This window comes from Melanotaenia boesemani, chromosome 12 (genome assembly GCF_017639745.1).
Source record: "Melanotaenia boesemani isolate fMelBoe1 chromosome 12, fMelBoe1.pri, whole genome shotgun sequence".
NCBI classification, from domain to species: Eukaryota; Metazoa; Chordata; class Actinopteri; order Atheriniformes; family Melanotaeniidae; genus Melanotaenia; species Melanotaenia boesemani.
In genome coordinates, this window is record NC_055693.1 from 29,995,102 (window position 1) to 30,049,507 (window position 54,406).

At 40.6% G+C, this 54,406-nt stretch overlaps 1 protein-coding gene across 1 annotated transcript; it reads left to right on the forward strand.

Annotated features, from left to right (window-relative positions):
- Window positions 1–31,735: 31,735 nt before the first annotated feature.
- Window positions 31,736–46,990, forward strand: LOC121650702 (protein FAM171B-like). Its single transcript, XM_042002363.1, has 8 exons — window positions 31,736–32,016; window positions 38,596–38,829; window positions 39,500–39,592; window positions 39,695–39,853; window positions 41,662–41,832; window positions 43,320–43,436; window positions 43,784–43,907; window positions 45,654–46,990. Exons 1-8 carry the CDS (start codon window positions 31,842–31,844, stop codon window positions 46,555–46,557), a joined length of 1,977 nt encoding a protein of 658 aa, XP_041858297.1. The 5' UTR covers window positions 31,736–31,841; the 3' UTR covers window positions 46,558–46,990.
- The last annotated feature ends 7,416 nt before the right edge of the window (window positions 46,991–54,406 follow it).

Sequence of the window (54,406 nt, forward strand, 5' to 3'; positions counted from 1 at the left end):
AGAAGTCTCCAGGATCTTATTGTTGCCATGGGTAAGCCTCTTTCCACTGTACAGGTTTAGAAGCAAAGCTGTGACAGATCTATTCCCAAATAAGGTGAACATATTACTGTAATCACTGTGAACTGTGAATGCAATGTGCCTCATGTGAAAAAGCATAAAACCTATAAACAGTCTGGGGAAACTCGTGGCTGCTTTTGTGAGTGCCCTGGAAAAGTATACAAAGATGTTTGTCCTAGTTATCTAATGGTGAAACCCATGCTATAAACAGTCCGATCTGCACGTGGAATTATTTATAGTGATGGCGCTGCCTTCATGGCTTCCAGCCCCTCTCTGTTATCCGATGCCCCGATCAAACCAGAGAAATAACAGCAATGGCTTTGCTTTATGTAAATCTATTATTTTTCCTTCTGACTCTTACAAGTGAATAAACGCAAGATTAAAAAGTAAAGATATTATACGAATAAATATATTTTTAAATGTAGAGGTCACTTCCAGGCAGAATTTTGTACCAGTAGTGCAGATAAGGATGAGAAATGTCCTAAAGAAGCACAGCTGTTTAAATGGAATGGAAAAGAAATCCCTTACATAAAAGCAGGCCAGCAGCAAAGCAAAAATTTATATCGCCTTGATGTGCACTAGAGCTCATTTTGCATCCAAGTCCATTTCTTCTGAATCTGAAATAATATTTAAAGTTGTATTAAAGTAGTATTTAAAAGGAATGAAAGACCATTTATCTCAGCAAAAAGGAAAATGTCCAAATAAATACTCTGTATTTCTTAATAACAAAACTGAACTTGTTCCTCTCCTTGCAAGTCTTTTTTCAAAAAGGATGACAAGAATAAAGCCTCAGCACTGGAGGGCCTAATGGAATGATTCTGCAGGTGGGAGATTAGAAACTAAACTCTGAATCTCAAACTTATAGCATGCTCTATACTGGCTAGCTTTCATCACAATGTTCAAACAAAGAACTGAACAGCAAGGATGCAAACATACTTGCTTTTTAACCTTGCATCAGTGTAGGCAACCTTCTCCCTTATAAGGTCATGGCTACCTAACCCTACGCTTGTTACTACAGGATTCAACTTGAGGGCACATTAGAGAACTCGGACTGGATATATTTGTTTTTCGGCTTGTATTATATTTATTACTGTGAGGTGGCAGTGATAGGTTGTAAAGATGTGGGCAATTTCAGACTTGGTCAACAAGCTGTTGACAGTGTGATCTTAAATCCAGTCAAGTTGGTCCCTACTTACATTTTGCAGCTTGCAAACATATGGCCTTAATTTCTGAGGATGTGCACAAACAGCACTTCAAACAAATTCAAAATATGTAAGGCAGCCTTGAGAAATGTGGATACATGTAATTAAAAGCTAGTACGTTACCCATCAAAGGGTACTGTACTCAAATGGTTGGGTTTTGTTGGGTTGGGTGGATTGTGGTCATGACCACCCAACCCATGACCACCCCTGACCATCCCTTTGCTCCACCCAAACCCAGTCCATGTAGTTCTGACCCTGGTACAACTGCTCGTCCTCTGAGTGTTGGTTGACTTTTTGTACAGTGATGAAAGGAGAGAAGCCTCATTAAGTAGATATTAAAATGGTATAGTTTTTAAGAGAATGACCCACTCTAACTTTTTATTACTTAAATTAGGCGAAGTTTTTACCAAAGAGAAACACATTTTTATATTTATAATAGAACTTTCTGATTTATCCATCAGTGACAAATATAGAAACTGCTTAAATCCTATGTGCCCAAAGTGTAAATAGAAGAAAAAGCTTGTTTAGAGCTCCAACTCAAAATTAAACCCTTTAGAGTGTTAGAATAAAAACAAATAACAAAGTAACTTAGAGATAAAACAGGATACTTTGTCTTCTAAGGTAGGCACCAGACAAAGAATCACAGCTAAAGCATACTCATCTGTAGGCTTTGCAGATCTGATGAAATTTAGCCACAGTAAGTTGTTTGTAATCAACTTCAAAGTTATTTTGAAAATGTTCTCTGGGCACTTTAGGTGGTCTCCAAGCATGAGAGTTTATTCTGCATCCACTTTTAGAAAAGAAAAAAAAAACAAAAAAAAACTAACTATTGCTTGCAAATTCTGAACGAAAAAGTGAATAGATCTTTGATCCATATGCAAACTTGTTCATTCCAACAGTCACCTCTGGCAGGTCTCTGGAGCTGTACTCTGAGCTTCCACTGACCGATCGTAGAGCAAAGTATCATCACTCGGTTTCTACATAAGTGCCCTAGAAATAACTGCTGAATGAGAATTCAGCAGTTATTTGTACAGCATTGCACTGTTTTTAGAAAGGAGGCTAAGAGAAGCTAGATTTCTTTTGAAATATTGCATCCATCCATTCTCCAAAAAGCCTCTTATCCTGCTCAGGGTCACAAGAGGCACAAGCCTCCCCATCTTCTCACAGGGAAACACAGAGAGTCTGACAACATGTGCACTTTAAAACAGCCAAATTTCCTCAAGTGCCTATGTTTGGACTGAAGGTTTAAAGGGTTCAGCCTTCAGTTTCTAATGACTGGTTTGGATCATCTAGGTTTAAATACATTTATTTATCAACCCTTAAAAGTCCAAGCCATTTTGTTTTTGAACTTAGTTCAAGCTTTTTATTCAGTCAACATACAAACATTTATGCAGGACAGCCCCAGCTGTCAGATTATGAGGCTAAAGTGATGTAAAATAAATGTATCAATGGTTTTAGCAGCATAAAGGTCAACCAATAAACTAAGTCATACTTTATTATTAACAGTACTTGTGTTGTGATTCCGGCTCTGGTGTGTGGCAGAGGTGGGCGTGCCTGCTTCCTTGGCCACCGGATCTTCACCTGCAGCGCAGTCTGCAATCAAGCAGCTTGTATTTAAGCCAGATTGTTACCTAACCCGTGGTACAGTTCTCGGCCGTTTATATGTTCAGACCCCTACTTCTAGCTTGTTTACCTAAGCTTATCTTCTTTGCTCTGTTTAGAGACCCTGCAACCTGCCTGCCTGTCTGCCAGCCTACCTGCCTGCGAGCCTGAACTCCTCCATCCTTTGGTCTTCCTATAAATAAATCTTTCGTTCAGTGCACTTCAGTGTCTGCGCTTGGATTCCCATTCTCCACCCAAGATCCTTAACAGAACAATCTGGCCCCCATGAATCCAGCAGACACTAACCGGAAACGGACGACTACAGCAGGCTCTTTCTGGTCAAAGTGCTCATTTAGAGCGATATGAACAGTTGCTCATGGCCTTGGACCAAACCAACCAGTCTATCCTGACCCAGTTAGTGCAACTCACCTCTCATGTATCCAGTTTGACGGCTTCCACTGCTCAACCCTCTCCTTCTGTACCCTCTTTCACCTGAGACCAGTCAACCAGCTCCAACTCAGCCACTCCAGTAAGCGAGACCCACGTTCCAGATCCCAAACCCTATGCTGGGGATTTGGGGAGATGCACAGGTTTTTTGTTACAGTGCTCCCTTGTTTTTGATCAGAAGCCAGTCACCTACGCCAGTAATCGGTCCAAGATTTCATATGTGGTGGGTCTTCTCGAGGGTAGAGCCTTGTCCTGGGCAGAGTCAGCCTACGACAGACAGGGGTTCAGCAGGATGTCCTTTCCAGCATTCGTTGAAGAGATGAGGAGAGTTTTTGATCATCCAGTGAGAGGGGGTGACGCTGTACAGCAGCTCATTATTCTTCGCCAGGGAGATGTCTGTGTGGCAGACTATGCAGTGGAGTTCCGTACAATGGCGGCAGACTCAGGCTGGAACGACGCCTCTCTTCGTGGACTCTTTGCTAACGGACTGAGCTGTCATATTAAAGATGAGTTGGCCACCAGAGATGTGCCTAAGTCACTAGAGGAGCTGATATCTCTTACCATCAGAATAGACAACTGTCTGAGGGAACGTGACAGAGAGCGGGGGGTTCTGCCCGTTCCATATAACCAGAGCCCCGCCGCCAGTGCTGTTCAGGCTCCTGGACGCGTTTCTGACATGCCAGAGGAACCCATGCAGCTGAGAAGAGCTCGACTCACCACCGAGGAATGGAGAATTCAATCAGGTGACTGTTTGTACTGTGGAAAGCCTGGACACAAGATCTCTCTTCCTCCACATCGTCCCTATGATTGTGCCATTGAGCTACTACCTGGTGCTGTATTACCTACCAGCCGACTGTACAACTTATCCAAACCTGAGACTGAATCCCTGGAGAAATATATTTTCTGAGTCCCTAGCTGCTGGCCTGATAAGGCCTTCATCTTCTCCTGTGGGGGCAGGATTCTTTTTTGTACCCAAGAAGGAAGGTTTTCTCCGTCCCTGCATCGACTACCGGGGTTTGAACAAGATCACTGTAAAGAATAAATATCCCTTGCCGCTCATTATTTCAGCGTTCAACACCTTACACGGCTCTACAATCTTCACTAAGTTGGATCTCCGCAACGCTTATCATGTGATCAGGATAAGAGATGGCGACGAGTGGAAAACAGCATTTAAGACACCTCTAGGCCACTTTGGATACCGGGTCATGCCTTTCAGCCTTTGTAATGCACCAGCAGTATTCCAGGCCCTGATAAATGATGTGTTGAGAGACTTTGTTGAACGTTTTGTTTTTGTTTATTTGGATGATATCCTCATCTTCTCCAGCAACCTGGCTGAACATGTTCTTCATGTCAGACAGGTTCTCTAGAGGCTACTGGAGAACCATCTTTTTGTTAAAGCAGAGAATTGCGAAATTCATACACCCACTGTCTCCTTCTTCGGTTACATTTTTGAGGGCGGGCAGATCAGAGCAGACCCGGAGAAAGTCAGAGCAGTCGCCGAGTGGCCGACCCCCATGACAGTTAAACAACTACAATGCTTCCTGGGCTTTGCTAACTTTTACTATCGTTTTATTTGGGGCTATAGCCACATAGCGGCCCCTCTAACATGTTTTACATCCCCAGCTACTCCCTTTTTTCTGGTCGGAGGAGACAGCTCAGGCTTTTTCACTCTTGAAGACACTGCTCGCCAGTTTGTGGTGGAGGTAGACACTTCTGATGTGGGGGTCGGGGCGATATTATCTCAGCAGTTTTCCGACACACAGAAGTTCCATCCCTGTGCCTTTTTCTCCCAACGCCTTACTTCAGTCGAATGCAATTATCATGTCGGTGATCAGGAGCTTCTAGTCATAAGGTTGGCTCTGGAAGAACGGTGACATTGGCTCAAAGGGACTAGCTTGCCATTTCTCATCTGGACAGACCATAAAAACTTGGAGTATTTACAGTCCGCTAAACAGTTGAATCCCCGGCAAGCGCGATGGTCCCTTTTCTTCAACCAATTCAACTTTACTCTGTCATATAGCCCGGGATCCAAGAACCTGAAACCAGACTCACTGTGTTGACACACAGTTAGCTAGCATGACTGAGGTCCCATGAAAAAATGTGAAAACCTACAATTTCTATTCAGAGTGGGAGGAGGAATTTCTTTTTATCTTGTTGGTTCTGTCAACATGGAACATGGATCTTTCAGATGATGTGTGGCTTCTGGACCTGGGGTTTCTGACAGACTGGCAAAACTGACCTCACTCAACAGCTAGCTCCAGGGAAAAGACCGACGCCTTACCCACATGATAAGCGCAGTGAATGAGTTCAAGGCCAAGCTATGTGTCTGGACCGCACATCTCAAGAAAGGGAGGTTGACACACTTTCTCCCAACCTGGAGAAAATGTCAAAGTCTGTCAAAGACAACCATGATTTTTGCACTGAGCAGTGCTGTGTGTACCAGGATAAACTGGCAGCACACTTCAGTCTGCGTTTTGGTGCGATAAACAGCATGGAAGATGTTGCTGCATTTGTGTCAAACCCATTCATGCCTGTTAATACAGAAGAGGTAGCAGTCAAATTCCAGCAAGTATTTACTTTGCCATGTGGAATTGACATGGTAATGGTTGGTTTTCAGAATGATGTGGAGCTAAAAGCCAGATCAGGGGACAGTGACTTTTGGGGACTTGTCAGCTGAGAGAAGTTTCCTCTCCTCAGCGCTTGTGCATTAAAAATGAGTGCCTGCTTTGGATACACTTACCTCAGTGAAATGACATTTTCACAGATGAAAATGATCAAATCAAAGTACAGAAGCCAACTTTCAAACAGACACCTCACAGATTGCCTCAGACTGGCTGTTTGTAGTTATGAGCCAAACTACAAGGACCTCACAATGTTCAGTCACACCCATCACACTGACTTAAGTAACAAGACTGCCTCAGTTTAGCCTTGTGATGGAACAGCAGTGTTCAACCTGATAACTAATGATTAGTTTTGATTAATCTGGCAACTTCATGGAAAGCGCAACATATGAAAACATACTCTGTCAGTACGTTGTTCAAAGTATTCTGTTCAACCGGCAGCCTGTCGGCACTAGATGTGCTCGTGCAGTCAGATCTGCTCAGGGACCCTGCGCCTGTCAATGACATCACAATATGATTGGCTAGACGTTGGCACGAAGACGTAGAAGATCACAGAAGTAGTTTGTGTGGGATTGTTGCTCTTCGTAGGAAACATGGATGACTTTTAAATAGAAATCTATCATAACCTACTGAAAGGGACTTACCACGGCATGACTATCATCTCTAAAAGTCCTGAGAGCAAAAATCCACAATTCAGAAGACATCAAAAATTTACAAAATTAAAAGTAACAGTGTGATTTAACATTAATGTTAGCAACTCATATTCAATTCATATTTGCAGCATATGAATGCCATTGTGTTTCTGGAGCTGCATTTATTCACACTGTAATCAGTTATCATACTGTACACTAAATCAATGTTGTTTTTGCAGTATATAGTAAGTATTGTAAGTATACAGTATACTAAAATTATTTTAATACCCTGTTTCAAAGGTTGTTGAGTGTCCCTTCTGTCAGAAGCATGAAATAAAACTGTTGCACCTGTCCTTTACCCAAAGTTCAGGAAGTGTGGAGTGTCAGTGGCATAGATCTGATTGGTCCCCTTCCTACCATTGCAAAAGGTATAAGGTGGCATTTTGCATTGTGTGTGTTGGAAGTTCCTAAACACAAGGTTTTTGGATAAAAGAACAGAGAATATAAAAGTCATGGATACAACATATGTTTTAACTATCTGCATTTCATCTTGCAGGCTTATTTCTAGCAGCCACAGATTTTCAGACTTGTAGAGGGGATTTTTACTGACCAAAGGTGGGAATTTGTGAATGAGGTACAGTTATGTGTTTTAAAAAGAATGTATTAGTGACAGAATATTTGTAATGAATCAAACAAACACTAATGTGTCTACAGGTCAACCGTGGTGTTTTTGAGGCTTTGGGTGTCAAACACTGCATGACATCAGCCTGCCATCCCCAGGCCAATGGATAGGATGAAAGCACCAATCGGAATATAAAGAATGCGCTTGCCAAATATTCTGGGAAGGATCAAAATGACGGGGATATTAATTTATGGGTGGCTGGCATCAGCACATCTAAACAGGTAATATTGTGTAAGAATGTCTGATGTAACCATGTTCACCAAGATGGAAAAACTGAAATGCTACTGATTGTATGTTTTTTTTGTTTGTTTGTTTGTTTGTTTTTTAACAGAGATCAACCAAGTACATAGTATTGTGCTCTGTTTGGAAGACACCCTCGCACACCAGGTGTGATAAACATCACACAAGATATAAGAACTGAGAAAAAGATGTGCACTGTTTTTTCTTTTGTTTGTTTGTATGTTTGTTTTGTTTTTGTTTTGTTTTTTTTATCAATGATTAATTGATTTGTTAATGTTTTCAAGATTTTAAAAGGAAGATGATAAATTTGCATCCATAGCAAATGTAACAAGGTTCTTTAATGATATAATGTCAGGTTAATGTTAAATGTTTTGGCTTTAGGCTGAGAAGTCACCGTGTTTGATTACTTTCTGTATCAACGGGAAGATGTATTTTCTAGATGAAAGTATTTGGAACTCTTAGGTCCAATAAATAATCCCAGACTGTTTACCAGAGATAAAAAAAATCACTCACTGTAGTCTGAGCCAACAGCATTCAGCATAAGACTGAACCTTTATTCATTTAATTTTAACCTTCTACTATTATGTTTCCAAAACGATTTTAGGTGAAAAGTATGTTAGGAAGCACTAGCTCCCTCCTGCATTTTGTTATTCTGGTGTGCAAAGGTGAATCATGGGCACCTAACATTCACTGTTTTTTTTTTTTCTTGTTTGTATCAATCATTTCCTGTCAAAGTGTTGTTCTAAGTGAAGAATTTGTCATTGTTCAATTAGGAGGCCTGTCTACCATGGAATTTCCTTACAGATTGTACATGTGTGGGTGCGTTCTCAGTCTTAATTGAATAATTGAATGGAAATAATGAGAAGTTGAAGGGAAAGGATTGTACTAAATATGTTTGATTTTCTAAAATTCTGTTCTGAATTGTTAATGTGTATACTGCAGAATTAAGCTCATGAGCACATAAGAATATGTTTCAGGATCATGATGTTTTGTTAATCAGCTTGTTACCTTATTTTTCAGAAGTCTGCTGTAATAGGTGTGTTGGAATTGAGAGGGTGGGGCCTTGGGCAATAAATAGGAAGTGCTGCCAAGCAGACAGGTTTTTGGACTGCCCAGAAGGATGAAGTTTGTTTGGTGTGCAGAATGGCCAAATAAATTGTGTTTTTTTTCCCATACCAAATGAAAATGGATTTATTCTTCCCATGCTCACACATCGTCTTGCCACAAAGTAATGCTTAAAAGTCATTCACATTAGACCTGTCACCCCTCCTATAAGATTTTGGTCTGGATGTTGTAAGACGAAGCTCGGTTGCACTTCCGGTTATTATAACGTTGCTCAGCTGATGATTGCATTAAGTCATCAAAGTCATTTTGATCTGATCTGGGCAGCCTGTTCATGTATGCAGTAAGATGACGATTATTTTATTTTACACATTTTAATTAGTTTTATGTATTTGTTTATATATTTCCTCATTTATAACGTTATTGTTTTTCAGATTTATTCTTTTTTGCTGCACTTCTATCATTCCATACTCTTGGTATGGGGAAAAGAAGTTTAGGTTGCAAAATGAAATGTGAAATAAAAGCAAAAATATCTATTGATAGATAGACACTGAGCAAATAATAATAATAATAACAATAATAATAATAATAATAATAATAATAATAATACCACATTTTATTTCAAAACACCTTTCAAAAAACTCAAGGACACTGTACAACTAAAGAAAAAACAACACCGCCTACTTTTTGCGTAACTCCACCCACTGCCGAATTTGAAAAATGCCTAAAACAGCAAGGGTTGGGGTGGGAGGTGTGGGGTGATCAGGGGGCGGAGAGTGAGCAGGTCGGGAATACATAGGCAGAAATGATTGACAGACAGCAGCTCAGCTCACTGACAAGATGCAAAGCGAGATTCACAAAGCAGCTACGCCACAGAGCGGTCTTTGAGGTGGAAGACTTTTCCCCTCCTGAATCTCGTCAGCTACACTTGAATAAGGTGGCCCAGAACCGCATCAGTCTGAGCCGTTAGCACTGTTACGCTGGCCTGTCAGCAGCACCAGCAGCTCTGGAAAGCTGTGGAGACTCACAGCAGGTTGTGGCAGCTGCTGGAAGTTGCTGCTGCTACGATTTGAGCTGCTGTCTGTCGCCGGATGAGGATCAGCAGGTAAAGCATAAAGTTCGGTCTTACTTTTACAACCCCTCAAAAGCACAAATACATCCTATTGCAGGAATATTTAATCAGAAAGAAAGAATAGAAGTCTGAAACTAGCAAATCTACAGCATATAAGCTCACATCCCTTCAAGTGCGTTGGTGGGCGTAGTTTTCTATGCCTGCAAGGCGTGGCCCCGCCTACCTGCATCTGGAGGGAGGGGCTGTGGGGATTTTTAAAAATTTCTCGTGACATAGATAACCGCTCTATGTCATTAAAAACATAACCTGGTTTTAAAGGGAGTTATGAGCCATTTTTTACCCACAAAATCCCGTTTTTAAATTGATAAAAAAAATAATAATCTTATCAGAAGGGTGGGTGGTTTTCATCACAGTTAAGTCATTCTGTGTTGTTTATAGCTCAGAAAACATATTTTTGGGTGCACTACCCCTTTGAAGTGAGTATGTAAGCTTATTAGATGAGTCTTGAGCCTATCTGTAGATGAAGAGAGAGTCAATATTTCAGATATAGGGTGGTAAGAAGTTCCAGAATTTGGCGAGGTCAGGAAGATATGGAGTGGCGAGGTTGTGGATGGCCTTAAAGGTGAACAGAAGGAGTTTGTAGTTAATTCTTTGAGTAACTGGGAGCCAGTCGAGCTGTTGTAGGTTAGTGGAGATGTGATGGGATGATGGAGTTCTTGTAATGATCCGGGCAGCAGAGTTATGGACCAATTAGAGCTTGTGATGGAACTTATGGGGGAGACCACAGAGGAGGGAGTTACAGTAATCAGTGTGTGAGGTGACCAGACTATGGACAAGGATGAAGGCAGAGTGGATGGTGAGGGAGGGGTGGAAAAAGGCAGATAAGGTGAAGTTATTGATGTGGGAAAGGAATGACAGTGTTCTATCGAGGATGACACCCAAGTAAAAAAAAGTAAAATAAAGTCCTCATAGAATTAACCGCTAAACATGTATTCTACTCTACTCATTAAAATTGTATGACATGTGAACCACAACACTGATTTTGAGCAGTGACATTGAATGACCATGCAGACTGGAGACCATTAAAACCCTTTCCAGACCAGAGATGTGTTGCATTAATGGCTTCATCAATCTGTTGAGGCAACGGCATTCCATCATTCAGACGTGGGTCACTTTTACGTTTATGTTCCTCTCTGCTTCATCCCAATATTCTGATGACAGTGACAGAGAGCCACAGTACATATGCAATATTTGCCATTAGTGCAACACTGGACATTATATCAAGAGAGGACAAATGTATTAAAGGGTTCTCTTAGTACATGTCATGTTGTCATGACAGTCCACATTAACCTAACAAGTATCCTGCCGTTGTGGGACACATAATGGTTATGAAAGGGACCAGCTGTAGTGTTAACACATTAAATAACAAAATAAAAGTTCAGGGCACCAACCTTGAAAGAGCAAAAAGTAATAAATATCATTAAATTAAATTAAGTTCAGTCTCACACGCCACTGGTGGAATTCGTCTTTGAATTGACCTTAGAACCACATAAGGAAACCACAACAACCAGTTAATATAATAATATGATATATTTAACTACTTGACAAACTACTTGAGATAAAATATGAAAAATTTAAAGCATAAACAGAAAATATCCAAATATGATGTTTAACCAAAGTTTGTTTTGTAAAATGTGACAATGTAGGAAAAATTACGCATGAATTGATTTAACTATAGTGTGTATCAATTAATGTTTAAGAGAATAAATTAAGGATTTCTGAGTCAGGCTAAACTAAATTTGTCAGGCTTCTTTAAGAGGTAGATCTGGATTAATGACTAACAAAGGAAGACTAATTCACTATTAACAATCTTTGGGACACTAGTGATGCAGCTTATAAGAGGGGATCTGTCTTCATGAGAGAATCCTGTGTGTGACTCACGCCTGGTTTGGTCGGACCGCCTCCGGATCCAGAAGGAAGCAACGTCAAGTGGATTCAGGGTTCGAATTACCTGGGGGCTATGAGGAGCTCGGCTCCCCTGAAAAGCAGAGGAGCTCCCCTTAAGTGTCACAGCCGCAGCTGTCCTCGTCACATTCTGCCCAGCCAAACTCCCCAGCAATCACTCCCCTGATCATCTACACCTGTTCCTGATTGTCTCACCCTGCCACAGTCACTCCAGTCCTGCACCACAGCCAATCACTCTCCGGATCCACAATCGGTCGCACCTGTCTCCAATCTCTTCACCAGTTCTTATTTACCCCAGCACCACGTTCACTCCCTGTCAGACCTTAACCTATGTACCTACACGGACTCTTCCCCAGTCCGGCTCCATGTTTCCTGCTCATCTGTCAGCTCCACCATTTTCCTCCCAGACGTAAGACCATTCTTCCTATCTCTGGCATCAAATAAAGTCTGTTGAACTTATTTACTGTCCCCTTGAGGTTCATGCGTAACGTAAAGACATTCAGCTGATACTTTAAGTTGGAACCCTAACAATAATCCACTTTGAGGTTACATGTAATTTTCCAATAAGGTTCGTGATGCTTTTTTTATTTTAATTTTAAGGAATAGCAATAATTTGTCATATTGTGTGTTTATTCATTTGTTTAATGAATTAAATCTTCTAAATGACGCCGGTAATCTGTTGTGCTTCCTTCAGCACTGTTTGCTGTGTGCTGCAAGTGTCCATAAAACGATCACTTGATATGCTTCCTTTTGTGGTTGTTAGGGATGCACAAGCATATTGACATGTCATGGATATTGTCAAAATTTTTGATATTCAGTGTTCAAGTAAATTATCAGAAAAAAAAAAAAAACTATATTTGCATCCCTAATAAATATCAAACAAATTAGTGGATCGATGTAATGCCCATGCTTTGACTATGGGTCCACTTTGACAGATAACCGAGACAGGCAACTGTGTACAGTTGATTGATGCTGCTTGTGAGTGAAGGACGGATTACCTTGCAATAGACTGCATCTCCCTGACCTCTGCTGCAGACAGGAAGGCTGGTAAGTAAACCCTGCAGCGGACACAGTCCTCCTACAAGGAAATTTTTGTCCACCATGATGGTTGTTGTTGATTTAAGGAGGGCGACAATGCCAGACTGATTCATAATCTCATGATGATCTTTGTCACTGATGGAGCCTTCATACAGAGATGACACGAAGGTTATTGCACCATGAGGAGAGAATCCAATCAGCCCTTTGAAGGTGCAGAGATTTCTAAGTAGAGAAAACCTTACTCTACAGCAAAAGAGAGTTCTGCTCAGTGCAGTCCAGCACCACTTGAGTATCAGAGTAGTTCTGAAAAACGTTTGGTTGGTGTGCCTTCACTGTCTCCACAGCCAAATGCCCACAGCTCCAAGTACAGTAAACAGAAAGTTAGCCTAGGAATTGATGATGATTTTGAATCTGTGGGCCAAATCTTTCTGCAGCTAACCTAAAGACAAATATGTCATGAATGGTTGAAGGGCCTATAAATAAAGAAAATACAGAACAGAACATTAACTGCCATTAAAAATTAAAATGTAATTAATTTGAAGAAAGAGTACTTTTTACAATTCTATTAACATGTGATAGATAAAGATTTTCAAGATCTAACAAGCAGATGTCAAACCTCACAGATAGGAACCACTACTACATGTTGTTTTACAAACCAAAACAAGCCAAATATTGAGAATTATATTTATCACGCCATAAGGACAAGAGTAGAATAAATTTACCTTTACAGCGGCAGTGTCAGCGACCTCATTGTCCCTAAGTTCAGTCCATGCTCTTGTCACACGCGCCATCTTATGTGTTGCTGGCTCTATCTGCTTCCAAAAGGCCAACAGGTGGGAATGATTCACAGACCTATTAGTGTCCAGGGGCTGTACCAGATTGCAGATGTTATCAAGGTCAATATAATTCCTTCATGCCACACACTGTGATCTACAACATATATAGAGATTATTTATTAAATTCAGAATAGGATATAAAATATAATTTAAAAAGGAAAATTGTTTTTTACATTTATGTATACATCCAAGACATAATTCTAAAGGTCATTCTTTCAATTTGCACACGTTTGACTGTACACAGCAACAAAATGGTAATAATATCGAGAACATCTTCACATAAAAAGCTGGACATCTGGGACACACTGTCCATCAGTTGTGACAGTAGCTTCATTTACATGGACAAATATTTCATACATCCGACTGAGTTCAAAGCGATTCCAGCTGACGTGTTTACATGGACGCTGGATAAAGTGATCTGATCAGTTGTATTTACATGATAGACAGATTTAATATGTCCGTAAAACTTCTGACATGCGCAATGCCTGCTAGTTTGGAAAAAGTTTTTTTTATTTTATTTTATTTATTTATTTTTTATTTTAAACCTTTCGACCATCAAAAAGCTTAATAATCCTTAACTCTTTCAGTTTCTGACAAAAAAAGTGTACACCCAAGTCCCGTTCAGTTCTTCTGCCTTTCTTCATGTCTTTCCTGAAACTCATTAAGCCAAGTGACTCCAGGTGGTTCAAGCATGTGCAGAAACATCCACCACGAAATGATTGAGTGTACACATGGTTATTTTTTCCTGCTGATCTGGTCATGAAAAGGTTTAAACCACCCCTCTCGATCGGATTGAAAATTCTTTCCCATGGAAGCCAGTCGGATCAGCTTGACATGTTTACATGACATATTTTTATTCTGATTGGATGTTCGATTGGATCAGAAGTGCTCCATGTAAACGTAGCAGTTGTTTGTGCAGGAAGTCTTGTCAGTGTAGTCCCTCGATCTCAATATTACTGGAATTACTGGAAAATGTACTTTTATTTTTAAATAAATTTATTAAATTCTAATTAGTAACGCCAGTTATGCTCTGTCTGAAAGATAAGTAACAATAAATGTTACAGTAAATGGCGTATTGTTTTTCCTTCTGCTAACCGTCTGTATACTATTCTTGGAGCTGTGGGCATTTGGCTGTCTGAGGCAATAATAGCTGTGTGTGGTGTTGATGTGCTTTCCTCCCTTCTTTGAAAAGACAATTTAGCTCTATTTGCAGTCATGACATAAGGTAAACACCAATGGCAAAACAACAAAATTCACACACACACACAAAAAACATTAAGATTATTGTTCCGACCTGACTGGGGATGTGATGCATAACAAAAAGAACTGCAGACACGTGGTAAAATGGAAGCTATTACAATTTATTTTCACAAGCGGTGATGAGCAACAAATGTTGGTAAGCTACAAATGTTGGGGTTAGCGAAGCTGCTTAAAGGAAAGAAAGGAATTAAACAGCTATATATAAAATTTAAAACCAGCCAGTACGAAAAGGAAAACCAAGAATGGTGAATGGAGCCAGTCCCCAGCACGCAGGGAGCAAAGGTGTGGTGAGCAGAGCAGGTGGGTGATGGTGGACATATATTTGCATGCAAAATAAGAGGAGGCATTACACAAAAGGGTAGGCAGCCGTAACAATTATATAAGACTTTCCAAAGTTGCACAAGCATTTGTCCCAAATTTTATTTTAATACAACTTTATAAAAACAGTAACACAATCACTATCCCAGTTGCATCAGCATAATTTTTCTCCTATTTTCCCATTTTAAAACACTGAGTTTTGACACTTCAATACAGAGCACTGACATGAAAACAGTAACACTGGAGTGATATCATAGCCTTTATTAAACACCGAGGCAAAGATATGACAGAGAGCCTATATGACAGTAATGAGCAGATGAATCTTGTCAATGTTAACACTCAAATGCATGACACACAGACAGCCAGCAGACTGAGCTCTTTGTGTTTAGACACAGTGAGTCGATTTCATGGCAGTCATGTCAAAATGACTCCGTGTTTCATGAGGCTTCGGTTTCACCGCCTTTATGTGTTGATGCTGTGATAGCCTAGCCAGGGTGTACCCTGAAAAGCATGTGAGTAACAGAAATGGATGGATGGTTTCAAATTTTACTAAAAAAACCCCACAATGAATTAAACCAGTAACTCTGATCAAAGTTAAGGTAAGGAATGGTCAAAGATGGCCACAGACTGAGGATACAAAATACTGAGGTAGAACATTCAAATCACTGCAAATAAAAGAACAGATGGTGCGTTAGACGAGCAGCCACACTGAGCATCTCCACCACCACCGTCTAGGTCCACAAGGCAACATCAAGCAACCCAGCGAAGCAAGAGTCACATTTTACACAGAAATGAAGAAACACCAGATCAAAAACAAACTTATAGAAAATTTCACAAGAATATTTCAATCAAGATTACAAAAAAATCAAATTTACAACTAACACTAAAACAAAACAGCACTGTAAAACATGTCAGAGTAGTGCAGACATGTTAGAGCCACATGGCAGCACAGTCTCCTACACACCAGCTCTTAAGTGCTCAGTAGATGACGTGGGTTATTCAGCAGAGGCCGGTCAAACAGTCATAAAATGTTCCAGAGACCACAGTTGACAAGAGGCTACAGGCTAAAGGTGCTGTTTGATGGAGGCTTGGAACACAAAATACAACTTAGTGGAAGCAGAAAAAAAGACAGAAGACCACATAGACAGAGACAACTATACATTCAAGTTTGATACGTTCACATCAAATTACACAGTTGATTTGGATGCTTTAAACTACATTCATTTTACATTTATTATTTTTTTTAATCTCTGATTTTAATCCTTTTTCTTTTCTGCTGTGGTCCAAAGTAGCTGCTGCATGTTCAGGAGTGAGACTACATCAGAGCGAAACAATCAAAACTAGCTAGCAGCTATTTGTGACAGTCATATTTAACCTACAAGTAGGTATAAATACCGGGCTACAAATCCCCAATAAGTTTGGAGTCGGGATTAAATGTAGAATATTGAAAATCCACAAGCATTAGCTATGCAAATGTAGCATGTGGAAGCTGCTTTGGGAGTTTTGACTAATGTTAAAATCAACATTATCCTAATATTAGTGTTTAGCTGCGGTGGTGAAACTGAACCCTCTTAGGAAATATTATTAATATTACAGGGTCAGTTTTAAGGCAAATTGTAATGTTTTCCTAATCTTAGGCATCTTTTTTTAAATATCCAACCATAAGCATTTGATATTCAATACTGGGCTTGAAGTAACTTTAAATGTTTAACAGCCAGTAAAAATCACAAGGAAATTGCAGCTTAAATGAAAACTTCTAAGACTAAAGTTAAACAATTTTGACTTTAAATTTTTACAGTTTTAACACATAATAGTCATGACAAGACTAAATCTGGGCTCTGCCACTTCGCAGGTAAATAATGTAGCATCATCCTGTTACAATATAGCAAGCAACAGACCCAAGGACCAGCCTCAGACCACAGCTTGGCAAAACTGACAAAAAATGGATTATTTAAATAAATGTATTTAATGACAATGCTAAACAGAACCACGGTTAGGGAGTTTTCTGGAGCTAAACTGGTGCCCAGGGTCATAGCCAGACCAGCACATGCACCAGTAAAAGAGGTCTGTGCCCCAAAATAATCTCAGTAGTTAACAATTAGACAGTAAGGAATAAGATAATATAACATTAACCCTTTGGTGCATAGTGTCCACTACAGTGGACACATATTTAAAGGCTTTTTAAATGTATGCATGGGTCTGGATTGTAAATTAGAAACTTTATTGGACATTAATGAGTCACCAATACTCTGCCACGCATAAAGAATAACTACATTTGATATAGTATATATACACACATTGTAATTACCAAGTTTGCCACAGTGACAAGAAAATGATCCAGGTGTTTCTGTAGAAAATTTATATTATATTAATATGACAAGATATTATTTCATAAATATTTTCATAGATAAAGTAGAAAAATCAATACACTGAGTAAAAGTTAAAATAAGATTAAAAAACAGAAAAACATTAATGTGCATGTCTATAGAAGTAAAATATTTTATTAAAAAAATGTGGTACTGTTTTGTAATAATTCATGCACCAGAGGGTTAACAGAAGAGTTGTCTTTGACCAGGGTTAGGCAAGTTCGGTTCTAGAGAGCCACTGTCCTGTAGGCTGTTGATGCGTCCCTGTTTCAACACAGCTGATTCAAATAAATTAGTCACTGAGCAGAACGTGATAAGCGGCGGGATCTGTTTAACTTGAATCAGGAGTGTTGGAGCAGGGAAACTTCTGAAACATGCAGGACCGCGGTCAAACTTGCCTACCCCGTCTTAGACCAACATTCTTTAAATACCAGCTCCAGAGAGCTCTAAGCTGTCTTTTTATGTTCTGCACTGACTCGTGCATTGAAGTAAAGTCAGTGAAGTTCAGCACAGTGAGTCATTAATTTCAGTTAGATGTGTTGGAGCAGGGACACATTGCAAACCTGCAGGGCTGCGACCCTCGTCAGACCGAATAAAATAGCCCTGACCCAGACAGATAGGAGGATGCTATTTAAAAATGGTATCAAGCTAGTTAAATAAAAACTGCAACATGTGGAGAAACTCTCCCTGACTTTGTCTCAAAGGCTAAATGGAAACGAGGCAACTGTCCTTGACAATGCAGCTGAATGAGTTTCTGTTTGCTCTCAGAGGAAGTCAGCTGTGATAGCTTTTTTTTTTTCAATCGAACCAATCTGGAGCGATGCTGCAAAATTTAACACATCACCTCTATTAATCATTCAAAGAAAGGTCTGTTTTAAACCTTATTGTGACTGCAGGAGGTCGGTATGAGCGCTGATGCAAACGGGCTGAGCAGCAATAAATAAACTCAACCAATTAATGTTCTTTTCACTTGTCCTTGTCTTTCCTCTTAATCTCTAAATCCAGTTTATTTCACAGATCAAGCCGTGTGTAAAAGATTTAAGATCCAGCCCATCCTCTCAAGAGAAATATACCATTAAACAATCAATCGTTATTTTAATCAAGAAATCATTAAGGGAAGTGGGATTGGGTCATTTAGAATACATCTGCCTAAATCTTGACAAGATTTTGGCCTTTATAGAGAAAATAGTGAGAGATGCTACAGTTAGAGTTCTCTGTGTTCTGCAGGGGAAAAATGTCTAAATATTTTGTGAAGCGCTTCTTAAATTCTGCTTATTGGATGTGAATTAACTCTGTTAACCTGGACTTTGTTCCAAAGAACCTACAAAACAGAAAGAGACCATATTAATCCACAATGCTTCAACTGATTAGACTAAGTCGCAGGATGATGTGGGGGACTAAAGGATCCACCTCCTGTTCCTTGGAGCATTCCCTTGAGTCAGGCTGGGTTCAAAAGTCACGTCACGTTTTTGAGTTCTGGAGCAGGAAGTGATGATAGTTATTGCCTGTGGAACTAATTTTAGCAAAAACGATAACAGCACTTCCTTGGCAGTTTAATTGCAGTGTCAGAAGAACTCTGCTTGATGCACATCCACGGCCTGACGTGGACTTCAGGATGGTGAGTTAAAGACAGCTCGCACAGTCTGCGTGGTGATGTAGGCCATCACCACATGGTAATATGGCAGCAGTGGCTGTGACAGTTTTATGTCTAATTTATTCCAGATAAAGAAGAGAAATGAAGGATGGAAAAGATGCCTGAAGCAGATTTGTTGGAGGCAGCCAGCATCATAATCCTGAGTAACTGAAATTTTTATAGCACTTAATAGTAATCACTACTAACTAATAAAGGCCTTTTAAAACCTTATCTAAAAAACTATTTTAGAAAATACTCTGTTTCTCCCTCTGCCATATACTCATCAGTCACTTTAACAGGTACCTTCCCAGGACTAGCTTGGACCCACTTCTGCCTTCAGAGCTGCTTTCATTCTTGGTGGCATTGATCAGGGGTTCTCAACCTTTTTGACCTCAGGGAAAGTGGTTTAGGGCCCAATTTAATATAAACACATTAGTTCCAATGATGTTAGTCTTGGTTTAATTTATATTCAATACTTGAACCAAATCTACTTAAGTTAAAACCTTATCAAATACATGACATGATATAATGAGATCATCATGAAGACATTTATTTGTCGTGTAGATGTGGACCTACACCTTCAACAAGACACCAAATAGCCACAAATCATAGAATAAAATTAGCCTGCTGCAAGAGCATGTGTAAAAGCTCAAATCAGGTCTATTAACTAAAAACTTACTAATTATTGGATTTTACAACAGCAAAAAAAATGGAGGGATAATTAATAAAATGATGCAGTGATACATTCAAAATAATAAGATTCAGTTTAAATATTTATTTATTTAATTAAACTTCTCTGAGTTTTTAATTTTTAAGAGTTGTCCATGAACAGACTTTTTTCTACATCTGTTGCTTATTTTCTTTACATTTTTTCTTTCTTTCTTTTTGTGGTCTGACAAATTCCACCAGCTTTGTTCTCGAGCGTTGGATGTTTGGTTTCTAGACATCCTTTTAGACACTCCACACACTAAGCTCTCGACTCTACCTCCATTTACAAAACTGTACTTAACAAAGTAAAGATAAGTTTGGAAACACTTCCATCTTCATTTTTTTTTTTGTCTTAAGCTTTTCCATAACTTTCCCTATGTTACAGTCTGTCCTGCCACTCCTCCAGCACTCCCCTGATTCTCCAGCACTCCCCTGATTCTCCACACCTGTCCCTGATCCCAGCTCTCCAATCCACCCAACCTGGCACACCTGTTCCCCATTGTCTCACTAGCCCTTATATACTCCACCAGTTCAGTCACTCCTTGTCGGACCTTAATCCACGTACCCTGGACTCACTCCCCTGCTAGATTCCTCACATCTGCATTTGGTAACAGTATGTTTATCTTCAGTATATCTGTTCCTAAATAAACCTGTTAACCTTCCTTGGTATTCCTGGAGTCCTTACGTAACACCCTACAGGCCAGCAGCTACTTAATTGTCTTCTTTAGCTTATTAGAATTTGTTAAAAAAAGTGACGCAGTACAAGAAGTGCTGAGGAGCTGTATTGCAACATAACTTCTCGTGGAAAGCAGTAACATCGTTCGTGTCTTCAATTGATGATTACTGTGGTATATTATTTTTATTTATTTATATATATATATATATATATATATCACATTTTAGATACCACCTGAAGAGTTTGTATTGTACCTCATAGCTAAACAATTTTTGTTGTTGTTGTTGAATTTTTGAGTTGTGGGCCGTGTTCTAACAATTTGAACACAGCCTGAGAGAACATGGTTTCCACATAAAACAAATCCACCATACTCAAACTCACCAGGATTCTTATATTAAAATGTTTTGTCAACTTCTACAGCATGAACCAACACGGCAATGTAAAGCTCATATGTGTTTGAGTTTTATTATCTTATTTTTACTTTCTTTCTTATGCATGCAAAACATAGTAAAACACTCGCAAGTATTCAGTGCACCTCCCAAAATCCCTATGCTCAGTTCATATGAATTTCAATAGCCGGGTATCTTTCAAAAACTCTAGCTGGGGGCTTCTTCCCTTTTTTACCTACATTACATAAAAACCTAGTATCGATCCAGTAACGGATATAATATTTGAAGGCTGTAAAAAGTCAAATGAAGACTTGTGCACATGTCATGGAAAGCTTCTGAGTTGTGCTGATTAACAGAGTCCTGATGTAATGTCCTGCAATGCCTCCTCTGCATGGAGAAACACAATCAGAGGCTTTCTGTCTGACTTGACTGACCTGAATTTTCTGCCTGAACTTCTCTTGAAGTCTCTATTATCTTCTAGTCAAATTCCACAGCATGCCACCACTACCCAAAAGCAAAGCTGATGTTGTCATTATTAATGGCAAGTCATGCACCTGTCTCTCTGGGCAAGGACTTATTCTCTGTGTGACACTGTCTTTCACTTTGTCATGTTTCCTGTCTACCGCTCTCATGTCACCTCGTTGCCTTTGGTGTAGCTCGGATACTTTGAAAAGGAGCACAGCTGCAAAGTCTCTGATTTGATCCGTTCCACCCGCTGAAGTCATCACCCGGCAAGCTGTTGCCTCTTCCAAAATGGCCCACACTAATTAACAGGATATTAGTCATTGTAGCTTGAAGTATTTTAAGATACAGACTGGTGTTGCTGAAACATGACACATGATTACATAACATGAGTGATGCAAAAAGACATGACAACAGATTTTTTATTACTTGCAGGGGTTTTAGAACATCTGTAACTTTAATTTTATGCTGATCATTAAAAAGCAAAAAATTGTATTTTGAATAGCAGCTAGCATTAGCTAGCTCTTTAGCTAGTACTTGAATTTTTATAAGTAACTAGCAATACCTCGTACTTTTATGTTTAAAATTAGCTGGATTACGTAGCACTTTAATGTTGATTATTAACTAGCATTAGCAACCACTTGTAGTTTGATCAGTAGCAAACTAACACTCGCACTTTTATGCTGATCATTAATTAGCATTAGCTCGCAATAGTATTTTGATCAGTAAATCTTATTAGCTAACACATTTATTTTGCTTATTAGCTGATTTATCTTGGTGTGTTGAGGTCATATCTTATGTAAGACCTAGAGATTTTAGTGCTTCATTTTCATTTAAGTTTAAAAACATCATTTAACAAAATATCAATGCAGATATTCTCCTAAATCTAAATGATCACCATGCTAATATTTATCAGTATTCAGCCAGAGCCAGCTACAATTACACAGGCAGTTCATTTAAGTTTAATTAACACATATAATAAATGAATAAAAATGTCCTTAAACGCAGATTAGGCAGAAAAAGACATTACCTTCTAGTGGAACAGAACTATCTTTTTAACAGAATCTGATCAACTCTGCAGACCTTGTGTGGAAAACAAGAGAAAGTCTATCTGTGCTCTGATAAGATTAGTAGAAGAAAAAGCAGTCAGGGAAGGAGCACAGCGCCGGCCCAGATTTTCAGGGTGAAAGCGAGCAGATTTCCAAAATAGTCCCTGTAGATGCAGCTATTTATGTGGAGAAATGAACCATCACTGTATCTAATTTGTGGCAAATTGATCCTGGAGACTCTGTCTGTCATCCATCCTCCTGCTTGTGTGTTTAGACTCCGATTTATACTATGTCAGAAGGGAATAGAGCTGGGAGGACAAATGTGTCAGTTCGCTGCCTCTTCGAAGCTCCTGTCACAGAAGAGCCATGACGGTAAAGAAGCCAGCCGAGGAAGGATTCACTCGTGTTTCAGATTCAGAAAGCTCCGCAGGCGGACATCACCGAGAAAAGCCAACCAGCTTGGATACAATAAAGTGAAATATGCCATGACTAATTTATAAAGGAGTTACTGGTAGTCAAACAGAAGGGAGCGAGAGAGGGAAGAGGGGAATTAACAAGTCTAATTTTACTTTAGAATATTACTTCAGACATGTTTCTTTTCTAAAACTAAAGATTCATTTTATCAGTTGGTCACTAACCGCCTGATCAGCAGATATCATGATAAATTATTTTTGAATTACAAGGATGAAGGGTCATACCCCTGGTTATACAACTGTGAAGGTGTAAAATTGGGTTATTTTACACCTCTATGGTTGCAGAGTAAGCATTACATTGTATGTACCAGCACGTGATGAAGAAAGGGAGAATGCAGTAAGCATGGACACTTCCATTCAGGATACAAGCGTAATTAATGGGTCTGATGTGGGGGATGTGGTTGGAACATCAGTGACTCACAGCTCCACCATCAAAACACTGAAACTAGGGTTATTCTTGAAGGAACTGTGCTCACCCTTCCAACAGAGTAAGTTTAAAGGTGACTTTAAGATGGCAAGGTTTATTTTTGATATTTTAGAAATGTTAAGAGTTACACTACCATGAAAGGGAAAAAACTGGGGCCAGAAAAAAAGAATTAGAGAGAATCCGCAAGAGTCCATTCAATGATATCATGTCTGTGCTGAAACAGCACTGGTTCATCCTTTGTGTTAAGTACCTTTCTTCTTTTCTTTAATATTTCACAAGCCAGTGTTAGGTGACTGAATAAACAAATAAGAAAACAAACAACCCTTAAAATGGTCATGCACAAGGACTGAACTGAAAACTGGTGAAAAAGCAAACAACGTCCAAAGAAAAACTCAAGAAACGGCGAAAACCATCGTTTAAATTTAATTAAAAAGGTTACAAGAAGTTTGGTCTTTTAGAAGCAAGATATAAAGAAATGAGGGTGTCTCAAGACTTTTGCACAGAACTGTAATGACTTGATTGTGCACAAACTATTTCCACTTTCGACTCAGTCGCAGCTCAGCCAGGTGCGCGGAGTGCAGCGAGGCTGGATTTTGAATTCTTGATTAAACTATAAGCATAAAGAATAAAGAGAATTTTTTAAAAGTCCCGAGGCAGAATGTTAATGTTTAATGGAGGCATTTATTAGACCTGCAAAGTTCAATTTATAAACAGCTCCTAAGGCGAGATTCCTCCAACTCAAATCTGTATTGTCTTTATTACAACTCAGTTATTCCTCCAACTGATATCATCACCACATTTTCAACATGTGAAGCTTCTTGTACAATCCCCAACCCCGAAGGTAAGAGTCTGAGGTTGAGCAGTAGTTGATATCAATCTGATATTAATTTAATTTATTAATGCCTGATGAGGTTCATGAGCTGCTGTTGCTTTACTCCCATCTAGTGGCAAAAAATAGAAACTACAAGTCTCCTTTAAGTTAAAGTGCACATCAGCCTTTGTACATTATATACAAATAATTTTATTTACTGAACAAGTGTACCGGTGAATTTTAAAGACTTTAAAGCCAATAAGAGAAAAATTTTTACAATTTTACCCTCTTAAGACGTTAAAGTGTTTTCCTTTGTTTTTGCTCAAATCTGCTCTCCAAGAGACAAAACTGAAATCTGATGGTATCAAAATGAGAATCAGAATCAGGTTTATTGCCAAGTAGGTTTACACGTACGAGGAATTTCTTTTGGCGTGTGGGTCCACAAGAAAAATTTTGTAATATTATTAAAAATTAAATAAGTCACAAAATAGGAAAAATTACAATAATAATAAAAAGAGGAGCTGTTAAAATATATAAATATAAATATAAAGTAAGTATGATGTCGTTTTCAGCTGTAAAGGGGTAGTAAAGTTGTTTTGACAATCAGCTGAGAAAATTCCTGGTTTTATCAGTCTGTTTAATCTTTTACTATTCTATTAGTTTTACTATTCAGCATTCCTTTTCCTTTTCCTGACACAAGAAAGAAACAAAATGTGAGACAAAACTTGTTTAACATAATTTTGAAAAACACTACACTCAATCAGCACCACTTCCTATCCTGTTGGGAACCAAATAAAGATCTCACATCTCTTTCAAAACATAAGTAAAAAACCTAAAATTATTACATAAAAATGCTTTTTGGCATCACATTTTACATGCTAATCTTAGTCATAACCAGTCATGGCCTTAGTGTTTCCTATATTTTAATGATATGCAGAGAAATTCAAAAGAATAAAATTACATAATACAACAACTCCTAATCTGCAGATTGATGGAATTATTATTTTACGATTTTAACTCTATATACTCATATTTGTTCCCTTTTATCCTTATCCTTCTTTTTTTAACTCAAGTTAACTCACAGTTTCATCTATTTATGGAGCTAAACCTGTTTTTCTTTGATGAAGCTCCTTCATGTCTTTTATTTGATGGTTGTGTTTAACAATAAGGAAGTAAAACTGCTATAATTTAGTCTAAATGTCCTATAAAAAGAGTTTAGGTTTAATGATTTGGAAAGTGTGAGGTTGACAATCTGGGCTGGAATTTAAAAATTAAAGAACTGAATTTTTCCCATTTTACTGTTTAAGCAATTATTATAAACAGTAATACGTAATCTATTTAATTTTAGCTTTATCTGGTTTTTTTCCTTTCATTTATTTATAAAGTTTGTTTTTAATGTAATTGTTAAATGTACTTGCTTCCTGCACCCCACTGTAATGCTTATAATGTTTTATGTAAAGCACCATGAAGTGTCTTGTACATGAAATGTCATATACAAATAAACTTGTCTTGCCTGATAGGGCTACAGCATCTTCCAGAGTAAAGAGGTGATTGGTTACATTTAGGTGGGACGGATGAATCCCAGATAACATTTCTGGCTTGCTGCTGAAATTGTGTATTTGATGCCCTGGACTGATTTTAAACCTTCCTCAGTCACGCTGCAACATGTAAACAATAGCAGAAAGGATTTCCAGAGAACGTCTGTAAAAGGACAACAACTGCCGCTGGGACAGGTTCACTCTCCTCACCGACCTTAAGAGGGAAAGTCACTACTGCGCCTTTTTCACAAGAGCAGTGACATTAACTGGGCATGCACAGACATTTGACTGATATTCATCTTGTTGACTGCAGCTGGCCTATTGCTACTATTCAGTCATGTGACTGTTGCAGGCTTACCTTATTCCAGAGAACAAAGTAGGGGACAAACAAGTCAATATGGCTAATGTTTCTTATGGAAGATGCAAGACTTTGGTGAAGTATTTTTACTTTTTAAATGCACATTCCCATATTGTGTAATGACATGGATCCTTATACTTTATCCAACTAACCATCAGCTATCTGGTACTTTAGATGGGCTTCTAAGATAAGATAAATCTTTATTGTCATTATACCAACATACAATGTGCAGTAGTACAAGAAGATTTCTCTACTTATCCACATAAGGTGCATTGAGAAATGCTGTATGAAAAACTATGTCCAGAATAAGATTAACGATGCATAAATATTGCAGCCATAAAACAGAGAAAAATAAAAATTGCACTTTGTATATTGTACATAAGCTAATAGAAAATGAATAAATGAATGAATGAATGAATGAATGAATGAATGAATGAATGAATGATATGTATATGTTGCACATGCACGTTGCACATGGCCCACTCAGTTATGCACCGTTTTATAAAAACTGTTCCTGAGTCTGTTGTTGCGTGACCTCAGCTCTATGAACCGAGGACAGCTGCTCACACACCTGGGGTCTCATGTACAAAGGACTGCGTAGCTTTCTTACTTAAAATGGCTTAAGACCAAAACTGGGAAACGGCCAAAAATATTCAGATGCATAAATCTGTACGTACGCTTGTTCCTGTGCATTTTCTGTGGTCAGATGGATGACGATGTGAAATTGTTTCTGGAAAGCATGGACGTCATGTCCTGCAGACTAAAGAGGAGAGGGAGCATCCAGCTTGTTATCAGTGGACAGGTGAAAAGCTGCATCTCTGATGGGATGGGGCTGCATTAGCGCCTATGGCGTGGACAGCTTCCACATCTGTGAAGCTCCATCAATGCTGAAAAGTACATGGAGGTTTTAGAGCAACATCTGCTCCCATCCAGACAACGTCTCTTTCAAGGAAGCCCTTGCAGATTTCAGCAAGACGATGCTAAACCACATCCTGCATCCATCACAGCAGCATGGCTTCACAGGAGAAGAGTCCGGCTGCTGAACTGGCCTGCCTGCAGTCCAGACCTTTCACCAATACACAACATCTGGAGCATCAGGAAAGCAGAAATCCAGCAAGGTCTGTAGAGCAGCTAGAATCTTGCATCAGACCAGATGACTGCAGAATCTGGCTACTTTGATATAGCTTTCTATCCCAAAAAGAGGCTTGCAAGCCACTTTTTTTTTCTTTTTGGTAAAATCCTTGAATTGCTCTCCCTTATTTATAATTTCAACAACTGGAATGAAAAGCAACGCAAACATAAAGCATTTACCAGCTATCAAGAACAAATAATAAACTTAGGTAAAATGAATTAATAAAGACGTCCGTGTTGCTTCCAGAACAGCTGGTTAACATGTTGTGTTGGATGGAAAGTGAGATTTTTTTTTTTTAATTATCATTAACAGTGAGTCAGCAGGCTGCTTTCCGATTTTATTTTTTATTAGATGCACATATATAGATGGATTTTGGGGCTTGAAAAAATATGTTAGATGCAGCTTGTGTGTAGGTATCTATGGAAAATATACAAAAATTAAAGACTTTAAAAATTTATTTATTTTGAATTTTCTCTATATATGTTATGTCAACACAGAATTGTGCCTCCATCCCTGATAATCCTTTAACTATGTACATGACAAAAACAGGCAAACAAAAACAAAAACATGCTATTTATCAGTTAGGGAGAGGAGAGCAGGGAGCAGGAGGACAGATTATTTTGTCTGTCCTGAGCCATATATGTTACAGAACTTTCTGGATCACCACCCACAACAAAATGCCAGACATGTAGGGATGCAGGGCATTCATGTGTAGAGATGGGACCAGCAGGAAATGGCACACATAGACGTTATGCATTGTTTTGGTTTGGGTGTATGAGGGAGGTGTAGGCGATCCATGTAGTGGGTCGATTTTTTCTACTAGGCCAGCCCTGTTGTCAGTCAGAAGTCAGGTTATTATTTTTAACAGTGTCAGTATTTACCTGGACTTTCAAAATTTGCACAACCATTTCAGTTAAGCACAAGAGTTATTTCAGAATTACCTGAATGTTTTCTGAATAGCTCAAGACAGAAGAAACATTTTGTAAAAAAAAAAAAAATACACTGCATCAGGCCCCTCTCTAATGGGCTCACCACCTGCAGAAGGGACCACAGGGGTCAGGTGCAGTGTGAGCTGGATAGCGGCTGAAGGCGGGGACCCTGGTGGTCTGATCCCCGGCTGCAGAAGCTAGCTCTATGGACGTGGAAAGTCACCTCTCTAAGTGAGAAAAAGGCCTGAGCTGGTGCGTGAGGTTGAGCAGTTCCGGATGGATGTAGTTGGACTCATCTCGATGCATGGCTTGGGCTCTGGAACCATTGTCCTCGAGAAGGGCTGGACCCGCTTTCATTCTGAAGTTGCTCCCGGTGAGATGCGTTGAGTAGGTGCGAAGCAGGTGTAGGCATGCTCACTGCCCCCTGACTTGCCATCTGTACATTGAGTTGGTGGGATGGCACAGTGTGCTTTGCTTTAAATCATGGATGCAGTTTTGCTTGTAGACATTATTACATTTAAACATATGATGAAATATTGTCACTTCACACTAAACATTAGACGACTGATGGACGTGCAGATCACATCTACATTCTGTCCATTGGTCAATTACCAATTATGGACGTCTACACAATGTGAAAAACAGTTGAGGAGGGGGACATTGAGTCCGATTGGGCTGGAGGGAATACTTCGAAGACCTTCTCAATCCCACCAACACGTCTTCCGATGAGGAAGCTGAGTCTGGGGACCCTGGTGTTGGCTCTCCCATCTCTGGGACTGAGGTTGCTGAGGTGGATATAAAGTTCCTAAGTGACAGGGTTCTGGGAGTGGATGAGGGCCGCCCAGAGTTCCTTAAGGCTGTAGATGCTGTAGGGCTGTCTTGGCTGACACGCCTCTGCAGAATGGCGTGGACATCTGGGACAGTTCCACTGGACTGGCAGACTGGGGTAGTGGTCCCCCTCTTCAAAAAGGGGGACAGGAGGGTGTGCTCCAACTACAGGGGGATTACACTCATCAGCCTCCCTGGTAAGGTCTATTCAGGGATGCTGGAGAGGAGGGTCTGTCAGATAGTCGAACCTCGGATTGAGGAGGAGCAGTGTGGTTTTCGTCCCGGTCGTGAAACAGTGGACCAGCTCTACACTCTCCTTAGGGTCTTAGAGGGGGCATCGGTCCGCATTGCCGGCAGTAAATCAGAGTCGTTTCCGGTGAGCGTTGGACTCAGCCAAAGCTGCCCTTTGTCACAGATTCTGTTCATAACGTTTATGGACAGAATTTCTAGGAGCAGCCGAGGTGTTGAGTGGATCCGGTTTGGTAGCCTCAGGATTGGGTCTCTGCTCTTTGCGGATGATGTGGTTCTATTGGCTTCATCAGGCAATCTTCAGCTTTCACTGGAACGATTCGCAGCCGAGTGTGAAGCAGCTGCAGCACCTCCAAATCCAAAGAGATTGGCAGGCGGATCAGTGTGGCGTCTGCAGTGATGCGGACTCTGCATTTGGTCTGTCGTGGTGGAGAGGGAGCTGAGCCAAAAGGCAAAGCTCTCGATTTACCGGTCAATCTATGTTCCCTACCCTCACCTATGGTCACAAGCTGTGGGTAGTGACCGAAAGAACAAGATCGCAAATACAAGCAGCCGAAATGAGTTTTCTCCTCATGGTGACTGGGCTCTCCCTTGAGGACGTTTTGGTGATCTGGGAGGGGTTCAGAGTAGAGTCGCTGCTCCTCTGCATCGAGAGGAGCCAGATGAGATGGCTTGGGCATATGGTCAGGATGCCTCCTGGATGCCTCCCTGGTGAGGTGTTCTGGGCACGTCCCAACGGAAAGAGGCCCCAGGGAAGACCCAGGACACGCTGGACAGACTACATCTCTCGGCTGGCCTGGGAACGCCTCAGGATCCCCTCGGACAAGCTGGTGAATGTGGCCGGGAAGAAGGAAGTCTGGGTTTCCCTGCTTAGGCTGCTGCCTCCGCGACCCAACCCCAGGTAAGCGGCAGACAATGGATGGATGGAAGGATAATAATATTGAAAAAAAAATAATAGTAGTAATAATAATAATAATAATAATTTATTGTCACCATACAGGAAGGCATGACGAAAATATAGGTAGCTGCCACTGATGGTACCTTTAAACACAAATAATAAAATCGTATGTACATATCAAAGCAAAAACTTTAATACCAGTCATACAAAATCCAATATATATGTATACAATATCACAGATGGCAATGATGAATAAAACCAATAAAATAATAAATATCTAAGCCGTGCTATTGAAGGTCAATTAACTGTATTGTTAGAGTTCAGCAGCCTGACAGACCATGGGAAAAAACAGTCTCTCAGCCTGTTTGTTCTGCATTTGAGGGATCTAAATCTTTTCCATGATGGTAGCAGGCTGAACAGCTGCTGGCCAGGGTGGGTGCTGTCTGCCCAGATCTTCCTTGCTCTGCTGATGCAGTGGGTGTTTGCAATGTTCTCCAGAGAAGCCAGAGGGTAGCCAATGATTTTCTCTGCAGTCCTGCTGATTCTCTGCTGCTTATGCTTTAGCTGAAGCAAGCAACTGTTCATTCTGATCTGCTCAGAAGTTGAAGGTAAGTTCAGTCAACTTAAATTTATGGATAATTGGGTATTTATAGAGTCAGGTGTTTTCGCTTTGTTGTCTTTAACTACCTAAAACCTGCTCTGGCTACAACTGTCATTACAGTTCTTCCCTTAAGTGCAATGCAACCACCACCGAATGTGGTTGTTGTCCAAATTTATTACTGACAGTAATTTCACCTATAGCAAAGTAAGTAGTGATTGTTATGACATGATTACTTTTAGCCGTTCAACGTGAACAAGTTCAGTTGCTAAGTCTTTACTCAAGTTGGACTAGCTGATGTATTTTCTAATGTTTTGCTTTTAATATTCACGCACATGGAATCATGACACGTAATGAGTCCACAGCAGAAGACTTTAAGGATGCACACATCTGAGCATCTGAAGCACCACAAAGAAGTAGAGGTGGAGGATATACAGCCATTATTCAGGAATAACTGCTGCAAATAGAATCCGTTTTTTTTCCTCCCTATTATAGTTGTTTAAACAGGTTTTGAGATAAAACACAGTTTAGCGCTTTAATTTTTATATTTTTTTGCTGGTCATCCCCACTTGTCTGGTTGTTTGTTAGTTTTTATATGCATTTTTTTCTTTTTCTTTCTATCGTGTCTTCAAAGATCGTTAAAAGATTCTGTTCCACTATATTCATCCCCTTGAAGAAATGAGAGTTTGAAGAGTTCCATTTTCTTTTTTCTTTTTTTTTTTTATCTTACAGAAGATGTAGTTTGCCAAAATGTGAAACAAACTGATGCAGAAATATTTTTTTAAAAGATCTAAAGTACACTTTAATAAGAAATTTTACAATTTGATTAACAAGACATTTACATTGACTCATTTATTTATTTTGATTAGTTTTTAGTGTTTATTATTTTAATTTATGTATCTTTTTTATTTGATTGGCTGTGTGTGTATACTGCTGAAGATGCCTAGGGACTTAATAAAACCCTTTACTTATTGTGTCTTGATGATAGGGGTGGGCCAAGCCCCCAGTGTTTCAAGATTCTAGCAACACCCCTGGGATTTGATGGATACCTACATTAGGTTATTCTGTAACGAGATTAGATAGATAGATAGATAGATAGATGAGTGTGGGCCTCATGGTGGGGTGGGGGTGGGGGGTTTAGGGGCGGAGTTTTCTTCGCAGTTTAGAGTGACTGACAGACAAGAAGTTGGGACGGCAGCGCACTGAGATCAGCAACATTTCTTCAACGACTTGTGGATGAAAACTGGATCAAAGATCCATCGATCACCAACTTTTTGAAAGCCATGCGCCTTTTCGGGGGCTGCCTGTTACTCGCGCTGGTTTCATGCAGAAATGGAGAGAAGACCGGAGAGTTGAATCCGGCTGCGGGACACGTCCTGCATAACGATGACAGGAACTTCTCAAAACTGGATCACATGAAACAAGAGCCTTTTCAGCAGCGACAACAAGCCCTGCCAGGTTTGCACGAACTCCAGTAGAAGCTTACATGCTTTTTCTGCTCCGTGGGTCGATTAAAATTTGTCAATTAAGCTGAAAATAAACGAAAAAGTTGCCGGGGTATAATGTAGATCCGTTTGTTGACATTTCGTTTATATTCTGCGCCATCACACTAAAAGGATGGTTGTATCAGATTAGAGCCTTAAAATGTCCTCATTCACTGAGCCCGGACCATCTGTATGAGGATTTGCTCGCAGATCTACTCATCTGTTCATGAGGAATAAGTGATGTGGGAGCTGACTCCTCATGAGTAACGGCCTCTCCATCTGTCTCTGTGAACGGCATCACCACCATCAGGCAGCCGTTTATCATTTCATATGGACATCATTTACAATATTATGACATATTAACATTTAAAGTGGTTTGGCAGTTGGTTAACATTTTTTTATGAAGATGCCAAATTAAGAGGAGAGAAAAAGCTGTAAAACATGTTCTTGGAAAGCAGCTCAGACAGTTAATGAGACTCAATTTGCATCCCAATTTCATGCAGATCAGATATTTACACTTCAACAGAATGGTTCTCCCTTTAAACTTGTTCAGTTTGTCTCCTGCTGGCTGTTTTTATTTAGAAAATTGAAGTGAAAGTAGATGCCCTCCTCTTCTCTGTGAAGCATGTCTGTCCCCCTCTTGAACTTGTCCTGACAGGCTTTTTTGCTCACAGCGGAGTGGCAACGAGGAGCTGAAAGAGGGATTTGTGACCCTGTTCGCTTATCAAGTGATTCATGACTAATTCATGCTGATGTAGGAGTACATTACCATCCGCCATCACATGAGCCCCCCTGTCTGTGTTGTGGACGACTCATGGAAATGTTAGCCAAGCATGCTGTTGTCTCTGGTACAGCCACCTCCACCCTTCCTCCCTCTTGCTCTTCCTCCTCCTCCCCTGCTGGCTTGCAGCTGAGTGCTGCCAAACTCTCTCCTCCCACCCTCCCTGCCCCCATCGGTTGACTGCCCACTCTCTGCTTGTACTAGATAGAAATTAAAACGCTTCAAAACAGAGATTAGAAATGCAGATGGTCACCTCTTCCATGCTGAGATTAACATCTTCATTGTTCTGCTACTTAATGAGCAGAGCAACAGATTTAGAGACTTTAATCATTCACCCCTTTGGGAATGTAGGAATTAATTAACTACAGGAATAAAGGGGGGGTTTGTTGGTTCACCTCCACCCAGAGCATCTCTTAGCTCAAAAGTCACTTTAGTATGTTAAGGCAGACACATGAAGAAACGAATCAAAGGCCACGCTTGTGTTTTTCTCCATTAGCGGAATATATGGCCTAATTCCAACACATGCAGGGTTGATGTGGGGTGGGGGGGGTCATAACAGATAAATCCCTGCTGGACCATCTGTCTGTGTTGCCTGGTGGTCTCACCAGACTGACCAGTCTGCATGTTTGTGTTCCTTCCTGTGCATCCGATTTATTTATGTTTTTCATAATCTTCGAGAAAATGATAAATTTCTAATGTTATATCTGCTCATTTTGGCTTCATACAGACGCAGACGCAATTCCAGGGTGAGAGCTTCATGATTTAATATTTGTTCAACTCAAATGTGTGCAAATTGAAAAACTTTTCAGCTGAGAGGGAACTGCATTTTTTAAATTTTTTTAGATAACATCTGTGCTGTTGCGTGCTTCATAATAATAGTATTCAACCCACATCAGAGGCAACACTGGATCCATCTCATCTGCACTCGGTGGCCTCAAGCAACCCATTTCTATCCTCTTCATAAACCTCTTTGTGGTGCGGTTCAGTCGCCAAACGGGGGCGATTATAGTAATCTGGCACAAAACACCTCCACTTCAGATTGCATGACCCCCTTCTGTAAGGCAGGACGCACATATTGAACAGCTGAGGTTGTCTGTCTTGGCAGGTTGACACAGCCAAAATGTGAATGGCAGCTTCATGTTGGTGGTTAAAAACAGAGGCACTCCCAGTAGCTCAAGGCGTTTGTCTGTGTAAGATAGCAGTGATGTGAGTTGATCTGGTTGTCTGACTTTGGCCCTTGCTGAAAGCCTGTAGCATAAACCATGGCTTCATGAGTTCTCAGTAAACCTTTTGGCAGATCTTTCTAGCAGCAGGATTATGAGCAGCAATTCAGCCAGCACTACTGTCAGGGTTCTTTTTATCGCTGTTATAGAAAGATGCTTATAGCATAATGAGTGGAGATATTGCTGCTATAGCAATGCTTCAGCACTTTGCAGATAAAAAAAAGAAAGAAAAATCAGAATAAGGGTTTCTTTATGGCCTCCTTGCAAAAAAATAGCTACCTAGTTGATGACAAGCTGGCTGCTGAGATTTATGGTTTCCCAAACACACGTTTCAGTCCAGGCTGCACAGAAGCAGGACAGTTCAGAAGGCAATATTTATAGCAGGGCAGAAGGTGAGGGAAGATACCTTGGTTGTACCAGGTGCTGGCAGAGTTTTGCAGCTGCATAGTAAGCCTCTTGGCACAGAGCTGTTTTTTAAACATAGCTTGGTTTTGTTGAATAAAATTGTGCTGTTTGGAGTCACCTTCACACACGGATTAATTCACATATTTTTAAAGAACTTGCTAGGTGATGCTTGGAAAGCTAAACTTGGACAAATTGAAAATTTAAAGGTGTAATAATTGTTGGATATTTACAAGTTTGTATGGAGCTCATTTGTGCACAATTATGTTTTCAAGAGTCTTGTTTCTGGGCTGCTTAATAAGTCTAATAGTGCTGCACCACCACAATAACACCTAATAATGTAGCTGTCTTTCTATAGCCAAGCATAACAAGAAAACATTTAATTATTATGTTTGTCCACAAATCCAAAATAGAGAAAGGTGTCACTCCGTAATGAGATGGCAATTATTAGCTTTATTATAATAAAGCTGCTCTTATTTAGAATGTTTATGTTCCATTTGTCCGATGGCAAAGTCTAAAACGGTGACTAACCAGAACCACAGCATCATCTGACAAAATCACCATCCTCATTTCAGTAAGGAGAGTTTAAACCAGAGGTTGAAGCAAATTGATTGGCGTATAATAATTAGAATAAATAATTAGACTCTGATGCTACATCAAGGCTTAACATGACACGGCGGATGATGGGTAAGTCTCAGAGTTCGGACGCTGGTGGTGGGCTTTGAAGAAGCAGACTTCTAATGACATCGTGGGGAACTGCAGAAGGTGGAGTTGGGGACTGGAAGGAGTATGACAGCAGAAGTGAGATTTAAGAAAAGAATAGTAATAGAATGAGTGGTTGTGTGAAAAGTTTTATAGCAAAGGTAAAGAGAGAGTGGAAAGGTAGCAGAGGAAAAGCTGTTCAACAAAACAGTGAACGAGTTGGATCAGAGGTGAAGCGTCACGAGTTAAAACATCACCTGTGGAGTGATCGTCTTTATTTACATGAATAATGAATTTCCAACATTTTCTCACACACTCTGTGGCCAGCTAATGTGTTTTAGCTATAAACCATATTTTTCTTTTCTGTTGATGTCTTGGAGCCTAAAGGTTTATACAGTTTCGTAGCAAGGACATTCCTTAACTGTCCTGCCTGAAAGGTGCTACTTAGTTGTTCTGGCTTTTCTACTTTGGAATAATAAACAAGAAACACTTAGAAGTAAATTAGTTAGATTTTATTATTCCTGTTTGTTTTTTACTAGGAAGTTCCAGTGAGGTAAAACATGTCTTTGCAAGAGAGACTGGAGCAGTCAGGTGGTACTTTATGTGAGAGCCTTGGCCGAGAATATGCTCGCTGTGTAATCTTATGTTCCCAGAGGCGGCTGAATTGTTCACATAGTGTACCACGTTTCTTACCAGAGGATTCCACTAGGGGGCACATAAGAGAACGTAGACTGAATAAAGTTGCCAAATTTGTCAGATGTAAACGAAATAATAAACATGACATCAGCAGAGGATATTAGTGTCTGATTCATTTTGAGGTCACAGCAGAAAAATGACAGCAGTGGCATCCTAGACTGTATATAAGACCCCTAAACAAGCATGTCTTGTCTTTGAACGTTTCCATAATTTTACCACTGTTGACCCTCTGACCTTACATCAGTAACATTGGTCCCTACTCTGCCACTAGTAGTTACTTTCATATTGCTGCTTGCAGACACACAGCGTTAATTTCAGAGGATGTGTACAAATGGTGCTTCAGACAAATGGTAAATTGTAAATGGTCTGTATTTGTATAGCACGTTTACCCAAAGCACTTTACAAAATACATCACTTTCACCCATTCACACACACATTCACACCCTGATGGTGGAAGCTGCCTAATGCAAGCCATGAAAATTGTGTGTAATCTAAAGCAAGTTTTTCAGCCTTAGACTGCAGTAACAACCAGAGAGTTACTCTGTGTTAGACTCAGGTGGAAAGAGTTGTCACTTTCTCATTTGCCACCACCAGCCGCCTAGTTACCGGTGCAGACTTATTGATCAAGGTAGCTTTGGGATAGCCTCCTAGTGCAAATATGTTGCCAATGTGTGCTTGATAGTCTTATTTTAGATCCTTGTACTGCCTCCAACCACCTTCCTTATAAGCTCTGTGGTTAAATCAGTGGTATTGAATGGATACATGATCAGATAGAAAGACTTCAAATACTGACGCGAAGATAAATGTAGCTCTTTACATCATGAGATGTGGTTAGACATCAAGTGACAACTTTTGTCAACTGTAGTGGAACATAATGACAAGTTGAGCAACAATATTGGCAAAAAGTTGGCGAGATGTCTTTTATCATTAAGTGAGATACACAGAGACGGAGTGTAAGTGTCATCATGTAGCAAGACATAGCGTGACACTGAGAGCCAGTGTTAGCACCAAAGGGTTTTTCACATATGATGCAGTAGGCCCTGCACACTGCTTCCAAGCCCAGTCGTGTCTATGTGTTGCATGGCATATAAACAAAGGTCAAGGGTGGAATTTATTCACAATGTACAGATTAAATGCCCAAATGAATCCTCACACTCTACTGCTCCTCTCCTGCTCCTCTGTAAAAGTAACCCCAGGACTTTCCCCTGACAGCGTGGGAGATACGTCCTTCATCCAAGCCTACTTCCCAGATAACTTTTTGGTACCAGGTACCACACAAGGAACCTAACTTGCACTTCTCCTCTGCTCTGTGTACCACATCCCATTTAGCAGCTTTATTGTGACATAATGAGACACTGAATGTCGATGTCATCATTAAGTGGGATGTAAACTGCATATTTATTGTTAATTCATGTTCATTGTTAAGCCTCAACACCTTGCATTGTCCAGACTTCATTTGTTTGCCTGAGTTCATTTGTTGATGTACACATCTAGATCTTATAACATGCTTACAACCAAATTAATGGGCCGAAAGAAATTCAAACAGTCTCAAGAACCTTTTGCATCATATTTTACAAACTGAGCCATCACCCAAATAAGCATTCTGTTCAGTGCAGCTTGATCATGTTTCCTCCATCTGTTGATCATCAATTATTGGTGCTATCTGCTATCTTCATTGCCACTATTAATTCATACTACCACCCTGAATTAATAGCACCGCAGACTGTCAACAGGCTGCAGTAAAAGTGGGTTGCAGAGGTTTTTTGGCCCATTTTCTGGCCAGAGCCTTCAGGAATTTGGGTATCAAGAGAAAGAGGAAACGGAGAGCCACCCGAAGTATCGTCGAAAACGCAGAGGGGGCTCAAGAGAAGAGACCCTTGGAGGCAGGGTTGCTAACTAGCCATCTGGAAACGAGGCGAGGTGTGGTCAGCGTTGGCTGGGTCACCTGGATTAGGGTGTATGAGGTCAAAAGACCTGAAACACCCAATGATTACAGGAACGTCACTAAAGATGTTTCCAGAGCCATCCCATAGAGTCACATAGAGGCGTGCGGTGATAGTTTATTGAGTATTCTGTCATTGTTATGCAACACATTACCTCTCAGCTGTAAAGCCTTGTTATAATGAGTTTATTATGGGGTGTTGGTGTGTACTGTGAGTGGCTAATTGGGCAACGTTCTACATGATCATTATTGAGCCTTCAAAGGGATCCTCTTGGAGCTGCCTGAAAGCATGCAGTGATTGGAGCTCCCTGCTGGAAATATGGAAGGTATGTAGCTGCATGCTGATGTGGCATCAAGTTGTGTGAACAGCAAACTGAAGACTTTGCTGTACTAATTGCACAATTTATTGTTGGCATTTATGTCGTCTTTACACTTTGTTGGGATTAATTGACTGATATCCTCGAGGGATTCCACAAATTAGTTTCCCTGTTGAGTTGTCAATAAGGTCCCATCTAGGTTAATTGGAAATCGCAGCCAACTCCATTCTGTCAGAAAATAGAGGGGTGAAACAGCAGGAACACCATGCAGCATCTTAATAAAATGTAACCTGGAGTTTGAATTGTTAGTGAGGAGTGCTTTTTTTATTTGATTGTTTATTTATTAGTCATTTGTTTGCTGTAGTAGATGTGATTATGTTGTAAATTATGTAATTATTATATATTTCCAGCAACCCTTTCTGCCATACACAAGCTTGCAAGGACAAGTTTTGGCCATGATTGGTAGTATTATTGTTTTATTTCCCCTTAGATTCCACCTTTAATCTGAGGGTCCAGGTGAACGACATGCTAAGTCATCAGGAACTGAGTCAGGCAGTTGTAGAGGTCTTCGTCAACTACACCAAGAACAACACAGCTTTGAGCGGGGTGGACGGCAGCACTTTGCTTCATGTTCCTTATCACTCAGGGCTGCCCATCACGGTCGTAGCCAACAAGGCTGGCTACATCCCTGCACTGCTACCATGTCAAACCAACAGAATACCAAGTATGTTTCCACACACAAACTCTCACAGCACATCACTTGCCATTTTACTGTAAAAACCTACTCATATCTAATGAGAACACCAAAAAAGTCTCAACAATTTTATCCTTTGTGATCAAATTGGCTCACTTACAGTTTGGGTGCTGGGGTGTCAAAGAAAGGCTAAATCTTACTCATGCTTTTCCTAATTAGCTGGCCTCACCTCTGAAAATGTTTCTTGCATGTGTGTCTCTGCTGTTTGGCTTTCGTCTGCAGAGCTCAGTATTAGGACAGAGAATCCTGAGCTATTGTGGTTGGGAATTTTAGATAAGCCCCTTCCAGCAATCCTAATTCCTCCCCTTGGCCCTGCCCCTCGGTTCTGCAGATGTAAGGTGCTTCTTTTCTTTTAGGGATCAAGAAAAAATTGTCATCTAGCCCTTCGACTGGTATGTTGGAGACCAACAGCTGTGAACTGACCTACTCTATCAGCAAAAATGAAAGAGGGGGGTCTGGTCAGACTGTAGAAGGACTGGGATTTGGTTCAGGTCTCATACTGAATGGGTCTGTGCAGAGTAAATATAATAGAGCTGACGAAAGAAAATGCAACGCTGCCATCTAGTGGAAAAACTCTAAACTTTGACATCTTAATTTTGAGTAACACTCCTTCCACCTTCTTTCTTTATTATTGGGGCAGTCTTTTCATCCGCGACTGTGTCAATGCTCAGTCTCACTCAGGGCAGCATCTGGCTCTTTGAAGATTCAGTCCTGATCACTGGAAAAACAGCTGGTAAAGATTTTTCACACAGCACCCCTTCCCTTTTTTTCTTTATTTTTATTGCTCTTTTCAAGCATTTTGCTAGAACCTGATTATCATTTCATTCATGTCTAGACACTTCATCTCAGCCCATCGTCAGGTTTCCAAAAAGCCTCCTGAACCTCACAGACAGCGGCAACCTCACCTCAGTTAAAGCCTACGTCACTATTCCTGACCTGACTTCAGAGCAGGGCGGCTCTCTGAATACACAGGGCATCATCATCTCCAAATCAGGTACATGTATTTATACGGAGGCATGTCATGCCCAATGTACATTTATTTGTTTTATTTTGTTTTAACTTAACATTTATTCAACAAGAATATACATTCTCTTTTCCAGCAGTGTTCTGGCCAAGATAAACAGCAGTAACAAAAACATACATGTAAAAAATAATTAAAAATAAGTAATAAAAACACAAGTTAAGGGTTAAAATACCAGAATGTAAAAACCACAGTCACTGCAAACTAAAAGGGGGCAGGGTGATCATGTATCTGCTTCTTTTTTCACTAAAATTATCCTAAATTCATTAGCTGGAACCAGCTCCTTCAGACTGAGCTGATTTTACAGTTTATTCCGAGCAAAGGAAGCAGCAAACCTAAATACTTTACTTTTCCCCCTATTCAGTACAGACTTTGGGTATAGATGACAAGACCATAATGACTCTTTATAAAGAATATAAGTCTATTCATTGGAAGCAGACCCAGAATAGTTTTATAAATACAACTATTTCAGTGTTTGAGTCTATGGAAGGACAGAGACCTTCCAGCTTGAGAATACTGTGTGCACTGGTGTGTGAGCAGTTTGGTTTGCAATGAACCTCAAAACTCTGTCCAATGCATGCATCACAAAGAAGAATGCATATATATGACTTCACCATTATCCACACACACGTACAAATATTTATCACCCTTAGTCTTATTCTTACTTTTATAGTAAAAGTTTTACTAGTTTGTTAGTTTATTTATGGCTCCAGTTGATGGTTGTAATTCCTCAAAAAGAAACAACTAAACTGGATGTCCCCTCAAATAAATAGAAATAATAAAAGATTACAGGTCACAGCTGATTTTGATTAATGTTACGACCCGACTTGGCCAGGGAATATGAGGTGTAACAAAGAGCACGGCACAGGTGGTAAAATGGGAGCTATTAGAATTTATTGTCACAAGTAGTTGACAACCAATACAAAGGGTGGTGAATCACACGTGTTGGGGTTAGCGAAGCTGCTTAAAGCAAAGAACACAATAGAAGTGCGATATTCTAACTCAAAACCAGCTAGAACAAAAGAAGCAAAACCAAGAATAAACAGGTGAATGAAAAACTAGCCTACTAATCAATGATGTAAACACAAAGTGAAGCAGCTCCAAAAGCTATGCTATAACCGTAACATACTATATACAGCTACCAATCTAAAATGATCTAGCCAAACACATTCTACTTTTAACTATACTCATTATAACAGAGAGAATTCAAAAGGGCTTTACTTGTCACCCATCGAAGGAGAAAGAGAAAACAAGACTGTCAGCAGAAATAAAAACCCAAAGCCCAACAGTTTTAACACTGTGGAAAAAATACTAATCTTGCTAATCAAACTCCACCAATCAAAGTACACAATCACAACCACAAAAGCTCTGCAAGGCATCGACAGGCAGTCCCCAGCTGCAGCTGGCTCATATTTCCCTGAGTGTAGCTGCAACATCAACGTTAGGCCAAGCAGTGTCTCAGTCAGCTGACAGGAAGTGAAGGTGTGGTGACCAGATCCAGTCCCCGGTGGGTCATGGCACACAGGGATTTGCATGCAAAATAAGAGATATCATTAGGCAAAAGGCAGGCAGCCGTAACAATCAGCCTCAGAAGAGATGCTGCTGGCTGACAGCAATAAACCCTTTAAGCCACATCATGCAAGCAATTCTTAACATTGTCAAATAGCTGTGCTTGTGGCACTGGTGTGTCATTTGGCAAAAGGTTTGGTTTAAGAAAAGGAAAAAAAAAAAGCTCGTAACACTTCTTCTGCTTCACTAAAGCATGTTCTGCTTCTCCAAAGAACACGTCAGTGTGGAGCTGAGCCCGCTGGCGGCCGTCAGTGTGCAGCTTTTCTCCGGAGACATGGAACTGAACATAGGCGGGCACGTCCAGATCAGCCTCAGAGTTCCAGATAGTCGTGGACTTCAGACTTCAGATGTTGTTCCAGCGTGGTTCTTCAACAGGACTGTTGGTCAGTGCCCATCAGAAACATCCAAATCCAAATTTCTGTTTATCCCAGCCAACGACATGAAACATGAACTAACTTAAGTTCGATGCATGTAAAAAGGATCAGCAGTGGTAATAGAAGAGTCTTACCTGCAATCAATATGTAATCATCTCAATTAGGCAAGCAAAAACCTTCATCTAACTTTAAATGAACTCATTCATATTCATATTTAGGAGCTCCTTAGTTTTATAATCTCTGTATCTTTTCTTTTTTTTTTCTTGTTTTTGCTTCATTTTGTCCTGCATCATGACAGCAGAGAGATGGCTGTCTTGTTGTGCTGAACAGATTAGCTCTGTGAAGGAGGTTATAAGGCTCCCTTTGATCCTTGATTATTGTTCTTCATTTTGGATATTTCTCATTTTTTAATGCTGGACAAGATGAGGGTGAACAAGGGAGGGGGAATGTGACGAGAGGAAAAAAACAAGACCGGGATTCAAAAGGCAACAACTGACAACCAAAACAGAAAAAACAGCTGTTACGCCTGTAGAGAAACTTAAGGGCCTCTGTAAGACAACAAATCAGACAATCATCAGGAGCACCTATGAGAAGACAAACTGTGGAAAACATGAATAAAAACAACACACATAAGAACAGCAAATAAAAATATTACTGTAGTTACTGGAATTACACCTACACACAGCAACAGTACAAGCATGTGTATTAGTTAGAGAGTGGGATGAGATAGTGATGCTACTGCACCCCCTCCAAGGACCAGAAGCTGACAAAGTGGACCCCAAGGCCCTGCCAAGCAGCAGCCGCCACCGGGTGGACAACACACCCACCCAGGGGGTGGCAGAGGAAAGCCCCAGCCAGAGGCCCCATGGCCATGGAGCATAGGCCCCAGGGGGCCAGGGATAATGGCTGCCAGCCCCAAAGGTCACCGGCTGCACAGAGGCAAGGGATCCCCACGAAGCTGAGAACAACGTACCTCTCCCTGCCTGATGCCCAGGAGGATCAAACCAACTTGGACAGCCACCCATAGTGGGTCCGCAACCGGCCCAATAAACCAGCCAGTGCCCTGGGAACCAAATGGCCCCAGCCCCTCCACATTATGTCTCTATCTTACTTTCCAGACTGTTTTTTTTAATGTTGATGTAGATGTTTTTCTGGCAGCTTTACAGGCTGCAGGGAAAAGTAAAGGCTGTCTAATACATTAAAATGAATGATCACAATAAATGGTGTTAAATTACTGTCATTATACGTCAGATGTCCTGATTAAGTCATTATAACACATCATTGTGTTTGTGTCACCACCTTTATGTTAATTTTGGAAAGAAAACTTTAACAAATAGAATCACTAATCACTCAACTTAGATTATCTGTACTTTTGCAATATAATACATCAGTTATTCAAGAAAATTTAAAGTCATTAAGCTTGACAATCTTTGAGGAGAAATGAACAAATTGCTACCAACACTGTTGATGTGTGTGTTGTCCTGATGTGTGTGTAGGTGGTTGGATGCGGAAAGGACTTGGGAAGGTGATGTCAGTAGATGGAAAACTGATGTGGACTTTCACTGCTCCTCACCTGGGTTACTGGATCGCAGCACCTTTGTCATCGACCAGAGGCAGGTGTCCACTTCGAAGATGTTAAAATGCTGCAGATAGAAGGTAGAATTCTGTACCACCATATTTCAAATCAAGCAGCAAAGGTTTGGCCGTACCAGGAAGTTACTTAATACATTGCAGCTGTTTACCTTGTGATAGGTGTGGCTGGTTCCCTGCGTGTGGAAATAAACATTTTGTATGTTTGTTAATAAGGATTATTGAAAATATAAATGAAAGATAGCTTATACAAATCTAAAAAAAAGCAATCGACAACATTTTTAGAAGAAAAAAGCCACTGATGATGTTTATAGTTGTCTTATTGCATGTTACATTGAAATGAGCCCTTCATCCAACTTTTTCTTTTTAGGTTTTTTCGATCTCGCCGTGCCCGTTGACTTTATCTTCCATCATTTCTTTCTCCTGATGGTTCTCTTTGGAGGAACGCTTGTTACCATCATCTGTCTTCTGTTTGGACTCTTATATTACTGCAGGTAATAATGTCAGTCTGTGATATCTTTATTAGAAGTTGTGAATTACAGCTGAAGATTAACTTAATGGTTTTGTTCCATCAAATTTCTTCAAGTTATAGTCTAAGAAAATTCTTTATAGACTATTAGTTAAAAGAATACTTGATTAAAAACGTTTTATATTTATGCTTTGCTAGAGAATCTTATCTGATCATTTTCTCTTTTTCTCCACATTGTGTAAACACACTTGGGATGGACTGTGGATCATTGAGATCAGATTGTGAAACCTAAATTCAAACATGGTCTGGGATGCTTGTGTCCACATACTTATAGAAGGACAAATCTACTTGATCTCTTCATTTGTATCTGAAAAATATCAATCAGTGGATTACCAGGAGGCTTAGACTCACCAGCCACTTTACCAGGTCCACCTTGCTAGTATCGGGTTAGACCATCCTTTTTCCTTCAGGAATGCTTTCATTCATAGATCCAACAAGGTGATGGAAACATTCCTCAGAGGTTTTTCTCCATATTGACATGACAGCATCACACAGTTGCTGCAGGTTTGTCGGCTGCATCCATGATGAGAATCTCCCGTTCCACCACATCCCAAAGCTGCTCTACTGGACTGAGATCTGGTGGCTGTGGAGGCCGTTGGAGTCCAGTGAACTTATTGTCATGTAAAAGAAAGCAGCTGGAGATGATCTGAGCTGTGTGACATGGTGCATTATCCTGCTGGAAGTAGCATCAGAAGATGCTACACTGTGGTCATAAAGGGATGGACATGGTCAGCAACAATACTCAGGTAAACCATACTGAGATGGTACTAATGGGTCAGCTAAAGAGTGTCAACAAATTATCCCCCACACCATTCCACCCCTACTACTAGCCTGAATCATTGACACAAGGCAGGATGGATCCATATTTTCATGATGTTTCCACCAAATTCTGAGCCTACCATCTGAATGTGGAGTTGAAATGGCGACTCATCAGACCAGCAATGTTTCTCTATCTTCTGTTGTCCAGTGTTGGTGAGTGTGTGTGAATTGTAGCCTCAGTTTCCTGTTCTTAGCTGACAGGAGGCACCCGGTGTGTCTTCTGCTGCTGTAGCCCATCTGCTTCAAGGCTGGACATGTCGTGTGTTCAGAGATGCTGTTCAGCAGACCTTGGTTGGAACCAGTGGTTACTTGAGTTACTGTCACCTTTCTATATCTCCAACCAGTCTGTCCATTCTCCTCTGATCTCTGACATCAACAAGACATTCTGGTCCAGACAACTGCTGCTCACTGGATATTTTCTTTTCTTCAGACCATTCTCTGTAAACGCTAGAGAGGGTTGTGTGTGAAAATCCCAGTAGATCAGCAGTTTCTGAAATACTCAGACCAACAACCATGCCATGTTCAAAGTCACCTAAATCCAATTTTTTTCCTCATTCTGATGCTCAGGTTTGAACTTAAGCAAGTCGCCTTCACCGTGTCAACATGACTAAATGTGTTGAGTTGCTGTCGTGTGATTGGCTGATTAAATATTTGTTTTGACAAGCAGGTGGACTTAATCAAGTGTCTGGTGAGTTTAAAGCTGCATCTTTTATTTTGACTGCTACTGGGATTGATTGAACCCACTGTTGTCACCATAAGAGCTTTGCATCAATCAAATGAAAATAATCTGAGCTCTCTAGCGTACTGTTGCACTTACATGCTTAAAAAACTCAAATAAAAAGTAATAGGTTGGTTTAATAATCGATTCTCATAACAATCTGTTTGTCTGCAGAAGGGAGCCAAGTGACAGTAAAGCAACCAAGATCCAGCCAGTGATAAGAAAAGACCAAACCACCTCTACCTGCGATGATGATGTCTGTGAGGCATCTTCAGGGGATGTCTGTGATCCACAGGATGGTCAGAACCAGGTGGAACAGGGGGATAATCAACGCAATGCCTCCTTTATGTCGAAGCATAACAGTAATATCATAGTCAGCCCCACTGCTGTGGCCATTGCAGTGGAGTGTAACGAACTGGAGCTCAACGCTGACCTGAGTGATCTAACATTTTCACACAAGAGCTCAGAGCAAGTCAGACTTCCTGCATCTCTCACAGACAACTTTTTCTTCTACAACCAGCCTGTTGCCATTCTTCCTGCTCCAGCTTTCTTTCAGCTGGAGGAGCACCTGGAGCAGGCTCAATGGAGCAAGTCGGCCACTCTCCCACGAGTGGGTGCTTCAAACGGTGCTGCCACAGAGCCTAAAGGTACATTTCCCACCCAGAGCCAGGTAGCAGAAACTGAGGATCAGCATGAGGTTGTAGAGAGCTCTCAGGATGCAGGCTCCGCCAACACATCCAGGGTTCCTTTCAGTCTCCCAGAGTCACTATCAGTACCAGGGACGTTGAATAAAATCAGGGAAGGCCGCCACTCGGTGAATACCCTGGTGGGATTATCGAAGATCCCCTCACCTCAGCCTTCTCGGGCATGGTTTGTATCACTGGAGGGAAAACCTGCGGCTGAGATCCGTTATTCTGTGTCAGAGCAGCAAAGGAGACGGAGGCCCATTGAGAGTCGAGAAACCAGTTTAGACTCAGGAGTGGACATGAGCGAACTAAACCAGAACTCTGGTAGAAGGGCTGTAACGCTGGAGCGAAATGCTACTTTTGTCAAAAGCAAACAGACACCAAAACAGTAAAAAGCTGCCCGTCTGCCAGCAGATGCATGGAGAAAAGTCAGCATTTCAAAGCAGAGTGTACACGGCTGGTGGAAATATTACAGGCAAAATCCTCTCATCCTGGAATCTCTTACACCAACAAGAGTGTCAAATTACAACATACAAGTGCAACAGACGACAAGTGTTCAGTTTTTAACTTGTGCACTCAAAGAATAACATATAGTGACTAAAGGTTATGCATTGTCTTTTATTTGTTTGAAAGTCTATTAATGTGTTATTAAATGAACATAGAGGATTGACCTAGATCATATTAACACTGTCAGACTATAACTGAGGAAGTTTTGCTCAGATTTGAATGCTTACTTACGTGTTGTTATTGTAATGCTGTATATATTATATACTGGGCCTTAAAATGAAAAAAACTCTTACATGCCACAATAAAGAGATTTATTTATTTTGTGCATATTCATTTAATTCATTCTTTCATTTTCTATACAACTTATTCCAATTCAGGGCGGCAGGGGGCTGAAAGCTAGTCGGGGGCTGGAGTCTGTCCCAGCAGCTAGCAGGCGAGAGGCAAGGTACGCCTTGGACAGGTCGCCAGTCCATCGCAAGGCCAACAGAGAAACAAACAAACACTCACACTTGCTCCTAGTGAGGATTTAGAAATTAACCCACACACACACAGGGATAGCATGTGACCTCCACACAGAAAGGCACCACAGGGACCTTCTTGCTGTGAGATGACAATGCAACCACCACCACCTTAAATCAAACAAAAACTAAATAAAACAAATCCAAATATGATCTCTGCTGATAATTATTTAAAGACTAAACAAGCATGGCTTTCTTTAAAGGGTAGGGTTAGGCATTATAAATTAGACTTTTGTGGATCATATAGATTAGATTAGATTAGATTAGACTTTATTATCTCACAGTGGAGAAATTCACTTGTTACAGCAGCTCTTGTTATAGAATAAAGTACAGAGAGGCAAAATAAGGTGAACATGCATCACAGCAAGAAAGTGCAATAGAAATTATTTACAAGTCTAAGAAAAGCAAAAATATGTACCGTTATAATATAAAGATATATATATATATACATACATACACACATACATACATACATACATACACACATACATTATATATATATATATATATATATATATATATATATACATATATATATATATACATACACACACACACACTACATCCATACATAAAATAAAATAAAATATAACAACAACCTCACAGACTATATACATATTTACATGGTGATGGTGGGATATGAAGAATATGATGACATTGATAATGGGGGGTATTGCACAGTAAAATATAAATAAATATTACACAGTAATATGACTATACAGACAAGTTGTACAGTCTGACAGCAGTGGGGATGAAGGACCTGCGGTAGCTCCTTCCTACACTGAGGGTGTCTCAGTCTGCTGCTGAAGGAGCTGCTCAGCCCCCCCACAGTCTGGTGCAGTGGGTGAGAGGTGTTGTCCATGATGGATGTGAGCTTGGCCAACATCCTCCTCTCACCCACCTCTTCCACAGAGTCCAGCCCGCAGCCCAGGACAGAGCTGGCCCTCCTGACCAGCTTGTTCAGTCTCTTCCTGTCCCGGTCGGTGCTGCTCGCTCCCCAGCAGACAACGGCGTAGAGGACAGCAGAGGCTACCACAGAGTCATAAAATGTCCTTAGCAGAGGCCTGCATACTCCAAAGGACCTCAGTCTCCTCAGGAGGTGGAGGCGACTCTGGCCCTTCTTGTACAGGGCGTCTGTGTGGTGTGACCAGTCCAGTTTATTGTTGAGGTGAACACCCAGGTACTTGAAACTGTCCACCCGGTCAATCTCCTTCCCCTGGATGTTCACCGGTGTGTGGGGTAGTGTCCTTCTCCGGAAGTCAATCACCATCTCCATGGTCTTACTGGTGTTTAAGCACAGGTGGTTGCGCTCACACCAGTCCACAAAGTCCCTGATGACTGACCGGTACTCCAGCTCGTTCCCCTCAGACACACAGCCCACAATGGCTGAGTCGTCAGAGAACTTCTGGAGATGACAGCTGCTGGTGTTATAGGTGAAGTCCGAGGTGTAAAGGGTGAAGAGGAACGGTGAGAGCACTGTTCCCTGAGGGGCCCCCGTGCTGCAGACTACCACCTCAGACACACAGTTCTGCAGACGCACGTACTGTGGCCGGTTGGTGAGGTAGTCGATGGTCCACGCGGCTAGCTTTCCATCCACACCAGCTCCTTCCAGCTTCCCCCGCAGCAGCACCGGCTGGATGGTGTTAAACGCACTGGAGAAGTCAAAAAACATGACTCTCACGACGCTCCCAGCGGTCTCCAGGTGAGCCAGCGCCCTGTGCAGTAGGTAGATGACAGCATCATCCACCCCGATGTTTGGCCTGTAGGCAAACTGCAGCGGGTCCATCGCGGTGCACACCACGGAGCGGAGGTGACCGAGGATGAGCCTCTCCATGGTCTTCATCAGGTGGGAGGTCAAGGCGACGGGTCTGTAATGGTTCGGTTCCTTCGCGTGTGATATCTTAGGAACCGGAACCACACAGGAGGTCTTCCACAGGACAGGGACCTTCTCCAGGCTGAGGCTCAGGTTAAAGATGTACCTGAGCACCTCACAGAGCTGGTCTGCACAGGTCCTGAGCAGCCTGGGGCTGATGCCGTCGGGTCCTGGTTTTGCCGTAACTGGACTACAATCAATTGGACTGTAGTGACTTGAGATGATGTTGTGAATTGGCACAATACAAAAAACTGAACTGGACAGATCTAAATGTGAGACAATCTCTCTTCTTTTTTTTTTTTACCAGTAAAAGCTTGGCTTAAACTGGGTCATGCAACAGAAAAATGAGCTTGTTTTGACCTGATTAAAATCCGTTTATTAGCTTTAGAAGTGAGAGTTAACCTAAACAATGATTTACTTAAGTGGAATGAAGTAGTTCTATCACACTAGATAAAACATTTATTAATTAATTAAAATTCTGATTGAATTTCACTGTATTTCTGTGTTTCTTACCTCGTCCACAGCAACATGTCTCAGCATGTCAGACAGGTAGACATGAGGTGATATTATTACTGCATTGTGATGTGTGTCAGAGCACACGCCCCACTCTGGAGGACCGAAACAACCACAAAGAAAAATAATTACAAATTTGGCTCAATAAACAATTTGATATGCCAATAAATTATACAAAGGGGAAAAACAACTATTGTTTCCATTAACAACATGCTAACAGAGTTTGCTAAGCGGCAGTGGAAGTGAAGAGGGAGGATGAAGGATGGATGGAATAAATAGAAGAGGAACTCGTGCCCGAACTGGAGGGCAACCAGCAACAGCAGAGGGCTGTGAAGTCCCAGTGTTACACCTAAATCTGTGACCCATCGGATTCTATGACCACAGGGGGTGACAGTGCACATTTCTCTGTATGTGTCTTGGAAGACAAGCAAAGTCTTGAAAAAAGTTAGTATTTAAGTGTGAGTTTATTAAAATGCAGGTACAGTAAAGTCACACATTCTGATGGCTATCAGAAATGGTGACCTAGGTCACCCCTCTTATAGTCTGAACTCTTCTAACATAATATGTGACCATCATATAGCCAAGAACACAAAGGTCAGCATTTCTGATGGCTATCAGAATGTGTGACTTTACTGTACCTGCATTGTAATGAACTCACACTTAAATACTAGCTTTTTTCAAGACTTTGCTTAACACAGACTTAAAATGTAAGTGTTTTTCGCACACCTGTCCTAGACCTGACGTGCACCCCTGCTGGTTACGAGGAAGTATTCCCTTGCGATTGTTCAGTTTGGGATTATGAGTTTCCAGATTTCTGGATCTTCTTACTGAATTTGTGTAGTAACCACCATTTTTAAAAACAACACCCAATAGATCAAGTTAATGAGAGGATGATCAAATTATTTCTTCGTTGTCTTCCACAAGCTAATGAAAACACTGAACCATACTGGACGCCATTGTTGTTTTCAAACAGAAAATACCTACCAAACTGAAGTGAACACATTTACCAAATTCAAATGTGGTAAATGTGGAGGCAGCCTCAAGCCAAAATCATGTCCTGCATTTGGAAAATCCTGTAACAACTGTGGAAGCAATCACTATGCTACGTGTTGCAAAGCAGCTTCAAAACAGAAAGTTCCCACAGTTGATGAAGTAGAAGAGGATGACGAGGAGTTTATTGTGGATGTGGTGTGGGCTTGTACAACTGAAAACGAGGAATGGTTTGTGTCAATCGAAGTGAATGAGACGATAATACCATTCAAGTTAGATACAGGTGCCCATGTAAACCTGCTATCTTTGGAAGACTACAAAACACTGACTGTGAAGAGCAAAATTCATCCCATAAAAACAGAAGTGACTGGATGCACTGGAGAACGTGTTTCTGTTACAGGTGGATCATCGCAACCTTTAAACAGAAAGGTGGGCAGATAAGAGCACAGCTACTGATTGTAGATATGAGTGTACAAACAATCCTGATGCATGTATAAAGATCAACCTGGTCAAAAGTGTGTTTGTAGTTACATAACCAGATACTGCAAATGATCATGAATAAAGACTGTTTTGATTGACTTGAATGTCTACCTGGAAAACACAAAATATGTGTCTCCTGTTGTGCACTCCTGCAGGAAAGTCCCATTTGTACTGCAGGAGAAGCTGAAAGTTATCAAGAAAATAGATGAGCCCACCAAGTGGGTCAGCTTTTCTGCAAAAGAAAACAAGTGATCTGAGAATGTGCTTGAACCCAAGAGACTTAAAGCAATCAAAAGAGAACATTTCAACCAGAGGAGAAATAATGGCACAGTTTGCTGGAGCTAAATGGGTGAACTAGACGCCTTGTCAGGTTTCTGGAAGCTGATCCTAGACAAGGAGAGTTCAGCACGCCTGAGGGCAGTTGCAGGTTTGGGATGGAGACAATTAAGGATGACGTCATAATCTGGGGGGACTACTGAAGAAGAACACGACAAAAGACTGAGACAAGTGCTGGACAAGAGAAGTGAATCTGAAACTTAAAAACAAATGTGAGTTCAGAGTGCAAACACCTTCATGGATATGTAATCAGCTTGGTCAAACAACAAAGATGAGGTCAGACGGTTCCTTGGGATGGTCACACAAGCTGAGTTTCCATTACAGTATTTCACAAAATAAAAGCGATATTTCTAACATTTCAATAAAGTGCAATTGCGATTTGCATGTGTTTCCATTGAATGGTGTTTAGTGCATTAGCCATTATTCTCGTAAAATTTCGTCTGGTGAGACTTCACTTTGAGGAGGATAGAGATTTCTAAATCTTTTGTAAAATTCTTGCATTTTGCCGTTGTTTGCTATCAAGGATGACAATTATATTTTTTTCTTTAATTATTTGTAAACAGATTTCCGTCTCCTCTTGGGTCTACTCAGGCGTAAATGCGAGAAAAGTGTTTCCATTACACTTTTGCAATATACTTCTATATCAACATGTCTCAAAAACCACCTCATGAGAGTGTTTTTTTTTTAAATGTAGGTGTTTCCATTACCGATTTTTTATTGCGATATTTAGCTTTTGCGCAATTCTTGGGGTAATGGAAACGCGCCTTCAGTCAGCACCTCTCAGGAGACTTCTTGAACAAAAGAATGACTGGATCTGGTCCCAGGAGGAGGAACAATGTTTTCTGAAACTGAAAGAGACTGACACAAGAGCCTGTGTTGAACTTCTACGACCCAGAGAGGAGCAGGAGGATCTCAGCAGATGTGTTACAGTACGGCCTGGGAGCCGTGCTGTTACCGAGTCCAGGTGTGCTCAAATTAAAAAGCAGCTGTTAGCAAACATACATGCATGTGAACATCCCCATCAATACGTCTATGGTCAAACTTTTGAAGCGGAAAATGACCATGAACCTCTACAATGTTCTGGCTAAGAATCAACCAAAATATAAGCCAGACAACAGCATCATGTGAACTTTGCCACACCCACAAGTCAAAACAACAAGTTGAGCCGCTGATGACTCATCCAGTGCCCCACAGACCTTACAACAAGGTTGGAACTGACTGAAGGAGTTACATAGTGGTCACGACTACTTTTCAAACTATCCCAAAGTCTGAGTGCTACAGTAAACATCGAGCAAAGCAGTCATCAGCTACCTCAGAACTGTCTTTGCCAGACATGGCGGCCCATGTGAACTGTTTTCAGACAACTGGCCCCAGTTTTCTAGCTGTACGTTTGTTGCATTTGCCAAAGAATGGGGGTGTCAACACTTTACATCGAGTGCAACCTATCCATGCATACATGCATACAGTATATATACTATCCAAATTCCAATGGCTTGGCAGAAAGCTCTGTGAAAACTGTAAAAAAAAAAAAAAAAAAAAAAACATGATGAAAAAAGCAATGGACAGAGATTACTTTCAGAAAAGCTTACTAATCTACTGGAGTGCACCTCTACAGAACAGACTATCACCAGCCCAAATGCTGATGGGTAGGTGCATTCACTCTAACCTACCAGTAAATGAGGACTTAGTGATGCCCAGAAGTGCACACTAAGTCAGAAAAGCAAAAGAGGAACAAAAAGTACAAAAAAACGGCTGTTTGATCGAATGGGAAAACACCTGCCTATGCTGAAGCCTGGAGGTGTGGTGCGTCTCAGGGACATCTCTACAGGCACATGGAGACAAGAGGGACAGGTGGAGGAGGAAGTTGCTCCACGCTTCTACAGGATCCAGATGGAGAATGGATTGTCTCTGAAAAGGAACCGGAAGGATCTTCAACTACAGCGCAATGAAAAGGACACTGCAGCTCAGGACTCGGACTCAGCTGAACCTCCAGAGCTAAGAGCGGGCCTGAACACACGGACTGTGGTCTGGCAGCAGCGTCTGCACCACCAGCAGCTGTTGAAAGACTGTCTCGACCTAAGAGACATGTTCAGCCACCTTAGAGTCTGATTGAGAGCTGCTGAAGACTCCTTAGTCTTACTTCTAAGTTGATGTAAAGGAAAAATGTTGACATTCTAAATTTCTGTTTTGATGCTGAGAGTTTGCATTTTATTATTTTTCAATATCAAAAAAAAAAAAAAAAATGTTTAAACAAGTTTCAATGCTTTTGGGGAAATGGGAAAAAATACTTTGGCATGGCTTTGTTTTAAATATTATTTCTTTATAGGGTTAAAGATGTTATGAGTATGTTAAGTTAGGAACTCCATTACCCAGCATGCCACAGTAAAGGGAAGTTGGAGTAGCTACGCAGGTAGCACTGGACTGTTGTAATTTACAAGGCTGTTAAATAAATCCAAAAAACAATCAGCTATCACACCTTGTTTATTATCATTTTAAGCAAGACAACACAGTGCGGAAGATCCTGTACAGTCTCCTGTTGAAAGTCAGACATTTCTGCCGGAGTTCCACCGGCTTTAAACCTTCATTTCCCTCCTGAAGCCACACTCGGAAGAGCAGGTTTGGCTTCACGGCTCTCCCTGCACTAACAGCCTGTAACCTGTTCAGTGTTGATTGACAAATAGAAGAGAATCTGCCCCAAGGACACGTCTTGAAAGGCCTCCCGCTTCCTTTCCATAACGAGGCAGAAATGCTTACAGGAGTGTAAAATCTGAAATGTTTGGAAAAATAAATAAAGGAAGAAAACGCAAGATTGGAAATGATGAGGATGTAAATATGACAAAGAATGGTGTCAATAAATGAATAAATAAAATGTTAGATGAAAATAAAATACAGAAATAATTCATTTATGGGATAAGAACATTTTAAAGGAAAGTAATACACAAATAAATACATGCATAAAAATAAAGTTTTTGTATAACTATTGGCATATCAATTTGTTCATAGAGCCATTTCTTTATTTTTGTA

What these genes read in the sequence shown, in the direction of transcription:
- LOC121650702 (XM_042002363.1), top strand. Translation starts at nt 31,842, where the DNA reads ATGCGCCTTTTCGGGGGCTGCCTGTTACTCGCGCTGGTTTCATGCAGA. An exon ending in GATCACTGGAAAAACAGCTG is followed by an intron (nt 39,593 to 39,694) that starts GTAAAGATTTTT and finishes ATTCATGTCTAG; the next exon opens with ACACTTCATCTCAGCCCATC. An exon ending in GTTCTTCAACAGGACTGTTG is followed by an intron (nt 41,833 to 43,319) that starts GTCAGTGCCCAT and finishes ATGTGTGTGTAG; the next exon opens with GTGGTTGGATGCGGAAAGGA.